Below are 60948 nucleotides of genomic sequence, written 5' to 3'. Positions count from 1 at the left end.
TTTTTTTGGCCTTTTTTTCAAAATTTTGCCTGCGGCGCAGAAGTTTTGACCAAAACAGGGTCATTTTAGTCCATTTGAAGAGCTCGGAAAATCAATTTGGACGACCTAAAAAAAAGACTAGCTAAAAGGAAAGATTGTTTAAAAGGTTGAACCAAGATTAGTTGTTATCAGAATTAGTTGGAATAAAAACGTTCAATGTCTCAAACTCAGTTGTGCCAAAAGCCGTTGCACTTTTAGCAGGTATTAGACGAAATTAACATTAAGCGATAAGCGATGTAAAGGTTGAAAGGTCACTAACAGATAATACCCTTTTTGACATTCCTCGTGAAAAGTTAATTGAAATTTACATCTACTTTTCACCCACAAATAATACGTAAAGGCAGGATGGAGTAAATTAGATTAATATAGATCGGTTAATGGAGCCCAAAAAAAATAAAAATAACTTAAGTAGTACAAATGTTCCAAGCACCGGGTCATAGAATAATCTAGGTATAGCACCCCATTTTTGTTAGAGGAACTAAAATCAGGAATGTACTTAAGATAGTAATCCAAAACTGAACGCAAAATGAAAAAAAGAGTTTAAATTAATAACAAAAAAAAAGTTCAAGGTTATCCAAAGTTTATGCAGCGTCACGATTCGAAGCTCTAGTTTCAGTCCATTTCCTGAGTTCTTCAAGAGTCATCGGGCGTCCTAGTAGCTCCATAGCTGCAAAGATCGAGCTGTGTTGAGCCAATCAGGGTTGTTAACTATTGGTGTCTCTACGACAGCTGCAGATCCAGAGGGTAGGCCCGATGGGTCAAATTCACTCTTCCGCACCTCCGGTTTAAACTGAAATTTCTTGAGAGATAAAGTAGGTGAGATTCTTAAGGAGGACTCCGTTTTGCCCACTAGTTTGGGTCCACGTCTTGTAAGATTATCTAAAATCGAGTGTCATAGATATGAAGTAAGTGGAGAGGTTAAACCAGCGACGTCCATTTGGTGACTTCCTGTTTCGATGGTGATGGCTTCTAAAGATGGATTGAACAACGGAGTTTTTACATAGGTTGAAAAATGTTCTCCTGGTCTATCGCCTGAGGTTTCAACGAGGCTCGTAAATACCCTCTCTCCTAGTAACGATGGCGGTTGTCTGGCACGAATGGGTCTGGCATTGTGTCTAAAGTGAAATTCTGCCGTTTTTCTTGGAGGCGGCGATTTCATGGGCGACGAGGCTTTCCGTTTGGCCATAACCGTTAGTTTTGGTTTGGACGTGCTTTGGGTAGGGATAGGGTTTTGGTTCTGGATCTCCGTGTTCATCTATGCTAGGATCATATTCGGCTCCGTGATCTGAGGTACTGTTGGGTTTAAGAACTGTGGCCTTTGAACTTTAATCACTGACTCTTGCCAGTTGTTGTCAAATTTGTCAAGTCTATCCAGTCGTGAGCTGTTCGGGGTTAATAACGTTTAGTTCAGGGTCAATTGAGGCTTGAGCTAAATCCTGTTCTTTTTCTACGTTCGATTCTTCATTTCGAAAAATTTCTTGTTTGTTGGTTCTTGAACTGCATGATCTTGTTGGTTTTCTAAGTTGCTTCTAACAAGTGTTTTGAGAATTTTAGGCAGAATAAGATTGCTGGCTTTGTCGTCGGACATCGTTCTATTGGAATATTTGTGGTTGATATGTCTGGTGTGTGAGTTAATAATGGTCGAATAGGTTGGCCCGATGTGATTGGTTCTTGGCTGCTCTCTAAACCAATAAGATATCTGAATCGTTTTCTCTGTTCTTCTTCCTCTCGTAGCAGTCTTTTCCTCGAGCTATTCATTGCCGCATTTCGCCTAGCGATGTCTAGTTCTTCAAATTTAGCCTGAAGGTTCCTCTTCTTTTGACTTGCCTTCGAGCTCTTGAATCATATATTTCTTGACGGTTTCGTAACTTTCCTGGGTCCTTTTGTGGCATAAAGTTTGATTAGTTGGTTCTTCTTGCGAGGGCTTACTTTTTTCAGTACAGTGGATCTTTTCACGGCTAAATACGATTTACGAATTGTTTTCCCATTTTAAGCGTAATTGTTTGATACGATTCGCTTACTATTTCTTCTTTAAGTTCTCTATAGTATGGTTCGTCCTATTTTCTGTCTTCTGTTCGTACTTTTCTATAGATAAGGGTCTTAATCAGGACGTGATTGGCCACACCTAGGGCTTTTCGTTTCTCTGCGAGGACTTTCACAGGAGAACCCGAGCTTGTAGGTACATATAAAGTGGCGTTTGATATGTCAACTGATGAGGAGGATTCCTCGTCTAGGAGTCAGTCTTCGATGTCATCAGGGGCATCCCAGTCATATCGTCTGTCCCGGCACATTAGTTTTCGTCCTTTATCTATACATAACAATGTTTTGTTGCAATCCAGGTTTCTTGAAGATGGAAGTTTTACCAAAATGTGCTTGGTGATCTACCGAAGATATTGCTTCAAAAAAGAGCAGTTTAGTGAGTGTTGAGTTACAGTCCTCTAGAATTTTATGATCTTTAGTAATGCGATTTCTAAGGAAAGTTTTGGATTTTCTTGTGCCATAACCATGAGTTATTCTTTTATTGTTCTAATTAGTCGCTTAACCAAGCCCATAGCTCTATGGTCACTCACTGGGCTGAACTCAAGGTTAATTTTTTGTTCTTGACAGAATTTTCAAACTTTCTTAGAAATAAATCCCGACCATTGATCCGTTCTAATAGTTCTAGGTATTCCGTGCAAGGTTATGCATTTTCGTGCAAGTTTATGGCCAATTTGGTGGATATGCTAATTGCGGCGATGGGAATTTCAAAAATTGGTGCACGCATACGAGTATAAAGTTTTTTGTTCCCAAATTGAAGGTAACGGGCCGGCGGATTCTAACTTCATTTCTTGGTTTGGTTCAACGACCGTTGGGAGTTTCCCGAGGATATCATGTTTTGCCAGTGGTTTCAAATTTTTACTTGCTTTCATACACTCGATACAATGCTCTCCTAAACTTGAATTTCTCTATAATTTTTTGGCCACCAGATGTGTAGAGTTGCCAGACTTTTCTTTGCAAGCTGGCCTGGATGTGCTTCGTGTAGTCTGGGTAACATTGTTGTCCCCCGTTCACGTGTTCGTTATTGATATAAGGTGTATGAAAGTTTCCCAAATGGGCTATATCATGTTTCCTGTCTTCTTTCATAAGTTTCTTCAGTACGAGGTCTTATTTTGTAAGTAATGCCATAAATTTGGAATCTTAGGATCCATAGATTTCTTAGATTTCTTAGGTTTAATCAGTTTAGGATTTTTTTTTCATTTTTGAGAGTTTGAATCCATAGATTTCTTAGGTTTAATCAGTTTAGGATTTTTTTTCATTTTTGAGAGTTTGATCTGAAGATGTACCCGACGGGTAGCTAGTACTAGGTGTTGAAAATGAGGATTTATTTACATTTTAGTTATCAGGTTGTTCAATTAAATCTAGTTGATCGGACATATCTTTTAGAATTTTGTAATTGATCGAAAAATCCATTGTTTTGCGAAGAAAATTTTTGACACACTGAAATTTTGGATTGTGTGAATAGGGCTTGCAGAGTTCGCAGCCTTCTCAATTCGTTTCTCATGTTCTATTTCTTGACTTGTCATAATATTAACCGATTGGCCAATCACTTTGCAGTATTTGAAGTCATGAGATGCAATTTGTTGAGAAAATTTGATCCTTAATTGCTAATGAGTACATCTAGGCATCATAATTTCAAAGTCTAAAAGGAGGTTTATTTGGTTAACAGAAGCGATAACGAATTTTTCGTCGTCCTATGAAACTGGTACGTGGTCGCACGATGGGTGTCTAGAAAGAAAGTCCACAAGTCTCATTTCTTTACCCGGAGGATCTTCAACCATAAAATCGTATGATAGCAGTTTATCTGCCCAACGAGTGAGGCGTGATAGAGCTGTCTTTGTATATCTGTCATCTTTAAGTGCTACTATTAAGGCTTTATGATCGGCAAGAACAGGAAAATGTTTACCTAACAAGTAGTTTTTAAAATGGTCTAACGCCCAAACTAAGGCCCTCAGTTTGTTCGTGCTGTATTTTAGTTCAGCTATACTAAAGAATCTATTCGCGAACGCTACGATCTTCCAATTTCCCCCATGGTCTTGCTCGGGAGTGCGCCCAGTTCTAAATGTGAAGCATCATTTTTTATTCTTGTGTTGAGTTTAATTTGTTACCGTGGTACATCGTGGTTCTTTCAAATTTCTAATGGCATCTGATTTATGAGTAAGGGAGTTCTCCCCTTCGCGTCGAGTTAAAACCCCAGCCGCTCTATTTTAATCGTCAAAAAATTTACACTTCTCGCATTTTATGGCTAATCCTTTGTCTTCCAAGGTTTTTAAAACATTACTGATAAATTTACAATGGTCTTCAACGCTACTTACAGTAGCGGTTAAAATGTCATCTAGATAACTAGTGTATGTTGGATAAATTTTCCATCAGACGGTCCATAATACGTGGAAATTGATTCAACATATCGCCTAATCCGTAAATTCCTGTTTTAAAGCGGTATGAACCTGTGACGTCTCCTCACACGATGTTAAAATTGCATTGGTTGCTTGCTTTGTTAGATAATGGTATCTGGCTGTATGCATATTTTAAGTCGATAGATGAATACCAGATTTTGTTTTCGTCGTGAACACTAATTGTGAGAGCGACATTGTCGATTAATTCAAACAGGTTTGCATTTGGTATCTGTTACGGAACATTTGTTTAGTAAGCACTTTTGAAGTTGAAGCCCGTTTGATTGACCCGGCCCTTTTCGCTTTACTGACGATAGAGGAAATAAAGCAGTCTTGAGAATATCTGGACAATTTTTCGATGTGTCCATCACTAAGTAACTTATCAATGCATAATTTCACCGTTCAAGTGGTTTGTTGAGATGTTGGCAAGGTTGGCTATCTGTTTCAAATTTTTCTGGTTGACTTCTATACCGACGGGTGTTTTAGTCGGGGTCTTCCGTGTGTCTATGATTTTCGATTGGGCCTGCTTCTATAGGTCCTTATTTCCTAAATTCGGTAATATATAGTTTCTCAGAAGATTTCTTTCTGCCCCTTCAGTGATAAACAGTTGTTGATCCTTAGCGTCCCATCCTTTTGATTTTATTCTCACTATGACTTTTTCATTGATCATTATCGTACTCCCGAAGCCTAGTACGCTTTTTTCGTAAACTTGTCGACTGCTTCTATCCTTACGAATCCCTCTTCTATCCTTACGAAGTAATCTTTTTCCAAGGTTTTTGTGTGAAAAGCATTTCCGATAGCTTAGTACAGTTGTGACTTTAACTTCTTATCGATATCGATATCACCGTTGTGTAGTTCATTAAACTTCGCGTTGTCTTCTGCTTTCCTCCTTCTCACTTTTTCGTTGTAAACTTGTAGTGCTTGTTTGTATCGTTCTTCTTTTTCGGTCTGGCGGGTCTGATCGTCGGAAAATTCCGCTGTTTCTGGGACGAGGTATATTAGATCGGATCTCGCCGGTGAGTCAATCACATCTTCGATATCTACCGAATCTTTAGCGATGATTTTCAGTTGGAACTTTTCCGCCCATTTTCCCAGTCATGTTGGTTCTCGCTTAATGCGTTGTTCCAGAAAAACTATTGGCTTCGTAGATTCGACTCGTTTGACTGCGCCATGTTAAAAAGTTGAGATGAAATAGGTAACTGTGTGAATAACAGTGAGGCGAGATGTGATTAACAGAATTAGTTGCAATAAAAACGTTCAATGACTCAAACTCAGTTGTGCCAAAAGTCTATGTGCTTTTGGCAGGTATTAGACTAAACTACTATTAAGCGTTAAGCGACGTAAAGGTTGTAAAGTCACTAATATAAAATATCTCTTTTAACAGCTAAACATACGGAATTTTTTCATGAATCAAAGCCACTTCATCTATGTCTGAACCAGTGTTCAGCGCTTCTCTTTCGTAAGATGAATTATCAGAGCTCTTTCACATCTACAACCTTAAGAGAATGAGTTCAAAAAAATCTGATTGAATACCTTGTCCTTGAAAAGAGGTTTGATGTATTAAATTTGAATATTTATTTGTCATTCTGATAACGAGTTTTTGCCTCAACTTCATAACTTCATCTTTTTTCAAAAAATTTTCGATAGTTCTTTTGTATGCACATGAATGATTTTTTTTTCGTATCAAGTCGTTTGCAAGAATCGTATGTTTTTCGTCTATCAATAGGTTTCACGCTCCCGTATGAGATTCTGCTATCTGTTTATTTCATGGATATGGTTACTCGATACCGGTAAAACTTCAATACAAATTTGAGGTAAACTCTAAAAAATATCAGTTTTCAAAACAGTAGTTTAATTTTAACAAATGGAAACGAATCAATTTTGGGACATCTTGTACTTCAAAACTGATAATTTTATGAAGAAAAAATTCAAAATTCAAGCTGCTCAGTTTTTTATATGCGTCAGAACTACATGTGCAAATTTTGAGTGTTTTTTTTCTTTCTAATTTTCTCAAATCTTATTTAAACGTTTTTATAGAACTTCAAGAAAGCAGAAAGTGTCTCGTTTTTTTGTTGAACAAACCAGGAAATCATTGCTTCTGTTTTGTTTCAGGTTCTTGCATTTGAGGCAGGAAAAAAAACTATAGCAGCAGTTAAAATTTAATAGGGGTAATGTGGTTATGAATCTTTATAAGCTATAAGTTTTGAAGCTTAATAAGCTTAGCTGCTATGAATTTTGAAGTGAACCAAAGTAAGTTACAGGGTCAAAAAAATTGTTGTAATTGTACCCGACCAATGTATTCGCATATGTTACTTAGTTATCATAGTATTTTAAAAATCTAATTTAAAAGATCCTTAATCAGAAGTGCATCGGAACAGGCGCGCGCATGTGGCTGGGTGGTGGGAAGTATGGGGGCTCAGCTGGTTAAATGGAGGACAGAGGACAGTAAAAAAGCGGCCCATTAAAACTAAACAAAAAAATTTTCCTAAGAAAACAGTCTATGAACACTAGTAGCTCAAAATTTTACCAAAAATCAAAACTTTCAAACCGGTTTTTCTCGACACTGGGATTATCTTGTTTAATCAAGACTAAACCGGCTTTCATATGAAATATCACTCAACAAAATCCGATGATTTTTCAAATGATCGTAAAAACAAAAACATGCCGTTTCGGCTATTTAAAAGGTAACTTTGTCCGGTCCTGTTTTATATCTATCTTATATCAGTTCAAAACATAATAAAAGGCTGCAAATGCTCATGCAATGTGAAAATTTAAAATTAACATTTTAGTTTTTTCGCAAGCAAACATCGTTTAAAAAAAATTAAAACAAACATTTGCCGTTGTTTAGAACTAATAATTATTTTTAGAAATTTGTTTTGTTTTGTCAGATACTCCTAAGGTGCAAGCCATTCGAAAAAAGCATAAAAACAGGTATTCTGTAACGTATGGGATTTTCAAAAACTTTAAGTTATATCAATGGAAAACCCGCCCACACCCCCAGTGTGCCTGCATGTTCCTAGTCTCTTTTTACCATTACTCACTATCTACAGTCTTCGAAAAACTACGACGAGGAATATTTGACGCAAATTTTTTGACCGTTTCTTGAAGCGTCTTGACTTTTCACGAAAACTACCCTCCCAAAACTGCGGTTTTGGTTTAAATGGAAAACGGGTTGCAAAGCTTCCTGCATAAACGGGAATGCCAAAAATATTAGGGTCCTCGGAAAAGTCACATGAAAGATTGTTGTTAAAACCGTTAAGAAGTTTCAAAAAAGTGCCTTTCCAAATCTGGAGACTTTAGATAAATCAAACAAAAAAAGTTGAGAGATGCTCCTCGGAATAAGTGACACCGTCCAAATTTAAATCAAAAAAAGTTCTCAAAAAATCCATGTTTTAGTTTCTTGTCCGTTTTTGAAATTTTTTAGCTCTTCTCGAAAACTACCTGGCCGAATCTGATAACAATGTTTTCATCGAGGCAACATGTTGTAGGAAGCCTCTGTTAATAATTTCATGATGTTATGTCACTAAGGCAACAACAAAATCGAATCAAACAGTCTTAGGTATTTTTTCTTATTTTCTTCGAATTTTCCTTTCCTAAAAGTTAAAAATTGGGCTCTTTTTCCTTTTGCCCCACCTCACATAAGCATAAACTTTCTGGCATAATGAGGGTTTTGTAATTACTTATCCCTGAGATGGCGGAATTGCTGCATATGAAAAAAAAGTACTTGGTATTTGTGAATTCACTGTCAAACCTAACAAGCTTAAAATTGATTGCATAAACAAATACAGTACAAATTCAAAGATACTCAGTGTACACTAATCAAAAATCTTCATGATTGTTCAATGCAATTAATATATTCCCCAATTGCGCCTGTATTTCAAATTGCGCCCCAATTGTGCCTGCCTTTTCGGTTTTTAATCCTTTCCGCCCACTCTTTCCTTCGGGATCAAATTGTCGTATGACTTTCCTTGTTCGGCTAGTTTTTCCATCTCAATCAGGAGGTTTACTCCATCAACCACGAACTGCACAAGTTCCACCTCGGAGAATCCGAGTCGGTCGGCGTTGGAGACGTCGTAGACTCCATCGTCGGCAGCAGTGTCCACTCCTCCAGTTCCTCGTTTCTGCAGACGCAGAAGCTCCATGATTTTGTCCAATTTCTTCTCGTCCTGTAAATAACATTCGTATACTTTCAGTTGCAGATAAAGTTATAATTACTAGTTAAATTTGCAAAATTAAAAACGAAAACGCCAAAACCAAAAAATAATCAAAATTTAAATCATTTTTTTCATATATCTTTCAATTTAGCGGCAGAAGGTTCGAAGGTGTTAAGCTCTTAGCTCGAGTTCAGCCTTTAAAGAAGAGCCGAAATTTTGAGCCATTAAGAAAACAGACGAGCAGATTACTAACTTTGCCTATATTGGGTAGCTTGACGTGCACTCCTCCCCTCAACCCAGTGCCCAAATTACTCGGACAAGTCAGGATATATCCCAAGTGGTCATTGTGCATAAACTCCTCCCCCGATCGTTTGATGGCCCCCTCGAACTTCTGCAGACCCTCGCAGAACCGTTTGAACACAGAGCCCATGTCTCCCCCCTCTTGCATAGAGATGACCCTGAGATGGTCTTCTTCGTTCACCCACACCAAGAAGTCTCGCTTTTCGTTGTACCAGATTCCTAAACAAATGAACACCCATAAAACTGAGACATCCGAAAAAGTATTCAGGATCAAAGTCAGAAAGATTGACCACTTCACCAATGACACGATGCAATTAACTTTTGTTTTGAGGGCCAAAAGCAATGCTCCTGCGCCTTGAGGGCCGCTCGAGTTAATTAGGTTGGTAAGGTTTCGATTCCTATAGTTTAGCGCAGATTTGTTTTTGATACACACTCAACTGACATCTTTTAATGAAATACTCTTGCAACAAAAGTAGTAATCAACAAAACAACAGAGCATATCGGACTATTATGTTTTTCATAAGTTAACTTAATCAACCCAAGGATGAGCAATTCGAGGATGATATGAAGTCATCAGCAAAGAGTTTGATTATTTTCCCAACAAGGATACTTCGAAGTCGGTAGGCTGAGGATGAAATAAAAGTTTCAACTAAGCCAGGATACTTATCAAATTGAACTCTCAACAGATCTTGTGTGTATATTATCCGATTTTTTAAAGTGTTTTTTTTAAGACTGGACAAAGTTTCTTAAATGCATGAGATCTGACCCTTTTGATGGCATGCCAAACTACCTAGTTTTTGAGTGTTCGCCCTCAATTGTTATTTTCAAATCAGGATTAAAAATTTGCACATGTAAGTTGCACAAGTTTGGATTGAACTTAAACATTAAACGTGGGTAAAAAAAACAAAATCGGCAAATTTTTAAACACTTTTATCATGTCAACATCGGTAGAAGGAAGGAATCGTTTAGGATCTTCGAGACTAAATGAAAACAGTAACCTTAATGCAAAAAGTGATTAATTGTTGCCCAGTTTTAGAGTACACATATATTAATAATCGTAATGACGCAAATGAAACGCTGAATTAAATGGTCGTAGAGCACAATCTGGGCTCTTCATTTAGAAGCGCAATTTTTTTAGCCCTGTGTTGATGAAATTAAAAAAGCAATGAAATCTGCCACTTATGTTCCAAAAAAAATTGATAGAAAAAAATCTTTGATGAAGACAATTTAGATGATGGATGTGTTGGCAATTCTGCTGAAGTTGAAATTTCAAACTTTTTCTTTGGGAAAATTTTGCGGACCTTTTTATGAAAACTATGTTTAAACATTGTGAGTTAGGTCCTTTGTGGTTAACTCATAGAGTAATTTCGGATAGGGTACACCGTCTGCTCGTCACGCTATCTTATTTTCGGCCGGATAGATTCGTGCAACTTCTTAGTCTAATACCGATCCTAATCTTACTCTTATACTTTCTAGTCTCAGGGTGTTTAACTAGTCTCTGCTAGGCTCAATAGATCTAGGGTATACTGGTTTGTTGCGGCTGCTGAAGTTCTCTTGGAGAGACAACTAATTTCTAAGTTAAATTCAAATCTCTCTGGTGCTGAAATTACAAGTAATTTCAGCACTTACAAATAAGTGGGTTGTTAGTTAGATGGATCATGACTGGTTAATATTAAATACTTTACAGTGGTATAATATCTAATTTATCCAATCATAAAATATAGTTTAGATCAGGTTCCACCCATCCGGGTTTTACAGAGTTTTTTAGAATTATCTTTCTGCAATTCAAAAGGTGGATGATGAACGTTGGTATTTGGCGAACATCGTATTCTTGTCCGGTTCCTCTTGTTAGAAAAGTTCCAGGTCGCTGGAGTTAGGGGCATCAATTGGGGGGCTTTAAAACGAGTTCTCATTTGAGTGGATCTTGTTTTACTGGGTTGTGTTATTCAGCTTCATTACAGAAGCAAGTTATTCTTACTGGGTTTTCAGACACTAACTGGAGAAATGATATCAATGATAGAATTTCCACTTCCGGTTTCGTTTTCTTTATTGGGAATTGTTGAGTTAGCTGGAAATTGCATAAACAGCGATGTGTTGCACGTTCAATAACTGAAGCTGAGTATGTTGCGCTCAAGGAATGTGTTCAAGAAGCTATTTGACTTAGATGGTTACTCAGTGAGCTGGGTTTTCAGCAAACTGAGCCAACCAAAATTTATGAAGACAATCGTGGTGCAATCGGGTCAGCGAAAAATCCAAAGTTTCAAAATCGTACCAAACATATCGAGATATTGCTCATCGTTTTACTTTGAGAAAGCGTTATCTGGAGAAATTACTAACAAATATTGTAGATCTCATGAGATGCTGGCAGACTGTATGACCAAGCCTCTCCCGAAGACTGTGTTTACCAATTTCTTAGAAAAACTGAATATATCCTGATGAATGAATGTAATCAACATGGAGGAAAGTAATCAAAATTTAACTGAACTGTTGATTTCTTGTTAATCATAATTGTTTTTGGTTTCAGAGTAATACCGTGTAGCCATTGATTGAATTGAGATCATGACGAACTCGTTTTTATAACAAGACTTAGCAAATCTTGGTGAAAACTGTCGGTCTTTAAACTGATATTTGGGAAAAATTTGGTTTTATTTATTTTGTCTTGCTGCAGGAACCCTTATATCTCAACAAATTAAACAATTTTGCGGTGTAAGATTGATACAAGTCTCCAATTAGAGATTTTGCTAAAAAAAACCTTTAGGTAGCTAGCTGAAGTCATAACGCACAAAATTACGAAGAATAACGAAAAAATATCAAGAATACATGAAAACACAGAATGAAAAATGTGCCAAACAAAATTTCATATCTGAAAAATATCTGAAAATTGATCTGATTTTAGCTTAGCCATCCGTAAGTAAATGAAGCATTATACACTAACATTTCACATTCCATTTCACATTTGAAGTGTAGAGCTGAAAAAATTTATTTCAGACCTGAATTATATCATTTACTAGGTACAGGATAATTGCTCCATATGGGAAAAATCGTACACTGTGTCAAGGGATTGCAGCGACAACCTTAGAAGAAAAAAATTTCTGAAAATTTCAAATCGAAAATGAAAACCTGGATTTCGAGTCCCAAATTGACGCTATCTGAGCCGGCAAAATAGAATTTGTAAAGGCTAGTTGACTATTTGGTTGACAGCTGACTACACAACTAGAGAAAGATTCTTTCTCGGCAGTTTTTTTTGCTGAAGTTAAAACTTCTAATATTGCTCAAATTCATTAAAATCTTTCGAGATTTGAAAAATTGGATTCAATTAGACCTATATTTTGATTGTGATGGACCTAGATTTTGACCAAAATTGGGTATGTTTGACCTAAATATCGGCTTCTTGAACAAAGAGGGCTATGACTTGACAGTGCTCGATCAATGTTTTGACTTTCTCAAGTATCGAATAACAAGAAGAAAGTTACTGACAAATAAATATAATGTATGCTTTTCAGTTGATTTTTTTGAAATTACTCGTAAACAATTTATTGAATAAGACTCAATAACATGCAAAAACCCTTGATTCAAAAACTGACTATAAGAAATTTTTTTCCATTTTCTTTTTTTCTTAGCAAATCTGGACAGAAACTTTTGATTTATAAACTGGTATTGAGACAAAATTTGGTTATAATTCATTTTTTTTGCTGCAGGAACCTTTATATGTCAAACAACTAAACAGTTTCTTCTGAAATTTTTACATTTTAGGCAGGCAAGTCTTCTCAAAAGATAATTTCGGATTGGAACTGTCTAACCGAGGTCTTTTCTGAGCAGACTTCTTGTTCAATTTCTAACACAAAATTAAATAAAAATTGTTCCAAAAAATGAGGTTGTGATTGATCTATGTTTTGACTGAGCTCAACATATGTTTCAACTTACAAGACCAAAATCAGGTATGATTCGAATTTCCCTGTTTAAAATTTATGTTTCCTATGCAATTCTGAAAGTAATCTCATGTTTTGGGACACAAGTTTGAGCAGTCTCAGACTAGAGATTCAGCTAAGTACCCGTTAGGATCAGATAAACTCATAAAGTACAAAAGTACCTAGAAGAGCAAAAAATAACAAGATAATTTGATTTTTTTTACATCAGAAAAAAACATGTGATAAAAAAATCCAGATCTGAAATTAAAATCTGAAATAAATTTTCTCAGATCTAATATAACCATGAAAAAAATAAATGTTACAAAATTGATCTGAATTAAAACATTTTCGAACTTTTCAAGCAGGGGCGGATTTAGGGGGGGGGGGGTGGGGGATGCGGACGCTTCCCCTCCCTTCAGGGATTCGACAACCTGCCGACCCAAAGGGTCCCCCTTTGGTATTTTTTAATAAATCCACCGACCGACCCTAAAATTTTTCTAAAGGCGCCTTAGGCGCCAATATTTACTAATTTCGAGGGGGGTGGCGCCGAAAAAACGCAATTTTTTGGTCAAAATTTTCCAAAAAGTGCCTAAAAACGCCTTTTTTGACTAAGTTTTTTTTCTAAAATTTGCCTGCGGCGCAGAAAGTTTTGCCAAAGTAGGGGTCGTCAAAATGTCGTCAAAAAAGGTCGTCAAAATGTTCGATTTCTTTTTGAAAATCCGCCCCCCCCCCCCCCCCCTCGAGAAAATCCTAGATCCGCCCCTGTTTTCAAGCATTATACTAACATTTCACATTCCAATTCCCATTTGCAGTGTAGATTTGAAAAATTTTGTTTCAGATCTGAATTATAACATTCATTAGGTACAGGATAATTGCTTCATATGTGAAGAATCCTACACAGTGTCATTGGATTGCAGCAAAGACCTTAGAAGAACGAAAGAACGAACTAAATTTTTGATCAAAATTGAAAACCTGGATTTCAAGTCCTAAATTGACGCTCTCCTAGCCGGCAAAGTAGAATTTTTTAAAAGACTATTTGGCTATTCGACAGCTGACGACACAAATAATTGCGTTGTGTGATCAGCTGTAGCACTGTACACAGAATAGGCAGAAATGAAATTCTGTTTTTCATTTAAAACAGAAACACTCACGCGAGGATGCCAATTTTTTAAACATGGATGCCATTTTGACAAAATCAATACACTCAAGAAGTGAATAATCACGGTGTTCCTGTTCATACTTTGTGTTCTGGCTCTCTGCCCCCCCCCTCCCCCAAACTCGCGCATCAAAGCTGTAGTGTATTGAGTGTATGTACACAAGTCGAGGTATGACACGAGATGTTAGGTCACTTTTTGGTACGACCGTCTTGGACAAAATTTGGTTTGTTTTGTTCGGGCTCGACCAAAGCAAGAAGTTTTTCGACCGTGCTCGACTTTCAAACATGAGTGATCAAATTTTAACGTCTTAATTTTTGATTTTCTGGTTACATCTTTTGATGTTTATTGTGAGAATGAAATGATTAGAGCATCGATGTTTTTTTTTCGACCGTGATCGAGGTATATTTCGACAGTGCTCGAGACATGTTTTGCATTTGTGCTCGACCCTGTCTCGACCATTCTTGTTCGGTCTATCACTTTGAAAATTGAAACATAAATTGAGCACCTCAATCTGGGTACTAGCTTAAGTATGAAGACTCACAATTTTTATCATTGCCTATTTAGTCTACATGCCAATATTTGTTTCAATTGGACAGTTTGAAGATAAAAATTAATTGTAAAGCTTGATGGGTAAGAAAAAGGAAAAAAGCTTGAGTTTTTTCCAATAATTTATTTCAAACACTCCGAATATGGGGGGTTTAATTTGTTGGGCGAAACAAAAAGCAATTGTTGGAAGAAGTGCTGATTCTATGCTCGGTTTGGCTCTTTCCTTTTCCCCCACCTTACATGAGCTTCGGTTTTATAGTTTAACGATTGGTTTCACGAATTTAATTATGAGGATCAGATTTGTTTGTCATGGCCTAATTAGTCTGCATGTCAATTTGACATTGAGAACAGAAACTTGATTTATTAAAATTTGCAGGTGGGGGAAGGAAAAAGAACCCTAGGCTTTTTCTTCCCCTCCCCCACCTTAACGACATTTTTATGGTTTAACGAGACGTCATGCAAGGTAAAGTACGAAGACCAAAAATGTTTGCTATGGCCTATTGGATCTTTCCTCCCCTCCCCCACCTCACAGGAGCATCAATTTTTTGGTGTAACGAGTGATGATTTTACAAGGTAGATTATATTTAAGACGTTTGTCATGGCCGTAGTCTGCATGTCTAACTTCATTGGGCGATGTCAACAAAAACAGCATTCCAAGCGCATAAATTTCCAAGTTGTCTTAAATAAGACGCTAATTCATTCATTCAGTCAATGTGAAAAAAACCTTCTTTTAAAAATTTGCCGGTGGGGCAAAAGGAACCATCTTTAACTAACTCTCTAACGCTTATAATAATGAAAAATTTTGTAAAAACCGTAAGCACATCGGTCGTTTGACGTTAATGACTTTGGTTCAATTTTTAAAGTCAGGACGTAAGTCGCGGACCACGTCTCGCCTGTTCAAGCCCCAAAAAATCACAACAAGTAAGTACCTCTTGCATCTGGCCAGTCGCGTGCCATTCTGGAGGAGTTGAGGAGGGGGGACACTGGCTTGTCGAACAGGAGATGTTCTTCGATCAGCTTTTCTTGCTCTTTTTCACTCATCTCACTCAGGGGGTAGTACTGACCCTTGTACTCACCATCCAGGGTAGCCAGCGCATCCGTCGATATCTTCTCCACCTGTTAATTAAATGCAATTCATATTCCATAGCATTCATATTCGATTTTTTGACTTGTATAAACAAAAGTTGATAAACTGACTTGTTTTTTTTTAAAATCTTCAACTTTTGAATTTCAAAAAAAAATAGATGGCCTTAAGTGTATTTTGAATTTGTAGAACCAATTTTGCTGGATACTTTTCAAATTAACCCAATTTGAGAAAGCTGGATTAGTAGGTAATACTGGCTCTTTTCCAGTTCCCCCCTTTCAAATTCAATTTTGAAAAGCTTATTTAACGTTGCCATAATGCAATGAAATTTGGCGTGTTGAACAAATCGACAATGATGAACAGATTTGTTCTTCATACTTTACAGCATAAAATCACGCATTTAGCCGTAATAACACGTAAAACAAACATAAAACTCGGTATTTTGAAAGGGGGGAAACAGGAAAACAGCCGTAATACTTTCTTCGCTGGAAAATCTAATAATTAAATTCCAATTTCGAAATTAGAAGTCCATCACGTTTTTTGTGCCTTTTACAATTTTGTTGTTCAATAGTGGAGTTTGCCCTCCTTTTATCAAAAAAATGCTCTGAAGTTAGAAAGAAAGCACAAGTCAAACCGCGAAAATCAAAATTGAGCGTGAACACATTTTCCTAAAAAAAAAAAGATCAGCAAAACCTATATGCGCGTACTCACTACGTTCATTAATCTTAGCAATATACTGGAGAAAGAAAGTAACGCAACGAAACATTTTTATATTCAAGTTGAAATTTTTCTAAGTGAGTTTTCCGAACGCAGTGAAATAGTTTCACAAGACGCATGAAATTGTGACACTTTCACATAAATATTACATTGAGAAATGCAAAAATGCCACAAATTTCCATTTCAAATTGCAAACAAACAATTGGTTGCTACGTTGTGGCCTTTCAATTAGAGAAATTTCTAAGTTTTTTTGATGTTCTGCCTCTACTATTTCAAGACTTTCACGGAGATACCTAGCTCCCTGACAAGTTGAGGACTCAAGGCGATCAGGAAGACCAAATGCATTGAAGCATTGAACGTCAGATCAGCTCGGAGAGTTATTAGACAACACAATACCGCTCCTTCTCTGAATGCTGCTACAACGGCTCGGCAATTTGGAGTTACAGCTCCCAAAAGTTTTGCTTCCGGTGGGTCTTTGATGTAGATGACCGTTTCCGGGCCCAATTATTTTGGAGAGACATCGTCAAAGGCGTCTTGCTTGGGCTCTGTCATGTGATATCGTGATTGGAAAAAAGAACTTTCAGCGACGAGTGTCTCTTCTCACTGAACTTAAGACAGGCGTTGTCTAATTTACAGATGGAAAAACTGCCGAATTTTGATTCAAAACATTCGACAATTCGATAGAACAGCTAGTGAAAGTTTAATGATATGGTGTGGAAATTAAGCAAGCTACCGGGATCAGCTTATCGCATTTCACCAAGATAATGCCAAAAACCACTCAGCCCCTCTTATTTACAATGCAACTTCTAGCGACAAATGCTGTTCCAGTGTTTCCCTGGCCGTCTTCTAGCCCTGATCTAAATCCAATCGAGTATGCGTGGGATGTCATAAAACGAAAACTCATAATTTGGGTTTCTTTGGTTCAAAAAATTATTGCGGCATGGAGCACTTTCAACCCCGAAGTGATGACAAACATAATAAAATCTATGCGGCGAAGAATGATTTTATGCATCGCAAATAGGGGAGGCCATACTCTTCATACTTTACAGCGTAACATCACGCATTTAGCCGTAATAACACGTAAAACAAACATAAAACTCGGTATTTTGAAAGGAGGAACTGGAAAAGAGCCAAAAAGAGCGGTGAACGCATGCAAAATGAAAATAAACCGACTTGTTTTCTTGAAAATCTTCAACTTTTGAATTTCAAAGAAAAAAATAGGTGGCCTTAAATGTATTTTGAATCTGTAGAACAATTTTTGCTAGACTTTTTTAAATTAAAATTAACCCAAGTTGAGAAAGCTGAATTATAAATAAAATCTATGTGGCCAAGAATGATTTTATGCATCGCAAATAGGGGAGGCCATACTGGCTTTTAATTGGTGATTTTTCTTTTTAATTCTCAATTTGATAAACTTTTAAACACTTTAGTTGCTTTATTTTTTTTCTCCAGTATATGACCACATCTAAAAATGACAAATGGGTAACTTTTTTAGTTAAACAATGTTCAATTAACAGATTTGTTCTTCATTTCATCGTAACATCAAGCATTGGCTCTTTTTAGTCCCCCCTCCCCCGCCTCACATAAAAATCAATTTTTGGTGTAGCGTGTTGTTTTGCAAGGTTAAGAATGAAGAACGATTTTTTTTCGTGGCCTTACTAGTCTGCATGCCAATAATTTTGTCACAATCGAACATTGTGAACAGAAAATTAGCTTGAAAAAATTCGCAGGTGGGGGAAAAGAAAAACAGCCCATGAATTTAGCCAAGAAAAAGCGTAGAACAAACTTGAAATTAGAAGTTCGAATTGTAGGGAAATGGTGCGGAAAAGAGCCAATTGAGGCCTTGGCTTCTTCAAAGTTTTTTTCCAGTCACTTATTCCGGACAAGCTCAGAATAAAAAGCATTGGCGCTGGCATAGAAGGGTGGTACGTATCATTCTACGACACCTCTTTTTTCATAATCAAAACTGCAATTTGCCACAATTATAAATACTTAAAGCTTGTATTTGACCTTGCGTCTCTCGGCTCTGGTGCAGTGTGGTGGCAGACAGATTCCACGGATGGAGCGACCAGTCCGCACTCGGCTGGACTGCACGTACTTCTCGTCAAACTTCGCCTCTTGCAACTGAAACGAACTTCGCCTCTTGCAACTTTTTATTACCCACACCTGAGAGTTTCACTTTTGAGAAACTACTTCATGATTGTCATAATGCAATGAAATTTGACACGGTGAACAAACTAACTATTTTGAATAGATTTGTTCTTCATAGCTTAAATTGTAACATTCGGCGTTTAGCCATGATAACACGTAAAACAACTATAAAAATGAAAAGTTTGAAAGGTGGTGGGGGTTGAAAAACGCCAGCTGCTCGCACACACCTTGGAGAAGTCCAAGTCTGTCTTGTGTTTGTCTCCTGGTTTGAAGCCCCCATGTCTTTCGTCAATGATGGGGTCGAAAAGCTCCGCAAACACCTCATAGCTCTCCTCGTCTCCCGCCACACAGCCCACAGTCATGATGTGCTCATGGCCAGGGTTGTCCACACCTGATGCAAGGCAAAAATAATTAAGCACTAGTCCTGCACTATATAGCTCAGCCCATTACGAAAACATGGCTTAAATCTTTTTTGAAAAGCATATTCAAAATGGTTTTTGAAACTGGAAAAGAGAATTTCAGCATGGTATTTTAGTCGCCTTAACGCCAAGCTTTTTCCAAACTTTTTAAACCATTGGTGCGAAAATTTTGGCCTTATGTTAATGGTCTTATTAACGTTAAACTGTAAATGAACGTGTGTCTGACCCCGTTATTAAAAAGTAGCCATAGAAGAGTCTGAAAATGCGAAGTGTCATTACCCGTTTGAATGACGGCGTCGAGGCTGAATCCACTGGGAGTTGTCTTGTCTCTCAACTTAGCATACATCTCTTTAGTAAGTATTTTGGCCATGTGATTGTCATGCTTTTCCAAGTTTGGAAAATCCTCATCCGCTGGGTAGTTCTTCTGGAACTGATTGGCCATCTCTCCGTTGTCGCCTGATTCTCCTCTCTGCTCTTCGGACGGTCGGTTTTGTGAACTTCCTCTCTGGTCTTGAGACGCAGTTGGATCCTGTGAATTGTTGCGATCAGCTGACGCGTTTCGATTAGCCGACGAGTTTCGATTTCCTGAAGAGTTGCGACGTTTGCCTCCACTGCACGTTGGTTTGCACTTAGAGCAACACTTTTTCCCACCAGCTGTCGAGGCGTTAGCAGCCGAGTTCTGAAAGCCGGAAGGGTTACCTGATTGACCTGCTGAAGGGTTTCCGGACTGTGCCGCTGATGGGTTTCCCGACTGGAGTTTAGAAGGACTCCCGGATTGATTTGCTTGAGAGGGATTACCGGACTGGAATCGACTTCCTCCTTGAGACTGAGATCCGGCTCCTGATAGACCTCGAGATTGACTTCCTGGTTGTGATGCCGACGGGTTTCCGGACTGGAATTGACTTCCTCCTTTTGACTGGGATCCGGCTCCTGATAGACCTCGAGATTGACTTCCTGGTTGTGATGCCGACGGGTTTCCTGACTGAAATTGACTTCCTCCTTTTGACTGAGATCCGGCTCCTGATAGACCTCGCGACTGACTTCCGGGTTGTGCAGCCGATGGATTTCCTGACTGAAACTGACTTCCTCCTTTTGATTGAGATGCGGCTCCTGATAGACCTCGCGATTGACTTCCTGGCTGAGATGCTGAAGGGTTCCCGGTTTGGAACTGACTTCCTCCTTGAGATTGAGATCCGGCTCCTGATAGACCTCGCGATTGACTTCCTGGCTGAGATGCTGAAGGGTTCCCGGTTTGGAACTGACTTCCTCCTTGAGATTGAGATCCGGCTCCTGATAGACCTTGGGATTGACTTCCTGGCTGAGATGCCGAAGGGTTTCCTGATCTAGACCTAGACTGGCTTCCGGGTTGCGAAGCTGAGGGGATGCCGGAGGCTCTTTGCGATTGACTGCCGGCCTGAGACTGGGAAGCGTTTCCTGATAGACGTTGAGATTGGCTCCCTGGTTGCGAAAGGTCTCCTGATTTTCGTGTTGAACTTTCTTGAGAGTTCTTTCTAGATCGATTAGCAGACCTTGACACAAGAAAGGTTCGGCTAGAAAATTGATTCAAACAAAAGTTATGCTGGAATGAAGAGCGGTCTTTATGCTTATTTAAACAAATGTTACGTTTTTTGAGTAATTTTGTGCCAACACTTAAGTTCTTACAATTACAGCTGACACGGAGGATTCTTGAAAAGGAAACTACCAGAAAGTTCATTCAGTGTTCTGTTTCATTAAAATTAGAATTTAGATATCTTCCTGAACTGATATTTTCTTCTCAAAAATCTGAAACAATATTTAAGTTGACTTACATGAGTTGGACGGTAACACAAGCAACTTTTTGGCAGAAAGATTTCACAAAATATGACTCTTGAGAGAAAAATTGCGGGATTAGAGTAGAAAAGTGGGACGACTTCTGACTCCCTCGATGAATTTCGTCAATCTCCACTACCGCGCTTTTCTCATTATTCCTCAATTCGTTTTTTACTTTTTCTTCATTGTCAGTTAGGAGCGTTTTAGTTCTTTTCAATGAAACTTGGTACGATGAACAATTTAAAGATTTGGCACCATGAACAGATTTGGCCTTTATGCCTTATATCGTAACATGGCCTGGCTCTTTTCCAGTTCCCCCTTTGATTATTTTCTGAAATTCAATATATGAAAGTCTATTTAAAATGACTTTACATGTTATAAACTGCATCAAAACGTGTCAGCGTGAACAGTTGAACAAATTTTACATTTCTAACATGCAAAAAGCCACGTGAACAGTTGATGAACAGCTTTTTTTTGCAATTTTACGAGGAGGTTGGGAAACTGGAAAGAGCCCATTGCCTGTTTAGCTATAAGAGCACTGTGCAATTTTATTTGTTCTGTCAGTTTATTCATTGAAGGGCTATATTTTACAGAAAAGGTTATAAATGTAAATACCCCAATTTTATTGGCTCTTTTTCCTTTTTCCCCCACATCACATAAGCATCAATTTTATGGTGTAACGAGGGGTTTTATAAGGTTAGCCATGAGGATCAAATATGTTTGTCATGGCCTAAATAATTCGCATACCAATTTTTGTAACATTCGGATAATGCGAAAAAAATTTTACTGGTAAAATTTTGCAGGTGGGGGGGGGGGGGGGTGAAAGGAAAAAGAGCCAAATGTTGTACTCTAGGTTTGAAGTTTTTTATTACTTCTTTGATATAAATTCGGCGTGTTGTAAGAAAAAAGAAAAAAATTGGTTAATAGGCTAATCATACAACTTGAATAGCATTTTACTGACAACCCGTGTTGACCAAAATGTGCAACTATACGTCGCACCATGCATGGTTCCATGGAAGCCATGAAAAATTGCCGACGTATTTTTATGCTACAATAACACAATTTCCATGCATGAGCGACGTATGATTGCACATTTTTTTTATTATGGGGGAATTCAAATTAGACAATTTTGATAGTTTTACCAGGGCTGTTGAGAATTGATGTCACCATGGATGCTTGCAATGTATGGTTAATATGGTATCATGCATCGAGCGACGCATGGATACCATGGAAAATTTTATGACGCGACGTACGCATGGTTTACAAGGAACCATACATGGTAACTATCGTGGGCTTTCAATAACTGCTCTGAGCGACCCCAAAGATGTTGGTAGTAAAAATGATTTTTTCCCGCCATTCAGAGCAAAAAATTGGATCTCAAGCTATGCAAAATGTTATCCAATATAGAAAAAATTACCTCATAAAGCAGAAAAATTTACCTGATGTTGCCGGAAAACATACCTGGTGACCGTTGAAAAACTTTCATTTAACTGTCTAAAAAAAACAAAGAATTCAGATGTACGAAACATTATTAATTTATGTAACCACATTAACAGTATATTAAACAGAGAGGCAGCAGACCTTCTCATCACTTGCAAAACAAAAAAATGCAACATTTTAAGCGACAAATAATAAATTCAAAACGACCCCAAAAGTTTTTTGTATTTTTTTCAAGAGCAAAACGAATTTTCTACCGAAACGAGCATTTTCCGAAATTTTCTTTTGCCTGCAAATTTTAATTCTTTTGCGGCCATTTATTAATATATTCTGCGTGCATGTATTAAAAGCAGAATCTGAAATTTATTCTATCCAAAAATACGGCATACAAAAAAATCAAAAAACTAATTTTTTGTATCTTTTTCAAGAGCAAAACGATTTTTCTACCGAATGAAAAATTTTCTGAAATTTTTCCTGCTTGCAAAACTTAATTTTTTTGCGTGCATAGCGTAGTCCTGAATATACAAGTTGGATTGTTTTCCTGTTACTCTGGATAAATTTTCCCGAAAACGCTCAAAAACTAATTTCTTTTGTATTGCAAGTATTCCCTGTCCATTAATAAAATTTTCAATTTAAAAAAACTACCACTTTTTAAATCATTTACCAAAAATTAGAGGTTTGCTTCTTTCATTACATTGCTTGTGTAAGACATCTGAACTCAGATCTCTTCCTATGCATTGTACATGCAAAACATTAAATTTTTGGTGACTCAAGCTATGAGTATTAGGGGTCTTTGTCACTTAAATTGTGAGAAGAAAATAAATTATAAAAAACCTTTCATTGGCTGATGGAAAAATAGATCGATTCAATTTTGAAATAAATAACTTTTCTTTTTTCCACCTTAAGGGATTATAAACGTAAATACTCAATTTTTTTCATTAGGGTTATATTTTGTGAAAGTTACAAATAGATTAAATACTGCCAGAAAACGAGCCTCAGAAGATTCTTTAAAAGAACATTTTGCGGCTCGTTCTCTTCAAACTGCAGAAAACCGTGTCAACGTGAACAAATGAATAAATTTTCACATCAGTTCTTACATGGAAAATAACTTATGAGCTTAGGCTTTGAATTCTTATAAGAGTAAGCATTAAAATACCTTCAAAAACTCGAACCAAGGCAAAAAGTTGATGATTTAAAACTCTTTTGAAGGACTCCGGATTGACGAATGGTCATAATTTTAGAAATTTTTTATAACACTTCTGCAACATCTTAGAAAATATGGCTCTAAATTTATATAAGTTTTTTTTTTGATAAAAAATGTAAGATACGAAAACTTCTCTTGAAAAAGTGTAAGATGAAACGTTTCAATATTTTTTATTCGTGGTTAATTTTATTTAAAATTTCTGATAATTAAAGTCCATTTTCTGCTGAGTACAATACCTGAAGTACCGTAGGCAGAATCTAACCATTCGCCACATGAGTTGACACATTCAAGTTTATCTTGCGCGCTAAATTTTTTAAAATAATAATTTATTCCTAATTGGCTGTTGAGAACTTTTTTCAAAAATGTATACACCCCAAAGCTATATGAATGACCCCACATGATGACTATTTGTCTCCAAAAACTTTCAACTGCTGAATATATGTAACAATGAGAATTTTTGAATGAAACTACAAATTTAATGTGGAATCTTTGATTCAAAAGGCAAATATTAATAGCATAATCTAAAGTTTTTCATATCAAAATTAAAAAAGAAGTCATTTTCTCAAATTGATTTTATCCATAACTACGGTATACAAAAAAGCTCGAAAAATTATTTTTGATTTTTTATTTCTTTAGAACTATTTTAGAAAAAAATTATGAGATTTCTGGAAGAAAACTTTCTCTGACCTTCCTTAAAGCGATTGAAAGCATTTTGGTGCGATTCACTGACATCAAAATTATTCATTATCGATTAACAAACTATTTTTATATTTAAAAGTTGTTTTGTGGACTACTATGCACCAGATTATGACATCAATATTTATTGGTGCACAAAGGAGGCAACTGCAAAAAATATATATCACGGAGCAGTTTTTTAATTTACCAGCTTCTACGCAATATCAAAGTTTCCCTTTTTCCTTTTCGTTAAATCTTTTTTTTATAATTTAAAAGTTTAATTTTTTTTACACCTGGCATAGTTAATCGAAATCACGATTTAAGAATACGTGAAATTTTATTGCATTTTCAAAAAAAAACACGAGAAAGAAAATACTAAAATGTCAAACCGCTCGAGAGTTTTGTGCGTTCTGGTTATCGCGATGTTGTTAATCTTTTTAATTGCTCAAGACTTTTTGTCCGTTGTAAGTTCAATTTGGGAAACTAGTTCTGATATACGTTTTTTGTCTATCTCGAACGGTTTTTACGATAGCAGCGTTATATTATTCACCGCAACAGTCTTGAATTTTACCACTGATTCTTCGGTTGGCGTTTCATTTTTAGAAAACTGCGTGTGCAAAATTGACTTTCATTCAGCAAAAAACAGAAGTCTGAAAAATTGCACAATTTTTGAACACACTTTTATGTATCCAAGAAAAATTCACAATGGATCAATAATCAACTTTCCAATGAACATTTCAATTGCGGAATCCCCCCAAAATTTGTCTGCGGGGGAGTTTCTTAGAATGAAGTGCAACTCGGATGTTCGCCATGCTTACAGTATTTTAGTGCTCCCATAAAAATGGGATACGGCTTCAAGCTTGGCAACTGACAACCCACAGAAAGCAGTGTCCTCCTTCAAAAATGACTTAGCAACTAGACCAAAACCACGTTTCTCTGGTAAAAGAACCAAAACGAAAGCAAACAGCAAGGATATATATTTTTCCCAGTTCTCGCCAAAAATGAACGACCATAATTTTTTGAACGACTTCAATTTTTTGTCAATATAAACCGATGGATAAATATACAGCGCTGATTTATATTATCCGGACAAAACGAGCAAAACCTGACTTTTTAAACGCGTTTTTCTCAAATTGGATTGACTATCGAAAAAAAAGCTTAAGCAAAACTGCTTAAAAATTTACTAGAAATAGTATGATGCAATTTATTTTGGATTCTTTTAGTCAATCAAAAATTACGCTAAATCTAATAAAAGTTTTATAATCTCCTTACAAATGTCGGACTGAAAAAGAGGCTCACTTTGATATTTGACATCAATCAGCTTGCTCATCAATTGAAACATAAGATTCAGCGTAGTTTTTGTACACTAAAAAAAGCCAAAAAGACCCATTTTGAGGTAAATTTTTGGCCACAAAAATTGCAAAGTAAGTTGCACCATAGTTATTTTGTTGAAATTCGAAGCAACTTTAATTCTTCCCGCTTCCAAATATAGGTTCAAGTAATCGATTATAATGGATTATTTTGATGGCTTTTTTCAATTATAATTGATTATAATGACAAAAATAGGTGTTTATAGGGTTTATAATTGATCATAATCGTGATATTTTCCAAGAGAAACCCTTAAAGTAAAAAACCCTTAAACCCTTAAAAATTTTACAAAAAACCCTTAAAGTAAATTATAATCTCATGTTTTGCCAAAATTTTGTCGAATCAAAACATTATTCGAATTATATCAATAACAAAATTGCTGAAAAAGAAATTTCTTGAACCCTTTGGTTCATCTGAACACAAATTTTACCACGAAACAAAAGTTTCATAGAAATCCCTTCATAATAGCGGAAAAGTTTCCGCGGTAGATGAAAAATAAATCTTCCGATTTAATCATGAAACTAAATCAATTTGCTGTTTTGGTGGTTAAAAAAGCTTAAAACGTTCATCACAAAACAACCTCTAATAGGGAAGAAATGAAAAAAAAAACCTGATAAATTTGAATTGATTGGAAAATTTAAAAAAAAATTCTCATTTTTCATAGGAACCAACGTCTACAAAAAGCATAAAATATAAGCAATTTAGATGCAATTACGAAAACAAAATGGACAAACCAATGGGATTATAGTCAAATACAATCGATTATATTGGATCTTTGAGCAAAACTGATGAATTAGAAATTGAATAAAAATATTGGATTATAATCAGTTATAATTGATTATAACTTAATCGAAAAATAGACGAACAAATAATCGATTATAATCGATTAAAAAGTATTATAGTTAATTTCAATTTGATTTCAAAAAGAGAGATTATAGTCGATTATTATTTGATTAAAATCGATTGTTTCCTAATTTTAGTAGCACTGGTAGTAAAATTGTAAAATAATCGAATATTAACGCTAGAAACTGGATGCGGGTTATTTGTTTTCCAACTTCAACCCCATTCGAGCACAACGCGTTTACAGAAATATTTTTTGGTTCATTTTTTAAGGATAAATTAAATCAGCTCTGTACTTTTTTGTATGTTAAAAAATTAACTATTTCAATCCAATATGGCTCTTAAGCAAACAAATGGCTTATAAATGAATTTTTGCTACCAAAATTGCTAAAATTTATAAACCTACATCTTTCTCGTTTTAAGTCTATAAAAAACTTAACACATATATAGCACATTAATAATCACAATTTGGGCAAAGTGGTGGTAGTTTTAAACCTGAATTCTTCCAAACAAATAGTCACAGATAAATTTTCTTTGAGCTCAAGATATACAATCTTTCAGACGGTACCAACAGAAAGACTACATGAATAAAAGTCGATTATAAAAGATTTTTGAGGTCAAAAAAATGACATTATACCAATTTTAAACAGAATTTGAGACCACGCAATTGGTCAGAACTCTTTTTTGAAGAAGGTAAATCAATTATTATCCATTTAAAACCATTGTATTAGTTTATATTCTCTATATGCTTTTTCCAAATTTTCTGTGATACTCACAGCCTACTCAATTTCTAAACAATCTCAGGTTTACCTAATTTTTGCAATACCATATGCCTCACATTTTAAACGCAGGTCTACTCGATTTTAACGCCTAAATTTGAACACCCCCTTTTTATCTTCCTCAAACGTACCCCACCTCCGTTATCCCCCACACAAGCACAAATCTACCCACCTCCACATTTACCTCATCCCACCTAACCGACCCCCCACTTACCCGACTTCCCAAATACCCCCAAAAACCACCCCTACCCCGATGTACATCACAGAACCTAACCTGCCCCATCCACAACATCTAACTCTCCTTCCCCCAATCACGCACACCTACCTTCACCCTCCTTTATTTACACCATCCTCACACCCCAGCACTACTTACTGCTCTTTTAGCCCACTCCCTTCACACATACACACTCGTATTTCCCACTTCCACGGCACCTGACACACCAGTCTTTTTTTAAGTGGGGTATGTAGCGAGGGGGAGTATATGAGTACTTGTGTTTGCCATGTGTTCACAAAATTTTACACAAGTTTTAAAGTATATTTAAGGACCGAGTAAATGGTGGGGGGAGGGAAGGCAAGTAGAAAGAAAGACAAGTAAAAAACAATTCATTGTTTACTATAGCCAAATGTAAAAAACGCAATTAGACAATTCCAACGTTCAAGTTTTGAAACTTTACTTTCAAGTATTTGGAAAATCCAAGCTCGAACTCAAAAAAATTATAATAATTAACTATAATTAAATGAATCCATTTATACTTCATTTGTTATATAACCGATTATTAATCAATTGTAATAGAAATTTATGGACACAGACCATGAGAAGCTATTAAAAAATATTATCATTCATGGAACGTCAAGCGGATAAACACCAATTCCGTAAAAATTCAACTAGTCAAAATTGTTAAGAGAATATCAAGTCTAGTGAAAAACGGAACAGTTATCCATTGTTTAATACGTTTCAAGCACTCAAAAACAGTTTTTGTATGCATGGGCGAAATTAGGGTGGGGTGGAGGCGGCCATCCTTTTCCTCAGGGATTCGGCCCTTCACCATCCTAAGGGCTCACTATCGCTTTGGTACTATTTTGCTGCTTTATTTTTCGACCGGCGACACTTAAAACTTTTTCGACCAAAAAAGACCATTTTTTTGAAAACGGCCACTCCCTTGAGAAAACCTCCCATATGCCCATGTTTACAGAAATGGTTTAAAATCATCACCTTTTTGTATTTTGCGACTTTTTATTTTAATTTTTATCCATTGTCTTTATCTTCATCCTGGTCAAACTTTGACGCAATCGAGTCGATTTCGGGACACATACTTTACCAATGGAAAAATCTGACCACCAGATCGAAAAAGTTTTTTCAAAACAAGACCATTTTCAAGTCAAGACCATTTATCCACAAGCAGTGGCGTGCGCAGAAATTTTTCTAGGGGAGGGCTATTATTTGCGCGCTCTCCCCTCAAATTTAGTAATATTGGCGCCAAAAGCGCCTTTAGAAAACTTCTGATATTGGTCAGCCAAAAATAGATCTTGTAAATCTATAGCAAAAGGGGGCTCTTTTTCCTTTTCCCCCCACCTGCAAATTTTTATATTTGAAATTACTGTTCACTTTGTCCGATTGTCATAAAAAATGGCATGTAGACTAAATAGGCCATGACAAACATATTTGGTCTCCATAATTAACCTTGTAAGACCGCTCGTTAGACCATAAAATTCATGTTTGAGTGAGGTGGGGGGGGAAAGGAAAAAGAGCCCAAAAGGGTACCCTTTGGAAAAAATTTGGCAACCAGAATTGAGGGGGGGGGGGGACAATCGACTAACCCGCCACTCCCCCCTCCCCCCACGGCACGGTACTGTCCACAAGAGAAAGAACAAAAGTACGAGCTGTTGCGTCAGTGCTTAAGAAGTACGTGCAATTTTTTCGGTGATTTATCGGTGCTGAGATTTTTGCCTCAAACTCAGGCGACAAGCGCGGATCATAGTTGGGCTTTGAACCACTGACCTTTCAACTTGGAGGAAAAAAAATTAAACGTCGCTGTTATTTTAAAGTCAGCCAAATTGCTTTCCCGAAGTCCTCCATGAGCTGAAAAAAATCCAAAAAGGGAACCGTAAAGCTCTCCAAGTTATATCATTAGAGGGTTGAGCAGAGACAGACCATACGATTTCATTTCCCAAAAAAATTTCCCCATTTTATGCTATTTTATACTTTGCTAGAACAAGATAGAGCTTGAACAAGTGTGGTGTTTTTCGAGCTTGGCAACCCTATTTGGTTTTCTGAAAATGGGTCAACAACATTTAAATGCATTTTTTCAAGACCTTTCATTTCCTTTTCTCAGGTGGTCACAAAGTTTTGGTGAAGCTAAGCGAGGAGCAATTCGAGAACAAGCAAGGGGTGGTCAACCCAGAGAATGGAAGATTCATCTATTCGGAAATTTCGAGCACACCCAATGAGTTCCGAACGCATACTGAGGTCACAGTTGTGTGGGCCTCAGAAATCTACAAAAAAGTATGCAATTTTTAAAAAACTTTTAGTACAGTTTATTTTAAATCGCGGCCAATTTTTTCACCAAACACTGAAAAAAAATTTTCAGACAAACATAAACTAACTTTGAGGAAAGGTCGCGCCGAAAAAACAAGCGTGCGAATCTTGGTTGTCTCGTCTGTAAAAAGCCGAACAGCTTGAAATATTTAGTTTGCAAAATATATGTTTCACAAGCAGAAAAGTTTTTTTTAAAGCTAACTGAACCGTTGTAGGTATCAAAGGTGACAACAGGAGATTATCTACAAGTGGCGAAACTATTGGCTGTATTTTTCTTATCAGCAGAGAGGATTTTTGCAATGTATCGAAGAGTGAAATACTGCTTGAATCGTTGACCTGATAGCTGAACGTTTTATGATGAGGAACAAAATGAACAACTTATTTTTACTATAACTTTTTGTATTGTGAATTACATCAAAACTTGTGATTAGTGATGAAAATCATTTTAGTTTTAACAAATAGTACCTAAAAGCTTTGGAAAATTGCAAACGTGAAAGGAATGTTTCGAAATGGCGATGTGTTTTTTTGCCAAATTTATATGACTCAAGGAAAGGTTTTACAGCGCCGAAAGCGATATGCTTTAAGTTCTACTGTTCTTAATAACTGCAGTTGGTTTTCCCAAAATATTTTCAAAAAAAAATTCTGTATAAGTTTTTAAGATCTCTTTATATTTCGGTAAAACACATCCAAAGGCAAAGTTTTTCCTCAGTTTCAGTAGTAAGAACATTAAATCTGCACCTTGCTGGGGTTGAAGCGCTCAATTTTCAACTGCTTGTCAACGTTTACAAAAAAAATAGAAAGAACAAGCATAATGAAAGTTTCAAAGAAAAAAAATGTTTCTAGATTTCTCTGAAAACCTTTCGCAAAGCTACTAAATTTTCATTTTGATATAGCATCATGTCAGTCGAAAACATAATCGGAGATGGAAACATCCGTTTTGCATGGAAAAGAACAAAAAAATGCAAAAACGCTGTTTTTCAAATTTATGTGGTGTATTTATGGTTTTTTGATTTATATCATAAAAAGTAGCTCGCAGCAGAAAAAACTTTGAACGGCCAAAATATACTGTTCTGATTATCAAAGATGATGAGGGTTTTTGGGATTCGGCCGTGTACTTTTTCTCACAAAAGCAGTTGTCACAACAAACTTTTGTAAGATGTCATGCGAAATATCACATGATCTTTTTTCTATCATGATTATAGCTGCGAAAAAACAACTTCCAAATGCTTTTATGAGTTTTTATTCTATTTTTGGTTTTTTAATCTAGATTAATTGTGCTTTTTCAAAGGCTTTGGTCGGAACAATCTGTGCTACTTGCACAGTAATGGGCTATCCTTGTTACACATTGTAATCTTTTTGAATTTTGTATTTTGAAATATGAACGATGACTTTCATAAATCTGTAATATCTAGTTTCTGTCTGTTGAAACTAACTTTTTTATGTTTTTGGGCGCATTTTTTGGGCGCAGCTCTGAATGATCCAATACTTAATAGAAATTTTAAAACTGAGCCTTTAAAAGAAGCTCCCAGAAAAACTATCATTTTTTGTAGATTTTTTTCTTTGACGTTTTTTGCATGGCCAATTCAAGTTTAAGTTGATATAAGTTCCAGTAAGTTGAAAATATATAACTTAGTATCTAAATTATTTACTTTTATATCCATTTTGCATAGAAGTTTAAAAAAAAAGCAAAAAAAAACGCAATTTTCTTCGTTTCTGCTAGCTTTTTTTTTTAAATTTCTGCTTTCTGCGCTGAACCTAATTAGTTTTGTCGATGAAAAACGACTTGAGTAGAAAAACTTCAAAATAATGAATTTTTTTTATGACAAAAAGTTTTGTTTTGATCACCAAAGATGATGAGGAAGTTCAATTCGTGCTTTTTTCTCACTAAGTCAAGTGTTACAAAGAATATTCATCAAGTCTCAACCGATAGATCAAAATAAAAATTAAAATAAAAATTGACGCAAATAACAGATTTTTAGGTAAACTAATGCATGAATAGATGAAGAACAGCCCACACTTCATTGCAACTACATTTTTTCTTTTTTTTTGTTATTTTACGTAAAAACGACTTGAACGAAAACATTTGAAAAATAAGCTAAATAATGTTAATTCAACGCTTCCTCCTCCCCCTCCCACTCAAAATTCAATATGAAAACCATTTGAAAAAAATATATATATAAATTTGTTTTCTACTAGATTTTTTGCAAAGAAGACTGGGACACAAACATTTTGTGCTACTTGCAGCACAACCAGCCAATTTTTATATTGTTTTCTTTGATTTTAGGTTCAATAAAATATATCATTTTGAGCCCAACTAGATGTTATGTTTAATATACAACTGACTGAACATTACAACTAGTTCTTTAAAGAATTTAATGCCATCGTTATAAATTTTTAATTGATTTTTTCTTTTGCAATAATTTTACAACAGCAAATTTTAAGAAAATAAATAAACGTTAAAGCAGGAACAACTACTATAGCCAAAACAGTGAGACTAAGGGTGATCAAACTATTACGCAAAGATATCACATTGCTTTCTTCGAAGTCAAAAACGGTGGTTTGTTTCTGATCGATTAACCAATCTACTATATTTTCAAGTCTTTTGATAGAGTTTTTGGAAAGTTTTTCTTTCAACTGTTGCACATTTTGTAGATAGAAATCTAAGTTTTCGTGAATGCTTTTGAGAGCAGCTCGCATTTCGAGGTCGGATGGTTCCGAGGTGACGACGACTCCGAGGCTTTGTTTTTTGACTACATCGGCTAAGTAGAAATTGTCACCTCTCTGGGGAACAGCGATGAACACTTTGTCACGTGACAGGCCTTCCGAAAACCCACCAGTGGCACAATGAGACATGAACACTCGACTAGAAAGTTTTTTGATATTAACAAAAGAAAAAATTAACAAAACAATTACATGATAACTTTGCTTTATTCTGTTTTCAAACCTTTGCGGTATATTAAGAAAACGTTACGGATAATTCTCAATGTCTCGGTACAACAGAAAAGCAGTCAATTTGGGTTTTTGAATGTGTAAAATAGAGCTATTTGGGAGCCTGCCTACTTTGAAATTGACAATAAAGATGGTAATGATAAAAGACCTCCAATATTTTCTCATAAAAATCTTATGGAGAGTTACAACATCCTTCTTTTTTACTGGGTATCTTTTTACCAAGTCGCTTCTAAAATGATTTCAATTATCATCTTACACTTTCGGATGCCCCAAAATATCCCTCTGCGCCACTTTGCCCTGAACAAACAGCTTTGATTGGTCAATTTTATCCATGACGTCATAATTCCAAGTGCGATGAGCCCAAACAACTCTAAACTGATCCTGCGTTTCAAAAACACGCTTCAAGATTTTCGTCTCATCATCTGAAAAAGTGTTCCGGGTTCCAATTGAAACGTAGAGAACTGGTTTGTCGCTTTTGTCGATGAAGTCAAGAAGCTCTGGATTAATTCTGGAGAGATTATCTGGTTCATGTGGCAGTAAGCCGACAGTGGTTAGCTTTGGGTGAATGTCTCGACGAGCCAAGATTGTTTCGTCTAAATGAAAAAAAAAATACGCACAATGAAGTCATATTGATTTTTCAGCTAAGGAGATAAGTTTTTATAATAGAAATTGTTAAAAGCACTTAAGCGAAAGTTTCCACAAGAACGGTTTAATACATGCGATATTTAGAATGCTTAGGGCAAAAAAATCAAAAAGGCTTCTTCATCACTTGTATAAATTGATTATCAAAATATCCTAAATTGAGAAAACAAACTCTTTTTTGCTTCTACCTAATAATATGTTCTATAATTTATTTACCGAAGTAAGCAATCACGGGGTAGCTGTTCGTGACGTGGAAATAGTTATCAAATACTGGCAACTTTGAATCCGATCTTAGCTTTTCGAAATCACCAACTGCATCTCGCGTGAAAAACCAAAACAGCGAAATGAGAATTCGGTACCAATAGGCGGCACATAGTTTGAAATACCAATCGGGTCTAGTCGACTCAGGCACGTGATTGAAAGTAACTCCGAGTCCCAAATTGAATCACTCGGCGTGCATTGAAATCGGCGGAATGCTCGGTCGAAAAGCGATCACAAAGGGTATGTCGTGGACTTCGGCTATTGTTCCCGTGGCGAGGCAGATGTTGTCGGAGATGATCAAGTCGGGTCTGTCTTCTCGGATTAGGGCTTCGACAGCTCGGGTTGGGTACACTATTTCACCTGAAAATGAGTGCTTTAAAATTTGAGATTAAAGTAGTTTTGGACTTAAAATTACCAACGAAATGTCGAGCTAGATTTTTTTAATGTAAAATCCAGAAGTTTGGCGGCGGACAGAATTGATTAATGTCTTGTTATTGCTTACCTCTGATTGTCACATTAAGGAAGTTCATTTGTTATTGGTCCTGCCATGCATTTTAATAATTATTTCGTAAATTCTTTTCGAACGTAAGCATGAACTAATGAGTCACAACGACAGGAGTATATGAGTCAATTCTTATATGAGTCACAACGACACGAACAGAAAACTATCATTTTTTTGACATACAGTAAGATTTGGGCGTTGAAATTTTTGTAGCAGCTTTTTTTAAATTTCAAAAAAACTTTTTCAGTTTTTTGAAAGACTCTATGAGAAAAGATAACAAATTAATTGAAAAAAGAAAATACCTCGCGTGTAATTTTTGACATACTCGGCTCCCGACATATTCGGGTCCTTACTCGGGTAGAACCACTCGCCAGTGTCAAAAATATTCACACCTCCCAGTCTCTCGGGAATGTCACGACACTGAGCACCTGTTACGTAACTCACTCTGTATTTTTCCGCGCTAGTCGCCTTGTTATGTAATGTATACGCAAGGTGATTATGTAACATGGCGTGTGAATGACAACCTACGACTAGGGCTACATGTTTGGGTTTTATAGAACTTTTCACTTCCGGTATTTTTGGACCATCGGAACTTTCTGTTTTCGAGTCAGTTTGACCTAAAGAAACCCGATTGTATACAATCAAAACAAATAGTAGGATGTGAAAACCAAATTTTGTCATAACTTTACCAAGTTAAAATTTTGTTCGAATCAATGAGTTGCAATTTCAGCAGCAGATGCAAGTTTGGTATGAAGATTAAGAGCTATGATGTGTTGTTCGCTGGACTCACTTGATGGTTTGTTTGTACGCATGAGGGCGTTGAATGCAATATGTTTGGTTACTTTCAACTGACATATTTCAGTTTGACCATATCGTGTTTTCAGTTTGATAATATCGGTGTACTGGAACAAAGCAGAAAAGATCGAATTATGGTGGTTTCACAGCTTAAGATTTTTACTATTGTTCAAAGACCTCTAAATCTTAGGCCAAAACAAAAACAAAAGACTAACCGGTTGCTGTACAAGTAAGAAAGTATGCTCTGACCGCAAATTTTTCTTTTTTTGCAAATGTTTTTGGAAGTACTTAGCATAGTCGTCAGATCCCCTGCCATGGCAAGGATAGTGTGAGAGGATGATCTCTCTCCTTACCTATATCTTTAGGTCTATCTCAACCTGACCAATTTTGACTGCAATAGTGACACCGCGTGAAATTTCCAGACGCACAAACAAAAGTCTATGAGTCGCAACAGAGGAGCTTCGCTCAAAAAAATTGTCGGTCTGGAATTTGGGGAAATATCAAAAACGGACCGTTTAGATTTTTTAGGTTTCGTTATCATAGATCCTCTGCACATCCTACTTCATAGTCTCTATCAGTATCTTTGTAAAGTAGACGGAACAACACGAACAGCTAGTTTTTGCGCCAGAGGCGCATAACATTCAAAGGAACGAACAGCCCTTTTGTTGCAAGTTGAGTTTAATTTTCGACGGCACATCGAAATAGGTGGAAAACGGTTCGTAAAAAGTTTTGGAATAATTTTAAAAGATTAAAAGATTTTCTATATGATTAATTTTTAGAATTTTTTTCGATTTCCAAAATTTTTGGACAAAAAATGATAGTGGGTCTAGAAAGTTTGTTTGGTCTTTTTTGGCTTTTTAGACCAAAATTGCTCTAAAAGCTGGCTTTGGTATTGACTTTTTTCTACTCATTTCTTGCGCTTTTTAATCTGATTGTACAATGGAAATTGTTAGCATTGCTTCATCCCAATTCTCATTTTTTCAGTTTTTTTTTGAAATTTTTTCATGTGATGGAATAATTCTGACTACTTGCACAAATAGCAGCTCTCTTACATCTATTTTTTGAGAGAGAGAGAGAGACGGGCAAACTTTTAAACAATAAAACAGAAGAAAATTTCCGAATTTTCAACAATTTCTTTTTTAGTTTTTTTTTTCGTTTATTTTTTTATCCCACCACGCAGAAGAAACCAACATTGATTGAAAAAAAAATTTGGAACAAAAAAATAGTCGGAAAATTCTTGCACAGTAGCCGGCTGTCCTTGTTTTTGTTCTTGCAATCACTGTGATTATCATTACACCAACCAGCTATGCTAATTTTAAAACTAGATTTGATTTTAAACATTTATGCTAATATTCTAACTGAAGGAAATAAAAAAAGCATACCTATAATGGACAAAGCAACACAACTCAAAAAAACCATCATGGTGATATAAATTTCAATTTCTGTTCCGACCATTGAAATTGGGAAGGGTCTTTGTTTTCGGGTGTGTTTCAGTTTTTTTCTTTTCTTTTCACTTCTTTTGTGTTCCTCGCAAAATCAGGTACAACAAAGAACCATTAGAGAGATTTGAGTGATAAATCATATAAAACTCTTTTAATTGTTAATTCAAATTTTATTAAGAATTTTTTCAAAAACTTTTCTCAGTTTCGAGAAAAAACCGGTTTGAATTGTTTGAGTTTTCGTCTATTTTAGCGAGTATAGCGATCAAGTACAGTTTGTCGTATATGGAATCTAGAAGTTTAGGCTGAAAGAACTTGATTTTACTATGATGAAACTAGCGTTGAAAGCTTATTTAGTTCTTTTTTGACAAAAAAATATTAAAATTTTTAATGCAAAACATTGAAAACAATTTTTTAGGTTTTGTATTTCATTTTTTTAATCAAAGAAATTAATTTTTTGAAGAGCATTGGGTTCGTTTACGCATTATTCACTAACTTTCTTCGCAGTCGTGAAATTGTATCATTAGACGACGTACAAAAAAGACGTACTTATTGTGGTCGGAACATTCTGTGCTACTTGCACAGCAACCGGCTATCTTTATCTAGTTTTGTATTTGTTTCAACACCATGACCAGCATTGTTTGCCGAAGAGCACAGATGTTACTTTTCATAGATATTTCAGTGCTGAGTCTTCTTGGACTTTTGCAAAGCTTTCGACTAAGTCAATCGCTTGCTGGAAGGTGATCAAAAAAAAAACTTTTTGAGCTGATTAAAAACTGCTCGACGAATCAGTATCAATCAGTAAAGATAGGAGAAGTCCAAAATTTCCAGACTTTGCTCCACAACGCTCGCTTCTGACTCCTTTTTTTAGCAATATTTGTCAATTATGCCTCACAGAAAACGTAAAAAACAAAAAAAAACTTCCTGCATGCTGACAATGGAGAACTGTTGTGTCAATCGGCGCAACTTTTTCCATCTCCAGATCTTGCATGTCTGACGAATTACAATTACTGGGCTCATGGGACGAAATAATCATCTTGCAACTAAATATTTGAAAAATTGCTTCTTAACTATTTTTCGCGGATAATGTAAAGAGTAAATCCTGAGCAATTCCGTTTAGAACAACAAAAACTCAGAAATCGCTGTTAAAAAAAAACTCACCGTGGATTGAGAACTTCAAATCTAGATAATCAAAACTCACCCTATTTCTGTTTTCGCCGAGCTGTTCTATCCTGTTAAATCAGTTCGACAAGTTGTAATGGTGCATAGTCCTATGCAGTACTTATCGCTTCCTATAGTTCACTCGAGTGGTTTCCTTCGAAAGCTGTTGGCCCATAATAGAAAAAATTCAGCCTAGAGCAACCAAGTGGTTCTCACAGAAGTCGATGACGACAAATCTAGACTAAGCAAACTTAAGTTTCTACCGCTTTTCTTAAAGCTGCAGATGCACGGTTTTTTCTTAGTCTCACAAAAACGATATCCCTTAGGAATACTGCCAGTATATTACTTCAAATTGATCATTAAACAATTTTTTTTTCATTTTGCCTCGATTCAATCTCACGGGAAAATCCCGAAGTTCTGGAATCGAGATGCTCTCCTCGTCACCACCATTTTTCGCAAAAAAATCGTCTTTTTCAAAATTCCAGGTTTTCAACATGTATCTGGCTAATTTGTTGCTGTGATTCTCTTATATCAACAGTTTTTCTAAATAATTTTGTTTAGCAGCCTCAAATTTTTTCAGCTTTTTTCTTTAAATTTTAAATTAGTATTTTCATTTTTGTATGATCTTGATTGAGGTTATAATAAGTATTATGTTCATTATGATTTTATTCAGCAACAAATGTGTTTTCGAATGCATTAGTTTCGTACAATGATTCACAAAGCCTGTTTCCCGAGGTTTCAAGTTTGCAAAGATACAAATTTCGATGTAATGAATAATTTTAACAAAGTTAATTCCGGTGAAGTTTTTAATAATTTGGGTTTTAAAAGGCGTTTCAAAACGGGAGAAGACTTAATTTTAATTTTGGTTATAAAAAAATTCATGAGCTCAACGTTAAAGTTTGTGAAGATTCAGAAGCATAATTGCTTTCTATGCCTCCAGGGGAAAACTTATGAATCAATTTTATGACTTTTTATCGAAATTTTGATTAGCATGTTCGATGGAAATTATAAAATGCAAAATTCCGTGTTTTGATCCAATCAAACATAATTAATAATATAATGACATTTGCCGGTATGGGATTATTGGGGGCTTGACAATAAACAAAGAGTTTTTTCTTGAAACAGAATTTTTTGGCTAATCATATCAAAATTTGAAGAAACAAGACTGCTTGTATGTCAAGGAAAAGCCCTGAATGTTCTGACTGTCCCTTTCATATCGAAGAGTTTTTGGGGAAAAAATTATTGGAAAAATATAAACTTTGGACAATATCAAAGATTAAGCGTGAAAATTTGAGTAGTTCTAAATTAAAACGACCGATTAGCTAGACTCAATTCGATTTGAAACGCTTTTGTTGTGCGGTATAATTCACCACGCATAAATAATTTGCGTTACAGCAATATGAATAAATTCGCGCATAATTTAGTCCAGAACATGGCCAATTTGGCAATTTTCAAACCCCTAGAACTTTACAAAACATCATTGGAGGTCAAATATCTTTCTAAATTTGAACTCAAAAAGTCAATAGCTTCAATGGAAAATAAATAATTTTCATGATGAAAACTAGGTTTGGAAGCTTTATTTAGTTCTTTTTGGGCAAAAAAATATTTAAAATTTTTAGTGCAAAACATTGAAAACAATTTCTTAAGTTTTTAATTTCATTTTTTTTTAATTGAAGGCCTTCATTTTTTGAAGAGCATTGGGTTCGTTTACGCATAATTCACTAACTTTCTACGCAGTCGTAAAGCTTTATCGTTACACGACGTACAAAAAAGACGTTTTAATTGTGGTCGGAATATTCTGTGCTACTTGCACAGCAACCAGCTATCTTTATCTAGTTTTCTATTTGTTTCAACATCTTGACCAGCATTGTTTGCCGAAGAGCACAGTTGTTACTCTTCATTGATATTTCAGTGTTGAATCTTCTTAGACTTTTGCAAAGCCTTCGACTGAATCAATCACTTGCTGGAAGGTGATCAAAAAAAAAACTTTTTGAGCTGATTAAAAACTGCTCGACGAATCAGTATCAATCAGTAAAGATAGGAGAAGTCCAAAATTTCCAGACTTTGCTCGATGTTGGAACAAAACGTCGAATTTTTTGTCAGACCCCAAGCTGAGTGCTAACAGTGTCTACTTTTAAAATCATTTGTGTTTTTATCACGACTCAATCAAAAGAATAATAATCCATTTTTACCGGCAAGTTTTCAAAAGAAAATTTAAATTAAAAATACATCGAATTTTTGATTTCTTTACAAACTACAGATTGATATCAACATGGACATGGAAGTAAACACAATTAAAAATGAAGGCTCTTGTTTTCTTGAGTTCCCTTCGACGCAGTCACAAATATTACAGACTTCGCGCTGAGTTAGAGTGTTCACGGGTCGACCCGATAGAAGGAAGGCACTTTCGGAACTACAAGTCATCGGAGTTCCCCCTTCGTCTCGGTACAACGGCAGCCCTCGATCATGATAGTAAAAGTAGTGTTTCAACTTGTCACAAGAACATGTCATCTTTCTAGCATCGGTGTAAACTTTCTTCAAACTATTACACTTTATTAAGCTATTAACTTGATCTGACCAATCGTTTTTCACAAGGTTGTAACGTAAATTGACATATTTCAACTTAGGTGCATTGCAAATCAGTGATGGAAATTTTGTAAATCTGTTATTTTGTAAATTCAAATATTCTAAATTGTCAAAATTGTCAAAATGTTGAATTGATGTAATGCGATTGTTCCTCAAATCCAAACTTTCGAATGTTTCTGAAATTCCTTCGAAAAAGTTTGAATCAAAAGTCGTTAACCCAGTATCTGATAATGACATTTTGACTCCTGTAGGAGAAATTATCGCACCATTGAATGGCTTTGAACTAGAAAAACTTTTTAACTCCAAACCACTTAGATCAATATTAGTCAATTTTCGACTGTGAATTTTGGAAAAAGATGGAAATTTATCTACTTCTGGTCCATAACTACACTGTATTTGGGTAACTGGGTCGTTTTTGCAGACGCATGGTTCTATTGTGTCGCAGCCTGTTTTAGGGTCATCGCTGAACAGCGAGTTAACAAGTGCAAAAATTGTGGCAAAATCCATCAGATTAAAATGAATTAATTAACTGAAACTGGTAATAAACAAAACCAGGAAAGAAATTTATGATGGAAACTGTTACGATAAGTATTCCTTATGAAGTAATATATTTATTTCAACGTTTATTTGGTGCACTCTTGACTAAATGAGGGACTATTGTTTGATCAATTGTCTTGAGGAAACAGTTGTTTTGTTGCATTTTTGACAAAAAAGCGAGTTTTATTTTCGATTAACAGCGAGGGGAAAATTGTCCTTTGAGGGACCAATTTGTAAAGAAATCAATAAAAATTTGATAATGAAGAAAACTCTCCAATTGTGTTGAAGCTCGCGGGAGTGTCGCGCTAAGCATGGAAATATGTGAAGTTTTTTTCAATAATTCATAAATTCAATATTAAACAAGCATTCTCACATCACAGAAAAAAGACCAAAAACAATAACAACTGTGATATATAGTCTCTTTTTTGTTGTTCGCGCTTTAAGATCTATCCGTCCTGTTTTTGGCTTAGAATTGAAAATTTATTAAATTTTTCCATAAATCTTTTCCTTTGAATGTTTGCACAAATATCTGTGGCCGTTAGGCGATTACTAAACCGGATAATAAACGTCCAGTAAAATCTATTTAGTCCGCCAGTTCAATTTTATAAACATTAAATTTGGCGCAAAGTAAGAAATAAATGTCAAACTGGTACGAAAATGAATTATAGAGGATCCAAGTAACTCGTCAATGTAGATTTTGCCCAGGAAATAACAAGTTTTGCCCAATTTACTCCGGCAGTTTTCGTGAAAACGTGAAGAGAGCAGTAATAATTTAATACAAGTCAGTGAGGTTTAAGTCGGCAGCTGCAGAATTAAAGAAAGTCTTACCAAAGTACAACTTTTCTTCAGGACTGATTCAATAAAAGAGGTTAATTTAACGTATGCGTCTTGAGGTAAAACGTTAATCTGGTTAAGTCAGTGAATTAAGAGATTATTCAAATGTGGTTGATTTAATTTTATTTACTGCACTTCCAATAAACAGTTAAACCAGCAGTCGGGATAAAATCGAATGGTAAGAAGCCATGAAAACGAAAACAACTGAGCAATGTTCATTGAGTGTCCAGAAAAAAAAGAAAAAAAAACAATTTTCAATTTATAGTAAAATTTTGATTAGGAAACCTAAAACAGCTCAGAGTTAAACTGTGGCTAGTTTTAAGTTGCTGAGATATTAGTTGATAAGGTTTTTGTTCATTGTCCGATATTGTCAAGACTAATACTTTTCATGAATATAAACTGATTTCAAGCGAAAGTAAAACCGTCGGGTAAAATCTTCATTTGTTTTTATTGACAAGCAAACAAGCTGTAAACTTCCACGACAATTTCTGCAGAAGTTTTCACAGAAATCAACGCCTAAATAAAGCATGAAAAATAGATATTTTTGATTATATTCTGAAACTATAAATAAAAACCCATTTACATTAAACTTTCTGTAAACAAACAAAAAGTTTTGGTTGTTAAGTAAAATCGCTTTAGTTTCAGAATAGTGAAATAGATTAAATATTGTAGGTAAGGGTGGAAGTTATTTGAAGCACTAAGAAGTGTTAGAATTTTCGTCTTTAATTCCCAGAAATGGCAAAAACTTTGTATTTAAGGAAATTGAGGATCAATTGTGATACTTGGAATTAGTTTGACAATGCTAGCGGCTAAATAGTCGAGAAAAAGTCCCAGGCGGTTAATCCTAGCGGTTTAAGTATTTAAGATAGCCTACAGTTGCGAAAAATTTCACGCGATTGCCAATTTTATTATCATATACTATTTCTGAACCCAGGAAGAGACATCTAATAATTGTATTTCTGAAAAAAAAAGACTCCAAACTTTTCCAATTTTATTTTTTAAAAAGCGAAAAAAGTTGCTAAAAACGACAAGTACGCATACTTGATAATTCATTCGTGAATTCAAAATTTCGAATAAAATTTCCTCAAATCAAGATTAAAAATAAGTGGAAAAAGTGAAAAAATCGCCTGTTAATTTGACTGGTTGGTTAATTAGATTACGATCGCCCTCGTAGGTAACAATGCTGAGTTATTAACCCGTTCACACGTTCAGGGGGGTTTCCTCTAGACTCAAATCTAATTTGAGAACATTTATTTGATTCAATTTGAAGCGTTTGTTTAAAACCATGTGAAGGGGTGTAGATTATGATCACGTGGTGTTTTTTTTGGCAAGATACCAGCATTAAAAAGGAAAAAAAATGAAGAGTTTTAATGCTTTCAACATTCAACTTTTGGCATCTATTTTTCATGATAAATTAAGTTCCAGAGTATCATTCCAAGAAACATTTGAGAAACAATTTCGAAACTGTTAATGAATTTTTGACCAGCACTCAGAATATCGATTGCGGTAAATTTCTGTTACAATATCTCAAAATAGCCGGAAAAAATTCTTAACGTGCTGCATTTTTCAGCAATATAATAACTCACACTTTTTATTACAGTGATCAAGTTGATTTTTTGGATAGTTACTCTCATCAGAATATGTGACTTAAAGTACCCTCGAGCAAATTGAACTGAGCCAGCTTTGAAAGAGTGGCAAAGATGGCCAAAAAGCCAAGAAGCTGAGGGATCCGATAGCCTTAAGTTATGAATAGGTACTTGTGGGTTAGATTGACTATCTTTGTCACGTGGGTAAGTAACAAGCGAGAGCCCTTGTTGTAAAAAGGAGAGATAGTTTATAATTGAATGTGGAAAAATTTAATCCAATAAAAAATAAATGAAGACTCCATATTTTTACTTACCTATTTTTACTTACCGAGCTATTTCCTATCTACTCAAAAATTACCCAATAAGCATACATCTAAACCATGGAGAGCAAATTTTCTTGTGGAAACTTCGATATAATTTTCAACTTATTTAGGCTAAGTGGACGGACACTAAAATAAAATACATTTACACCTAATTTTTTCTGGGTCGAAGTGTTTGCTGGCACGATAGTAAAATCATGTATCAGTAAGCCGAAGTGGGCCCCTAAGAAGTCAGTAAACCGAAATTACACAACTCGTGTAAAAATGACTATTGACTAAATGTCCAATTGACGATTTATTTGCAAAAAAAAACAAATGCATCAAAAATTGAAATAAAGATGACCCTTGTTCTATAACTATTGCTTAAGCTCAGGAAAAGTCATTTCTACAAGTCTTTGAACACTTAAAAGAAGTAGTTGTTACATGATTTGGTTGACTGACTCTTCGGTTTCATGAACTCACCCCGAATAGTATGAATAGCACTCTGAAATATCTCCCTCTAGTTTTTATCAACTGTATTCTCTTTCACCCTTCGCTTCCTTGGGATTTGTCTTCCCTTTCCCCTTAGGAGAGAATACCCCAATTAGAGAGAAACCCGGATACATCTCTTCAGCTGATAAGACTAATTTAGCCCCCAAACTGAAAACTACACCGGTGTACCTTGTAAATTAACAGGATTAAAATGGGTCAAAATTTCTAAAAATTCACACTTAATGCCAGGGTATTAATGTCAATCAAAAAACTCAAAGTATTAGTGTTTGCCAGTGGCGTGCGCGGGATTTTTTGACGATGGAGAGTGTTTCTGCTGACACCAATTGCTGGCCGTATTCGTCAAAATGAAAGTTTATGGACCAATAATTAGAAATGACTGTCATAAATTTTTCCCAATGAAGGACCCGTATGAAACAACGTAAGTTTGACTAGAAAAGACTACAAATTTGACTTGAATAGACTTATCTTGACACGAAGAAATATAAAAAAACTGGCTCCCAAATAATCTGGCTTGAAAATGATAACACTTGTGAGAAAAATGATCCTTTGTGAGTTTTCTTTGAGGTAGTCAAATTGAGCGACGAAAAAACATCCTAGGCCATAGTTCCTTCATTTCGCTCCGTGACATGATCGGGAAAAAATTTCGAATTACAATTCAAGTAGTTTTAGTGGTCTGTGAATGCTAGAAATTATGCAAGTTGAAACAACCTGTTCAAGGAATAGTATGAGCCTTGGCATGACAAAATTTGTCGCAGGCGATACTTTTTTCGGTTCATTGTAATTAAGAACCATAACTCTTTGAAGAAACAAGTAAACCGTAATATTGAATCAAAAAAAATTGAAACAACATATCGATTGAAATCAATCACCTGAAAAAACGTCACCGTTTGCTCAAGGCACTTTTTTCAGATAATTGATTGTGTCAGCAATTTTAGTGGTTATTTTTGAAAGTAAATTTGAATAAGTTGTTTTTCAAATGAAACAATTTTGTTTGAATGAAAAATACACAAAAACATTGAGTCGTCTCGATAAATTATTAGCAAATTGTTTCAACAACTTACTATAAGTTTCCATATTAATGAACTATAAATCAATAAACAAGCCTGCTCGTATCAGGGCGAAGCCTTGAATGTTCCGACTGCTTTTTAAGGTTTTATGGAGCAGTGATAACATTAAAAAATTAAATGTAATAAAATAAAATGAAAACTTTTTTTTCTAAAATTTGAATTTTTTTATGAAAATCATCCCCCCACACGCCATATAAAGTAGAAAAGGATAATTTTTGCTCCTTGTAACAAATCAATTATGGCAAATAAACTTCTTTCAACCAATTTGGAACATTTTTAAGACGGATTGACTCTCCGCTTACGCGTTAGTACCGCGAAATATATCGACCCAAATTTCGTCCCAAAGTCGTTAATTGTCCCAAATTTTACTCAAATTCAAATTCAGACAGTTCATCCAATAATATATAACCTTTTCAGATTTTTAATTATTCTCACGCAATTTGTTTTTGCGCAGATGGAAAGCGCAGCAAAGCAAGCGTTTGCTCTTCGCTCAGGCCGCTCCTTTGTAATTGTCAATACCCTCTTTAAAAAAATTCTTCCTCGAAACTCAGATTGGACTTTTTTTAGCTAGAAATGTCATCGCATTGTCTGTCGCAGAACAGTCTATGTATGTTTGGCTGAATAATTTCAGCTGTTGTTGTAAATTTCAAAGAATGGAGAGAACATTTGTACTCGGTGTGGTTTGTTTTTCTTAGGACAAATTCTGAGTTTTCAAGTAGCTAGTTTAGAACAGTCTTCTTATACCATCTGAAAACTAGTCACGTCCTTAGCTCAAATTCAGAAACATTTTTTTTTCAAATCTGTGTTCCTGTTTCGAAACGTTGCTGTGGCTTAAAAAATTCCATTGCGGATAATTTGGGACAACTAACGCGTGATATATTTTGTTTTAAAATGCAATGAAAATGATCCGGCAAAAAAACTTATTGCAATACAATTTGAGATAAACTAGGAGGATTTGTTATTGCGTTGCTAGACGCTATCAACATTTGTATTTTGAATCGTGTGCGGGATTTTTTAAGCATAGAATCAGTTTATTTTCAAACTTTTTTGAAAATTTGTCAATGTTTAAACGGTAAATTTCAGAATAATGCCTAGAAATCAAAGGGCAGTCGAAATATTCAAGGTTTTGCTTTGATACGAGTAGTCTTTTCAAGTAGTTCTGTTTCGATTTATCAAAATATCACCAGTTATATTTTTTTGAAAAAAAAATTCCAAATTAAAAAAATTAGCGATATTATACTAGGGCACTTAAAATAGCGTAATAAAAAAAATTTTGTTTCAAAAAAAATTGCCGTTTTAAAATCAAAGTGACATGCTTTTCTACGCTTACCTAGTAATATAAACGGTGTGCAGTTAATTTTTAAAAAATCTTGATTGAAATTTTTCTTGATACCAACCTAATTTATCAATCCAGTTTAAGGGTGTTCCTAATTTAAGGGTGTTCCAGTTTAAGGGTGTCCCTAATTTATTCAATCCAGTTTAATTTATCAATCCAGTTTAAACTTTACTAGGTTAATTTGTTTATCTTTCACCCAAACAACAAATATTTTGTGCAATGCAAAAGCTCAACAATTTGAATCAAGCTTTTTATTTAGCTAAAATTTGCTACGCCAAAAATATTATTTTGTTTCTTTCTGGTTGCTTCAGAAAACTTTCTTTTGTTTATCAGTAATTTTAAAGTGATATTGCAAGTATTACTTAAGTAGATCTCTATTTAAGAGCAGGTCAACTGAATTGGAATCAAAGTTTTCCCAAAAGGGGTGCTGGCGAATACCAAAAATAGTTGTGTCTGTATACAGGGGTGGATCTAGGATTTTCTCGAGGGTGCGGGCGGACTTTCAAAAAAAATTTCGAAAATTTTGACCATTTTCTTAGGTCGACCAAGTTGATTTTCCGAGCCCTCCCAAAGCACAACAAAGACCCTGTTTTTGTCACATATTCTGCGCCGCAGGCAAAATTTAAAAAAAAACAGGCCGAAAAAGGCGTTTTCAGGCACTTTTTGGAAAATTTTGACAAAAAAAGTTGCGTTTTTTCGGCGCGCGCTCTCCCCTCAAAATTAGTATATATTGGCGCTGAAGGCGCCTTTGGAAAAATTTTGGGTCCGTCACCAAAAATGGATATCTCAAAATAGTACAAAGGGGGTACCCGTTGGGTCGTCAGGGGGTCGAATGCCTGAGGGAGGGGGAACGTCCGCCCCCGCCCCCCTAAATCCGCCCCTGTCTATATATGCGTGTTCTTCGCCATCGGCTGATATGATTGTTAAGTAACACGTAAACAAATTAAAATTTCTTACCAATTTTTTAATAATAAGGAAAATAAAACGCCAATTGATGAGCAATTTCTAAGCCAACCCACGGTTGTAAATTCAACAAACAGCGCATAAAAATATTTGATATGTCGCGTCTAAAATTTATAACTAGCCGACGTTTTGACTGCTCAAAATGGTGATTAGTATTCAGCAGCCTCATTTGGCGATTAAAATTCCCATCAATTTTAATTATTGGTGCCAATTTTACAGAGAAAAAAACATTATGCAAATCTATAGCATATAAGCAGCGCCGCAGAAACACCACCAAAAAATAGAAATGGGCTTCGGTGACAAAAACTCTTTTATTTTCCTTGCATTGTTCTTGTTTAGCTCATTATTTTGGTTTTATTTTACCGGTAGATTACAAATGTAAAAAGCTGAAAGCGGTAGCCTGAAGCTGATGGCTGTTAAGACCACTTTTGGTGGCATAGAAACTTAAACAGAAAAGTACTGTTTTTTCTTACCGCGAATAAAAGTGCTTGGCAAAAATACCGGAAATCTAATGAACAAACATACGTTTATCTGAACTTTGGTTTCTAAGCTTTTTCTTGAAGTTGAGATTGAAGGTATTGATTGAGCTGGCTTATTTTTTTAAACTAGATTACCAATTTGTTTTTAACTAAGAAAACCACGGAGTTTAGAACGAGGAGGATGATGATAGGCTTGAAATTTATAGCCTCCTGTTTATATGACTCGTGAATGCTCTCACATAATAACAGAGGAGCCAATATGTCTGCCTATTTCCGCTCAATTTGTGACCGAGGAATTAAACCAAGGGATGAGGAATATAAATCGAAAGTCAATTCAAACCATCCATAAATTCCATTTACACTTACTGCCCCCAGGGGAAAAGTGAATTGCACCACCCGATAAGAAGAAAACAAAACAAATATGATGGCTGCAGTTCAGTCTAGCAAAAAAAAAACATGTAAACAAACAGCAAAAAATCATACTTTAAAATTTAAGGCTAAATAAATGAAACTGATATACACTTGAATTTGAAACTTTCAATGGAACCTGAAAAACTTTATTAAATGTACAGACGCGGAATTATAGTAATTGTCTTCTATAACTATCATGACTTACTTATTAAAAAGGTTTTTGTTCAAACCTCATTTAGTTTCATCCAGTACACTTACCTTCAAATTAAGTACCTTTCAACGATCAATATGAGATCGGATTGCATTCTGTTTCGGGAATCATTTAGTTTTTTTTTAAATTTTTTTGTTTTTCACTCAAAATTAGTAGCCAAAAATGCCACACATCGGAATGTTTTGATGGATGTTTCATATTAAAACTTTTTCCGTCGAACGACATTAAATGATTTCTTTAGAGATGTCTCAGTTTCGAGAAAAAGAGATTTGAAATAATTGAATTTTCTGGTCTAATTTCGAGCGATTTAAGTTAGCGATCAAGCTTATTTTGCTTTTCACACAAAATCAAAAAGCAACGAAATGGGTCGAGTGATATATCATTAAAAAACCCTTTAAGTCGTGATTTGAACGACATTACAAAACTTTCAAAAAAGTCACAAAGTTGAGATAAACAATGCGCAAAAAGTATTGAAACTTTTGTTTAAGCAATCAGAATTTTGTTCACTCCAAAAAAATTTGAGCCTATTTTTTAGTGCTATCTAGGAAATAAAAACAAACTTCAAAAACTAACAAATTAATTTTTTTCTTCAAATTTTCTTGCTTTTTCAATCAAATGTTGTCGAATTTGCTTTTTAACTATGACTGTCAAATATGCTTTGGTTCTAGGTTTTGGCTTAGATCCTTTTTTTATCACCACAAACAAAAAACGACGCCAATTTTAAAAATATATATATTTTTTCTATTTTTCAGAATACGATCGAAACATTCTGTGCGACTTGCACAGCAAACGGCTATCCTTGTGCTTCCAAGGATATCTTTAATTAGTTAGCTAGTTAGTTAGTTAGTTAGTTAGTTATAAACGTAACGGTGTCCTGAATTGTTATAACGGCGCAGTCATGTATGGATTCAAACTTGCGAGTTATTAGCTCGCTCTACTATGACCACACAATTTAACCTCCAACAAATTGGAAGCATTGACGCGAACAATTGTACTTAGCAGCCATACCAAATGAAAATGTGGTTTTAATAGAAGTCATTGAACCAGAAGTATTGAAGACGACTTGCTCTTTTCTGGGTTCTCAAATAAAATCGAAAAAGTAGACAAAAAAAACCTGATTGGAGTGTACAAAATTAAGAACAAAAAGCACGCTAACAAAAACATGAAAAATTAAGGGGATAAAACGAGCGGATGCGGAAATATATTTTCTCAATTGTTCAACTAGTCCTATGAATGGATAGAAAAAGGGTTTTGGTCCCACATGTTTTTACATTTTGATTATAAAATTTTTAGACCTCCCACAAAAGTATTTCCCAAGAGTTTCAAATGTGGCTATTCTATTTAAAATAACTTTAAAATTGATGGAACCAAACATTTATGTCGTGGATGATAACGGAAACAGCAGTAAATCGTGGAACTACTCATTGGTACAAAATTATTCATCGCAAGTTTTTTTTACATTTCGACTTAGAAAAAAATTGGGTCTCCTACGAAAACTATTTCACAAGAGTAACTTGTGAACAATTTGATAGTTCGCTGTTAACTCCGCTGTTCAAACAAAAAAATCTTTAAAATTAACATTGTCAAGCATAACGGAAACAGCAGGAACTAACCTAAGCAATTTTTTTTACTTATTGACTTCAATGAAAAAGTTTTGAAACCTCCTACAAAATCTTTTCCTAAGAGTTTAAAATGTGACTAATGAATAGTTGTGATTTTGAACTAACCCCCTGATACACTTCGCAGTTCTTCAAAAAACAAAACCGCATCAAACGTTAACACGGTGTATGATAACGGAGACAGCAGTAAATCGGAGAACTACTCTATATCGCCAAAAAGACTCGTAATGACCTAAATTTCACGTTTTTTTCCAAAAAACTGGCACTTGACAAAAAGGTTAGATATTTTTTTAGCAAGAAGTGAACTATTAACCAACAGCAGCACATTTCGTCTTTATTTTTAAATTTACTTTCGCAGGGATAGATTTATACATCTGTTTCACAAAACCGGCAGAGTTAGATTTTCTAGCGTTTTCGATGCCTTCTTCTCAGTTTTTTTTGAATTGGGTCTATCCAGTCATTCGTTTCTTCATCAGCGACCACAAATTTTCTATGATGTTTAGATCGGGGCTCTATCCGGGCCAATCGGTGGTCTGAATATGGTTTTCGGCTAAAAACTTTCTTATGATTTCTGCTTTATGAACAGGGCCATTGTCTTCCATGAGCTTCCTGCCAAACTTTGGTTAATCCTTGATCAAATTTTGGTCAATTATGTCCCTATAAACTTAAGCTAATAGCTATAACCTAATGCAGGGAACATTTTACTAATCCAAAACTACCGTCAGGTGTACTGAACCTCCAATACATAACAGAAAAATGGGAAGAATTCTTCAAAACCTTACACTGTGGCTTATAACGCTCATCACGTTGACGCCAACCTCGAATACAGCCGTCTGTATTCATGGCAAATCGGACTTTGTCTTAAAAAATAACAGACTGCAAAAAATTTGGATTCTTAGCCCAAAAACGGCGCTTCTTCTTCCGAAAAGCACTGTTCTTCTTGCCCAAATTTAGTTATTTAGTTTCAGAGAAGCCGATCTGCTCTAAAAACCATGTTTTTTCAAATTACGTCTGATCGTAATTGCTGAGATGGTTTTTTTTTGTACTGAAACATTTATCATCCGACGATGGTAACTTGATAGATCGTTTTCTGTCTCCTTTCTTTAAATTTCTGAATAAGAGTTTTTCTTTTTTTACTCTAAATTTGATTTTCATCCACATCTAGAAAGTCCAGAGAATGTAGGGTCTTTAGGACAAGCTTTTTAAAAAATGTACCTAGTTTGTCGGTTTACTTTCAGCGTATTGGCTATTTGTCCGTAGGTCCAACCTTGTTGTGTAAGCCAAAAGTTTTGAATTTCGTTTCTAAATTTGATGTGTTGCGTTTAGCCATGTTTCTGAATTAATTGAATAAACCACACCAAAACGAACACAAAACAAAAAAACGTTTCACGTTAAAATTTACGGGCCTCAACTCTTAAATAAGACTAACAATATTTTGGTGACAACTTATCTAAAAAACGGTTTTTCAACAGACACTTTGAGAAAAAAGCCTGTATGAGTCTTTTTGACGAGATAGTGTACCATTGGGATCAAATTTGAACCTACAACAAATTGGACGCATTGGAGTGAATAATTTCACTTAGCACTCAGTTTTGTAAAGTGATAAACGTCTGGATCAATGATAATTGTTCGGTTCTTAACCTCTCCTCTCAGAAAATTTTTTGATGAGAATGTGATCAAAACGTAAAAACTACTCGAAATCGAAATATGAAAGAAGTCAAAAAACAACTTTTTCATACCAGCATAACCCGCAAGCACAAATAGATTCTTAAAAAACAATTTGCTACACACTTTTCCAGTGTATTTTTGTCGGGGACAAAATATATTTTTTTGTGTGTAATAAGACTAACAACTTTTCATCGCAATACTTTTGAAGGTACTTACATCTACAGGTTTTTATTAATGGTGTTAGACTAATTCTGAAAAATTATTGTTGTTTACGCGGTTTTCCTACTTTATATTAATTTATTTATGTTTTTTGCTTTCTTTCTAAAATTAGTATTATAAAATTGAACATGACAATTACCAACTGATATAGCTTTGAACAGATTTATCGGACAAAGTAACAAAATTCGTTCAAATTGAAAATAAATCGAAAAGCTTTTTTGAAGTTTTGCGTTTGCTTCTTTTGTCGGCATTTTATGTGTTTTTTTGCTCTGATAAATTACATGGCAAATCTCTGTTGAATGAAAAAGCTTTTTGAATTGTGCTCTTGAAGTTATGCAAAGATGAAATTCGCCGAAAAAACGAAATCCTTATGCATTGCATTTTGCTCTTTTATCAGTTCAAAAGCAGTTTTGAAATTTGGATTGCAGTTTTAGCGCCATGTCACTCTCTCAAGGTTGGAATTTTTTTCAAAAACTTAAAACGTTGTCCGATAAATTTGTTAAAAGCTATACCGTTATAAGCGACGGGTCAACCTGACTTAGAGAAAATTTTTTACACTGTAAGAAATAACTTGAATTTCTAAACTCGTCTTCGAAAACGGCTATCAAAAAATTAATTGAAATGAAGTATTTCAATCCAATCTTCCATTGGGTGCACAATTGCTTTGAAAAAACTTTCTATTGCTCCTGGCACGTAGTTTGGGATACGACAATTCAGATCTTGACCAGTAAAAAATTGGTACATTGATGATCATCAGCTGGACCAGAAAGAATACGAAAGGTATCCATCTAGCGATCAGCAGAAGAAAGGAAACCATTGGTTAACCCAAAAAAAATTGAAGAAACCTTATTTCAAGAAGTCAGTTGGCGAGCCACCAGACAACCGTTGAAAGGAAAAGTGTTTAGTACTCCGGATCGTTTACGGTTACTTCGCATAATGTGCATACTTTATTTTAATTGTGTTAAATTTTTAGAAATAAGACAGTGCAAGTTTTTTCACTTATAAAAATGTCATGATCCAATCCTGATTCCGTAGACATTGATTAAGTAAGAAAAAGTGAGCACTCGTCGCCGCAGAAGCACTCGGGTAAGACGAAAAAAGTGCAAACACGAGCCAACGTTTCACAGCGGACAAGAAAATTCGAGCATGTGCAAAACGAAAAAATGATGACTTTTGAAGTTCCTAAAAACTACGTAACATAACTTTTTGTTCAACTTCGATGGATGGGGTACGCGACATTAATTAACTGGATACTTATTCGTCAGATCATATTAATTTTTAATTAGAAGTTTTTTTCTCCGACTGTAAGAATTTGTGAAAGAGTTACAAGATTATCTATCCCAGAAAACAGAAAAATTGTGCCGCCGGAAGAAGGGAAAAACACTGAGCAACTTGCAACATCTTCAAGCCCCCCACTGAAAACATTTCAACAACTTGCCACGGAAAAACAATCACAAAATCCATTTTTCACGACTCGTCTCAAAGTCAGTCGCCTACACGGCCAATACGTGGAATCAAAGCCAAAAGAGGCGTTTCGATGAGGGTTTTTGGGATTCGGCCGTGTACTTTTTCTCACAAAAGCAGTTGTCACAACAAACTTTTGTAAGATGTCATGCGAAATATCACATGATCTTTTTTCTATCATGATTATAGCTGCGAAAAAACAACTTCCAAATGCTTTTATGAGTTTTTATTCTATTTTTGGTTTTTTAATCTAGATTAATTGTGCTTTTTCAAAGGCTTTGGTCGGAACAATCTGTGCTACTTGCACAGTAATGGGCTATCCTTGTTACACATTGTAATCTTTTTGAATTTTGTATTTTGAAATATGAACGATGACTTTCATAAATCTGTAATATCTAGTTTCTGTCTGTTGAAACTAACTTTTTTATGTTTTTGGGCGCATTTTTTGGGCGCAGCTCTGAATGATCCAATACTTAATAGAAATTTTAAAACTGAGCCTTTAAAAGAAGCTCCCAGAAAAACTATCATTTTTTGTAGATTTTTTTCTTTGACGTTTTTTGCATGGCCAATTCAAGTTTAAGTTGATATAAGTTCCAGTAAGTTGAAAATATATAACTTAGTATCTAAATTATTTACTTTTATATCCATTTTGCATAGAAGTTTAAAAAAAAAGCAAAAAAAACGCAATTTTCTTCGTTTCTGCTAGCTTTTTTTTTTAAATTTCTGCTTTCTGCGCTGAACCTAATTAGTTTTGTCGATGAAAAACGACTTGAGTAGAAAAACTTCAAAATAATGAATTTTTTTTATGACAAAAAGTTTTGTTTTGATCACCAAAGATGATGAGGAAGTTCAATTCGTGCTTTTTTCTCACTAAGTCAAGTGTTACAAAGAATATTCATCAAGTCTCAACCGATAGATCAAAATAAAAATTAAAATAAAAATTGACGCAAATAACAGATTTTTAGGTAAACTAATGCATGAATAGATGAAGAACAGCCCACACTTCATTGCAACTACATTTTTTCTTTTTTTTTGTTATTTTACGTAAAAACGACTTGAACGAAAACATTTGAAAAATAAGCTAAATAATGTTAATTCAACGCTTCCTCCTCCCCCTCCCACTCAAAATTCAATATGAAAACCATTTGAAAAAAATATATATATAAATTTGTTTTCTACTAGATTTTTTGCAAAGAAGACTGGGACACAAACATTTTGTGCTACTTGCAGCACAACCAGCCAATTTTTATATTGTTTTCTTTGATTTTAGGTTCAATAAAATATATCATTTTGAGCCCAACTAGATGTTATGTTTAATATACAACTGACTGAACATTACAACTAGTTCTTTAAAGAATTTAATGCCATCGTTATAAATTTTTAATTGATTTTTTCTTTTGCAATAATTTTACAACAGCAAATTTTAAGAAAATAAATAAACGTTAAAGCAGGAACAACTACTATAGCCAAAACAGTGAGACTAAGGGTGATCAAACTATTACGCAAAGATATCACATTGCTTTCTTCGAAGTCAAAAACGGTGGTTTGTTTCTGATCGATTAACCAATCTACTATATTTTCAAGTCTTTTGATAGAGTTTTTGGAAAGTTTTTCTTTCAACTGTTGCACATTTTGTAGATAGAAATCTAAGTTTTCGTGAATGCTTTTGAGAGCAGCTCGCATTTCGAGGTCGGATGGTTCCGAGTTGACGACGACTCCGAGGCTTTGTTTTTTGACTACATCGGCTAAGTAGAAATTGTCACCTCTCTGGGGAACAGCGATGAACACTTTGTCACGTGACAGGCCTTCCGAAAACCCACCAGTGGCACAATGAGACATGAACACTCGACTAGAAAGTTTTTTGATATTAACAAAAGAAAAAATTAACAAAACAATTACATGATAACTTTGCTTTATTCTGTTTTCAAACCTTTGCGGTATATTAAGAAAACGTTACGGATAATTCTCAATGTCTCGGTACAACAGAAAAGCAGTCAATTTGGGTTTTTGAATGTGTAAAATAGAGCTATTTGGGAGCCTGCCTACTTTGAAATTGACAATAAAGATGGTAATGATAAAAGACCTCCAATATTTTCTCATAAAAATCTTATGGAGAGTTACAACATCCTTCTTTTTTACTGGGTATCTTTTTACCAAGTCGCTTCTAAAATGATTTCAATTATCATCTTACACTTTCGGATGCCCCAAAATATCCCTCTGCGCCACTTTGCCCTGAACAAACAGCTTTGATTGGTCAATTTTATCCATGACGTCATAATTCCAAGTGCGATGAGCCCAAACAACTCTAAACTGATCCTGCGTTTCAAAAACACGCTTCAAGATTTTCGTCTCATCATCTGAAAAAGTGTTCCGGGTTCCAATTGAAACGTAGAGAACTGGTTTGTCGCTTTTGTCGATGAAGTCAAGAAGCTCTGGATTAATTCTGGAGAGATTATCTGGTTCATGTGGCAGTAAGCCGACAGTGGTTAGCTTTGGGTGAATGTCTCGACGAGCCAAGATTGTTTCGTCTAAATGAAAAAAAAAATACGCACAATGAAGTCATATTGATTTTTCAGCTAAGGAGATAAGTTTTTATAATAGAAATTGTTAAAAGCACTTAAGCGAAAGTTTCCACAAGAACGGTTTAATACATGCGATATTTAGAATGCTTAGGGCAAAAAAATCAAAAAGGCTTCTTCATCACTTGTATAAATTGATTATCAAAATATCCTAAATTGAGAAAACAAACTCTTTTTTGCTTCTACCTAATAATATGTTCTATAATTTATTTACCGAAGTAAGCAATCACGGGGTAGCTGTTCGTGACGTGGAAATAGTTATCAAATACTGGCAACTTTGAATCCGATCTTAGCTTTTCGAAATCACCAACTGCATCTCGCGTGAAAAACCAAAACAGCGAAATGAGAATTCGGTACCAATAGGCGGCACATAGTTTGAAATACCAATCGGGTCTAGTCGACTCAGGCACGTGATTGAAAGTAACTCCGAGTCCCAAATTGAATCCCTCGGCGTGCATTGAAATCGGCGGAATGCTCGGTCGAAAAGCGATCACAAAGGGTATGTCGTGGACTTCGGCTATTGTTCCCGTGGCGAGGCAGATGTTGTCGGAGATGATCAAGTCGGGTCTGTCTTCTCGGATTAGGGCTTCGACAGCTCGGGTTGGGTACACTATTTCACCTGAAAATGAGTGCTTTAAAATTTGAGATTAAAGTAGTTTTGGACTTAAAATTACCAACGAAATGTCGAGCTAGATTTTTTTAATGTAAAATCCAGAAGTTTGGCGGCGGACAGAATTGATTAATGTCTTGTTATTGCTTACCTCTGATTGTCACATTAAGGAAGTTCATTTGTTATTGGTCCTGCCATGCATTTTAATAATTATTTCGTAAATTCTTTTCGAACGTAAGCATGAACTAATGAGTCACAACGACAGGAGTATATGAGTCAATTCTTATATGAGTCACAACGACACGAACAGAAAACTATCATTTTTTTGACATACAGTAAGATTTGGGCGTTGAAATTTTTGTAGCAGCTTTTTTTAAATTTCAAAAAAACTTTTTCAGTTTTTTGAAAGACTCTATGAGAAAAGATAACAAATTAATTGAAAAAAGAAAATACCTCGCGTGTAATTTTTGACATACTCGGCTCCCGACATATTCGGGTCCTTACTCGGGTAGAACCACTCGCCAGTGTCAAAAATATTCACACCTCCCAGTCTCTCGGGAATGTCACGACACTGAGCACCTGTTACGTAACTCACTCTGTATTTTTCCGCGCTAGTCGCCTTGTTATGTAATGTATACGCAAGGTGATTATGTAACATGGCGTGTGAATGACAACCTACGACTAGGGCTACATGTTTGGGTTTTATAGAACTTTTCACTTCCGGTATTTTTGGACCATCGGAACTTTCTGTTTTCGAGTCAGTTTGACCTAAAGAAACCCGATTGTATACAATCAAAACAAATAGTAGGATGTGAAAACCAAATTTTGTCATAACTTTACCAAGTTAAAATTTTGTTCGAATCAATGAGTTGCAATTTCAGCAGCAGATGCAAGTTTGGTATGAAGATTAAGAGCTATGATGTGTTGTTCGCTGGACTCACTTGATGGTTTGTTTGTACGCATGAGGGCGTTGAATGCAATATGTTTGGTTACTTTCAACTGACATATTTCAGTTTGACCATATCGTGTTTTCAGTTTGATAATATCGGTGTACTGGAACAAAGCAGAAAAGATCGAATTATGGTGGTTTCACAGCTTAAGATTTTTACTATTGTTCAAAGACCTCTAAATCTTAGGCCAAAACAAAAACAAAAGACTAACCGGTTGCTGTACAAGTAAGAAAGTATGCTCTGACCGCAAATTTTTCTTTTTTTGCAAATGTTTTTGGAAGTACTTAGCATAGTCGTCAGATCCCCTGCCATGGCAAGGATAGTGTGAGAGGATGATCTCTCTCCTTACCTATATCTTTAGGTCTATCTCAACCTGACCAATTTTGACTGCAATAGTGACACCGCGTGAAATTTCCAGACGCACAAACAAAAGTCTATGAGTCGCAACAGAGGAGCTTCGCTCAAAAAAATTGTCGGTCTGGAATTTGGGGAAATATCAAAAACGGACCGTTTAGATTTTTTAGGTTTCGTTATCATAGATCCTCTGCACATCCTACTTCATAGTCTCTATCAGTATCTTTGTAAAGTAGACGGAACAACACGAACAGCTAGTTTTTGCGCCAGAGGCGCATAACATTCAAAGGAACGAACAGCCCTTTTGTTGCAAGTTGAGTTTAATTTTCGACGGCACATCGAAATAGGTGGAAAACGGTTCGTAAAAAGTTTTGGAATAATTTTAAAAGATTAAAAGATTTTCTATATGATTAATTTTTAGAATTTTTTTCGATTTCCAAAATTTTTGGACAAAAAATGATAGTGGGTCTAGAAAGTTTGTTTGGTCTTTTTTGGCTTTTTAGACCAAAATTGCTCTAAAAGCTGGCTTTGGTATTGACTTTTTTCTACTCATTTCTTGCGCTTTTTAATCTGATTGTACAATGGAAATTGTTAGCATTGCTTCATCCCAATTCTCATTTTTTCAGTTTTTTTTTGAAATTTTTTCATGTGATGGAATAATTCTGACTACTTGCACAAATAGCAGCTCTCTTACATCTATTTTTTGAGAGAGAGAGAGAGACGGGCAAACTTTTAAACAATAAAACAGAAGAAAATTTCCGAATTTTCAACAATTTCTTTTTTAGTTTTTTTTTTCGTTTATTTTTTTATCCCACCACGCAGAAGAAACCAACATTGATTGAAAAAAAAATTTGGAACAAAAAAATAGTCGGAAAATTCTTGCACAGTAGCCGGCTGTCCTTGTTTTTGTTCTTGCAATCACTGTGATTATCATTACACCAACCAGCTATGCTAATTTTAAAACTAGATTTGATTTTAAACATTTATGCTAATATTCTAACTGAAGGAAATAAAAAAAGCATACCTATAATGGACAAAGCAACACAACTCAAAAAAACCATCATGGTGATATAAATTTCAATTTCTGTTCCGACCATTGAAATTGGGAAGGGTCTTTGTTTTCGGGTGTGTTTCAGTTTTTTTCTTTTCTTTTCACTTCTTTTGTGTTCCTCGCAAAATCAGGTACAACAAAGAACCATTAGAGAGATTTGAGTGATAAATCATATAAAACTCTTTTAATTGTTAATTCAAATTTTATTAAGAATTTTTTCAAAAACTTTTCTCAGTTTCGAGAAAAAACCGGTTTGAATTGTTTGAGTTTTCGTCTATTTTAGCGAGTATAGCGATCAAGTACAGTTTGTCGTATATGGAATCTAGAAGTTTAGGCTGAAAGAACTTGATTTTACTATGATGAAACTAGCGTTGAAAGCTTATTTAGTTCTTTTTTGACAAAAAAATATTAAAATTTTTAATGCAAAACATTGAAAACAATTTTTTAGGTTTTGTATTTCATTTTTTTAATCAAAGAAATTAATTTTTTGAAGAGCATTGGGTTCGTTTACGCATTATTCACTAACTTTCTTCGCAGTCGTGAAATTGTATCATTAGACGACGTACAAAAAAGACGTACTTATTGTGGTCGGAACATTCTGTGCTACTTGCACAGCAACCGGCTATCTTTATCTAGTTTTGTATTTGTTTCAACACCATGACCAGCATTGTTTGCCGAAGAGCACAGATGTTACTTTTCATAGATATTTCAGTGCTGAGTCTTCTTGGACTTTTGCAAAGCTTTCGACTAAGTCAATCGCTTGCTGGAAGGTGATCAAAAAAAAAACTTTTTGAGCTGATTAAAAACTGCTCGACGAATCAGTATCAATCAGTAAAGATAGGAGAAGTCCAAAATTTCCAGACTTTGCTCCACAACGCTCGCTTCTGACTCCTTTTTTTAGCAATATTTGTCAATTATGCCTCACAGAAAACGTAAAAAACAAAAAAAAACTTCCTGCATGCTGACAATGGAGAACTGTTGTGTCAATCGGCGCAACTTTTTCCATCTCCAGATCTTGCATGTCTGACGAATTACAATTACTGGGCTCATGGGACGAAATAATCATCTTGCAACTAAATATTTGAAAAATTGCTTCTTAACTATTTTTCGCGGATAATGTAAAGAGTAAATCCTGAGCAATTCCGTTTAGAACAACAAAAACTCAGAAATCGCTGTTAAAAAAAAACTCACCGTGGATTGAGAACTTCAAATCTAGATAATCAAAACTCACCCTATTTCTGTTTTCGCCGAGCTGTTCTATCCTGTTAAATCAGTTCGACAAGTTGTAATGGTGCATAGTCCTATGCAGTACTTATCGCTTCCTATAGTTCACTCGAGTGGTTTCCTTCGAAAGCTGTTGGCCCATAATAGAAAAAATTCAGCCTAGAGCAACCAAGTGGTTCTCACAGAAGTCGATGACGACAAATCTAGACTAAGCAAACTTAAGTTTCTACCGCTTTTCTTAAAGCTGCAGATGCACGGTTTTTTCTTAGTCTCACAAAAACGATATCCCTTAGGAATACTGCCAGTATATTACTTCAAATTGATCATTAAACAATTTTTTTTTCATTTTGCCTCGATTCAATCTCACGGGAAAATCCCGAAGTTCTGGAATCGAGATGCTCTCCTCGTCACCACCATTTTTCGCAAAAAAATCGTCTTTTTCAAAATTCCAGGTTTTCAACATGTATCTGGCTAATTTGTTGCTGTGATTCTCTTATATCAACAGTTTTTCTAAATAATTTTGTTTAGCAGCCTCAAATTTTTTCAGCTTTTTTCTTTAAATTTTAAATTAGTATTTTCATTTTTGTATGATCTTGATTGAGGTTATAATAAGTATTATGTTCATTATGATTTTATTCAGCAACAAATGTGTTTTCGAATGCATTAGTTTCGTACAATGATTCACAAAGCCTGTTTCCCGAGGTTTCAAGTTTGCAAAGATACAAATTTCGATGTAATGAATAATTTTAACAAAGTTAATTCCGGTGAAGTTTTTAATAATTTGGGTTTTAAAAGGCGTTTCAAAACGGGAGAAGACTTAATTTTAATTTTGGTTATAAAAAAATTCATGAGCTCAACGTTAAAGTTTGTGAAGATTCAGAAGCATAATTGCTTTCTATGCCTCCAGGGGAAAACTTATGAATCAATTTTATGACTTTTTATCGAAATTTTGATTAGCATGTTCGATGGAAATTATAAAATGCAAAATTCCGTGTTTTGATCCAATCAAACATAATTAATAATATAATGACATTTGCCGGTATGGGATTATTGGGGGCTTGACAATAAACAAAGAGTTTTTTCTTG

General features: G+C 35.2%; 4 protein-coding genes across 5 annotated transcripts; all 4 read right to left on the bottom strand.

The window, feature by feature from the left end:
* Nucleotides 1–8279: 8279 nt before the first annotated feature.
* On the bottom strand, nucleotides 8280–19347 carry LOC134848030 (creatine kinase B-type-like). The gene is made up of 6 exons (XM_063865357.1): nucleotides 19185–19347; nucleotides 18714–18877; nucleotides 18346–18459; nucleotides 15464–15650; nucleotides 8877–9142; nucleotides 8280–8635 (listed from the first exon to the last, which is right to left on the bottom strand). Exons 1-6 carry the CDS (start codon nucleotides 19345–19347, stop codon nucleotides 8384–8386), a joined length of 1146 nt encoding a protein of 381 aa, XP_063721427.1. The 3' UTR covers nucleotides 8280–8383.
* A 121-nt stretch (nucleotides 19348–19468) lies between these two features.
* On the bottom strand, nucleotides 19469–32835 carry LOC134848728 (uncharacterized protein DDB_G0284671-like). Its single transcript, XM_063866239.1, has 4 exons — nucleotides 32759–32835; nucleotides 32249–32416; nucleotides 19535–20434; nucleotides 19469–19490 (listed from the first exon to the last, which is right to left on the bottom strand). Exons 1-4 carry the CDS (start codon nucleotides 32833–32835, stop codon nucleotides 19469–19471), a joined length of 1167 nt encoding a protein of 388 aa, XP_063722309.1.
* LOC134848028 (uncharacterized) lies at nucleotides 31937–34726 on the bottom strand. Its single transcript, XM_063865356.1, has 4 exons — nucleotides 34210–34726; nucleotides 33361–33765; nucleotides 32759–33095; nucleotides 31937–32416 (listed from the first exon to the last, which is right to left on the bottom strand). Exons 1-2 carry the CDS (start codon nucleotides 34586–34588, stop codon nucleotides 33590–33592), a joined length of 555 nt encoding a protein of 184 aa, XP_063721426.1. The 5' UTR covers nucleotides 34589–34726; the 3' UTR covers nucleotides 31937–32416; nucleotides 32759–33095; nucleotides 33361–33589.
* Nucleotides 34727–54463: 19737 nt separating this feature from the next.
* Nucleotides 54464–57254, bottom strand: LOC134847788 (uncharacterized). 2 transcript variants are annotated; one of them, XM_063865005.1, is made up of 5 exons: nucleotides 57124–57254; nucleotides 56737–57051; nucleotides 55888–56292; nucleotides 55286–55622; nucleotides 54464–54943 (listed from the first exon to the last, which is right to left on the bottom strand). In XM_063865005.1, the coding sequence occupies exons 2-5, from the start codon at nucleotides 56939–56941 to the stop codon at nucleotides 54475–54477; spliced, it is 1416 nt and encodes a 471-aa protein (XP_063721075.1). In that variant the 5' UTR covers nucleotides 56942–57051; nucleotides 57124–57254; the 3' UTR covers nucleotides 54464–54474. The 2 variants fall into 2 exon arrangements, with proteins under 2 accessions (XP_063721075.1, XP_063721074.1); XM_063865004.1 differs by having other exon boundaries at nucleotides 56737–57251.
* Nucleotides 57255–60948: the final 3694 nt, after the last annotated feature.

This window comes from Symsagittifera roscoffensis, chromosome 6 (genome assembly GCF_963678635.1).
Source record: "Symsagittifera roscoffensis chromosome 6, txSymRosc1.1, whole genome shotgun sequence".
Classification (NCBI taxonomy): Eukaryota; Metazoa; Xenacoelomorpha; order Acoela; family Convolutidae; genus Symsagittifera; species Symsagittifera roscoffensis.
Note: the sequence above shows the minus strand (reverse complement) of the source record. Positions and strands in the feature narration are given on the sequence as shown.

Excerpts from the sequence above, each read along its gene's own strand:
- LOC134848030 (XM_063865357.1), bottom strand. The coding sequence starts at position 19,347 with ATGGCCAATCAGTTCCAGAAGAACTACCCAGCGGATGAGGATTTTCCA. Across the intron at positions 18,878-19,184 it reads CGACGCCGTCATTCAAACGG|GTGTGGACAACCCTGGCCAT; the intron begins GTAATGACACTT and ends GCCTTGCATCAG. Across the intron at positions 18,460-18,713 it reads CAGACTTGGACTTCTCCAAG|TTGCAAGAGGCGAAGTTTGA; the intron begins GTGTGTGCGAGC and ends AGTTCGTTTCAG.
- LOC134848728 (XM_063866239.1), bottom strand. The coding sequence starts at position 32,835 with ATGGATAAAATTGACCAATCAAAGCTGTTTGTTCAGGGCAAAGTGGCG. Across the intron at positions 32,417-32,758 it reads ATTTTGGGGCATCCGAAAGT|TCGAGTGTTCATGTCTCATT; the intron begins GTAAGATGATAA and ends AAAACTTTCTAG. Across the intron at positions 19,491-19,534 it reads GGGAAAAAGTGTTGCTCTAA|GAAATCGAAACTCGTCGGCT; the intron begins GTGCAAACCAAC and ends GCAACTCTTCAG.
- LOC134848028 (XM_063865356.1), bottom strand. The coding sequence starts at position 34,588 with ATGACAAAATTTGGTTTTCACATCCTACTATTTGTTTTGATTGTATAC. Across the intron at positions 33,766-34,209 it reads TGTCAAAAATTACACGCGAG|GTGAAATAGTGTACCCAACC; the intron begins GTATTTTCTTTT and ends ACTCATTTTCAG.
- LOC134847788 (XM_063865004.1), bottom strand. The coding sequence starts at position 57,115 with ATGACAAAATTTGGTTTTCACATCCTACTATTTGTTTTGATTGTATAC. Across the intron at positions 56,293-56,736 it reads TGTCAAAAATTACACGCGAG|GTGAAATAGTGTACCCAACC; the intron begins GTATTTTCTTTT and ends ACTCATTTTCAG. Across the intron at positions 55,623-55,887 it reads CCCCGTGATTGCTTACTTCG|ACGAAACAATCTTGGCTCGT; the intron begins GTAAATAAATTA and ends TTTTTCATTTAG.